This window comes from Trichosurus vulpecula, chromosome 4, assembly GCF_011100635.1.
Source record: "Trichosurus vulpecula isolate mTriVul1 chromosome 4, mTriVul1.pri, whole genome shotgun sequence".
In the NCBI taxonomy this organism is placed as follows: domain Eukaryota; kingdom Metazoa; phylum Chordata; class Mammalia; order Diprotodontia; family Phalangeridae; genus Trichosurus; species Trichosurus vulpecula.
This window is the reverse complement of record NC_050576.1, coordinates 221,515,744-221,581,166: the sequence shown is the minus strand read 5'-3', so window position 1 is coordinate 221,581,166 and position 65,423 is coordinate 221,515,744. Positions and strand designations below refer to the sequence as shown.

The 65,423-nt window shown below is 41.4% G+C and overlaps 4 protein-coding genes across 4 annotated transcripts in view; 3 read left to right on the top strand and 1 right to left on the bottom strand.

Moving 5' to 3' along the window:
* The first annotated feature begins 13,183 nt into the window (after positions 1–13,183).
* SYNGR2 (synaptogyrin 2) lies at positions 13,184–18,306 on the top strand. The gene is made up of 5 exons (XM_036758096.1): positions 13,184–13,343; positions 13,742–14,021; positions 16,276–16,513; positions 16,695–16,834; positions 17,079–18,306. The coding sequence occupies exons 2-5, from the start codon at positions 13,836–13,838 to the stop codon at positions 17,274–17,276; spliced, it is 762 nt and encodes a 253-aa protein (XP_036613991.1). The 5' UTR covers positions 13,184–13,343; positions 13,742–13,835; the 3' UTR covers positions 17,277–18,306.
* A 2,685-nt stretch (positions 18,307–20,991) lies between these two features.
* TK1 (thymidine kinase 1) lies at positions 20,992–35,027 on the bottom strand. The gene is made up of 7 exons (XM_036756051.1): positions 34,823–35,027; positions 34,652–34,683; positions 31,707–31,817; positions 25,172–25,265; positions 22,448–22,537; positions 21,689–21,808; positions 20,992–21,548 (listed from the first exon to the last, which is right to left on the bottom strand). Exons 1-7 carry the CDS (start codon positions 34,886–34,888, stop codon positions 21,357–21,359), a joined length of 705 nt encoding a protein of 234 aa, XP_036611946.1. The 5' UTR covers positions 34,889–35,027; the 3' UTR covers positions 20,992–21,356.
* A 203-nt stretch (positions 35,028–35,230) lies between these two features.
* Positions 35,231–60,887, top strand: AFMID (arylformamidase). The gene is made up of 11 exons (XM_036756288.1): positions 35,231–35,328; positions 36,671–36,761; positions 49,653–49,757; positions 50,215–50,263; positions 50,866–50,951; positions 51,040–51,112; positions 51,320–51,417; positions 56,505–56,583; positions 56,765–56,903; positions 60,246–60,350; positions 60,622–60,887. The coding sequence occupies exons 1-11, from the start codon at positions 35,272–35,274 to the stop codon at positions 60,646–60,648; spliced, it is 909 nt and encodes a 302-aa protein (XP_036612183.1). The 5' UTR covers positions 35,231–35,271; the 3' UTR covers positions 60,649–60,887.
* Positions 60,888–63,853: 2,966 nt separating this feature from the next.
* Positions 63,854–65,423, top strand: part of BIRC5 (baculoviral IAP repeat containing 5) — a 15,290-nt gene continuing 13,720 nt past the window's right edge. Inside the window, exon 1 of the mRNA XM_036757159.1 lies at positions 63,854–64,053. Coding sequence (XP_036613054.1) covers positions 63,943–64,053 — 111 coding nt within the window. The 5' untranslated portion in view covers positions 63,854–63,942. The remainder of the gene's footprint in view (positions 64,054–65,423) is intronic.

The window sequence follows — 65,423 nt, the reverse complement described above, 5'->3', positions numbered from 1 at the left end:
AATTTGACTCAGCTCTCTATATATTTTAGAAGTTAGGTCTTTATCAGAGATAGTAGCTATAAAAATTATTTCCCTACTTTGTTTGTGCAAAACCTTTTTAATTTAATGTAATTAAAATTATCCATTTTGTACTTCATAATGTTCTCTATCTCTTGTTTGGTCATAAATTCTTCCATTCTCCATAGATCTGACAGGTAAACTATTCCTTGCACTCCTAATTTGCTTATAGTCTCACCCTTTATGTAAGAATCATGTACCCATTTTGACCTTATCTTGGTACACAGTGGTATATGCCTAGTTTCTGTCATACTATTTTCCATTTTTCCCAGCAGTTTTTTGTCAAACAGTGAGTTCTTATCCCAGAAGGTGGAGTCTTTGGGTTTATCAAACAGTAGATTGCTATAGTCTCTAGACAATCAACAAACAATAAATCAAACCCTGAGTCGTAGGACTTGCAGATTTCCAATATGTAAATGTTCACACTGAAAATTTAACAAGTAGTCCTCAGATAGAAGTTGCTCCTCTCTAAGTGTGACTCCTGCACCCTTTTCTCTCTAGCCTCTAGCCTGCCTCAAAACTCAGATGAAACCGTTGTCATTTGCAGGGTCTGCCAGGCTACTTTTTTTGCTTATTACTCTCCATTATTTCATGAGTTGCTGTGCTCCAACCTGCCCCTTCCCCATCCCCACCCCCAATGCTTCACTCGATGGCCAACCTTCTTGTGAGGAACTGCTCCTGGATTTAGCTAAGATGGTCCTCAGACAGGAGACATATGATTTGTTTTGTCACCAGCTGGGCTAGAGGTCCTCCCTGCTTGGCGTGACACTTGTAACAGCTTTAATTCTGCTTGGGTAGGTTCGAAGAACTCAAGGTCATTCCCACACTACAATGACATTATCAACGGGGATTTTTGTGGTAAGGTTTAGCTGTATGATTCAATGCCAACACACAATGATTACGTCACACACTTTTTGAAATGTTGAAGTACTGTTTGAAGTGGAGGAAATACCCTTGTGGATTGCTCCCAGGCCTCTGTGCCCAAGCCCTGCTGGAGTTTCTATAGGATCCATTCAACATCTTTGCCCCCCTCTGACTTTTGCCAAGTCACTTCATTTCTTCGGGCCTCAGTTTCTTCACATGCAAAATGGACCAGATCACCTTGAAGTTCCCTTCCAGCCTAAATCCTATGGACTTCATAGGATAGAATTCATAGAATGTTACGAAGATGGTTATAGGATCCTCAGAATAGAGATTGAGAACTAGAAGAAACTTGAGTTCATCTAGTCCTCACAAATACAGAAATTAATCTATCCTTGTATTGATATGAATAGTCTTTCCATTGATGCACACCACCACTATTCTGGGCTGAGTCTGACTCAGGCCAGTCCCCCAAATAATTTATACCCAACATTGAAATAAAAATGAGACAGATTATAAGCTTCTTGGGGGCAGAAATAGTCTTTTATTTTTCACTGAATCCCCAAGCACTTAGCATGGTTCATAGTAGGTGCTTAATTTTAATAATTGCTTATTGACTGACTGACAGATACCCATGGGTAATTCAACAGTTTAGAAAAGGAGATTCACTTAGCTAGTGCAGGAGAAGGCCATTCAACAAGGATGTGCATTCATGAGACATCTCCAAGTTGCTTCAGCTGAGCTAATCTCCCTGACCTCAAAGTTTCCGAAGGTGGTGGTTATTTGTCCTTCGTTCTCAAAGGAGACCATGACATCAGGGAGGTGATGTCACGGATTTAAGTGAGGGAGGACTATGCAAAGTCACCAGCCTCACTTTCTCCTCCAGAGTCATCTGGGTCCAGTGGTGACATGTTAGAACAACTGGAGATGGCCCTGGATGCAGTGAGAAACCTCTTTAAGCTGAGGTCTTTCCCAGGTCTCAATTTGACTGAGGTAACACCCATTCAGTGATTAAAGTTAGGTAAGAAAAGAGGTGGAGAATGGCCTCTTTACCTAGTGAAAAAAAAAATCAGTCTGGGAGGGAAAGACTCTAAGGGCTTCTGGCCAAATAGAAACAATTGCTATTTACATTTACCTTGGAGTCAATCAAGGCCCAAACAATGACCTAGTGGGGCTTGGTCTTGGACCTATTGTTGGCTAATCTATGAGAGCAGAGTCATTTGGCTTTAAGGAGAGGTCCTTAAGGGAAAAAAAAGGTTTCAACGATCAAATTTTACCTTCCTTTGGGCAGAGAACCCTCAAGTAGGGAGTTTCTTTGCCTGTTTTGTACTCAAGTGACCGTGGTTCAGCCATCAAAAGGTACCTTTCTTTGAGCAGAGCATGGAGAGAGGGAGAGGGAGGTTATGTTTGTCCTTCGTTCTCAAAGAGGATCAAGACATCAGGGAAATGATAATATGACTTGCAGTTGACTTTGATTTCTTTCTCAAACAAGCCTTAAACCCAATTCACTCTAGATGTCATAGATTGGACAATAGGTCCCTGCCCTCCTAGCACAGAGTGAATGTAAATACTAAATAGTAACAGTTTCTCTTTTGGCATGTGCTGGGTCTTCCCCTCCCAGTTTGAATTTTTTTTTTTAGTTTTGATTAAAGGAGCCATCCCTTGATTAACTTCTTAAAGAGGCCTATTCACTGAATGGGTGTTACCTCAAAGTGAGAACTTGAAAAGACCTTAGCCTGAAAGGGCCAGAGTCTCCCAATACATCCTGGGTGATCTCCAGTCATCCTGATGAATATCAGGCCACTAGATCCAGATAGCTCTGGAGGAGTGAGGCTGGTGACCTTGCACAGCCCTCCCTCACTCAAATCAAAGTCAACTGCGAGTCATATCCTCATTTACCTGATGTCATGGTCCTCTTAGAGAACAAAGGACAAACACAACAATAACTCAAGTGATCAGGAATTGATAAAGCCTTTCATTCCTTGAGTCAATTAAGTCTTAAAGATGGTCTTCTGGCCTTTTGGGGAAAATTAACCTAATTTGCATTAGAGAGGGACACTGTGCTTGGGACTCTGACTCCAAAGACCTTATGTTGTACCAGAGTTATAAATAAACAGGACATTGCTCCTACCACAACAACCCATCCATTTTACCCCATCCTGTGTGACTCTTGGCAATGTCTATGAAGTGGGATCCACCAGATGTGCTGAGGACCTTCCTTGATTTCTATTGTTGTCACAAGGTTACCAATGGAGCATGTGTACTCTCCATTCCTAACTCTTGCCATCTGACTGTCCCATACACTTTGTTCATACATTTCCTTAATAATATTCTTTACACTGATTTACTTTTCTAATTCCTTTTTTCACAATGTGCTACAGCTTGCTCATGCCCCCTATATACCTTTCCAGTGATTGCCCTTTGTCCAACCCTTTCATTTTACAGGTGAGGAACTGAAACTAAGAGATAGTAAGTATCAAAGTCAAAACTTGCATTCACATTCACTGATTCGAAATCAAGCACTCTGTCTACTGCATCTCTCCTCTGGCTTTGCTAAGCTTTCACAACCCTATCCAAACCCTGATATTTTTTCCAAAGTGTTCCTCCTTTCACAGCTGGACCTGTGTTGAGCGTTGGGAGTGAGGGAAAAATTAGAGAAGGACAGTGGATAGGCAATCTGGACCATCACAAATCATGGAACAACGCTCTCCCCTGTACGTCCTGTTAAACACTCTCTTCTGCCAAAAGGAATGTCTGTGACCTGCTTCAGATGTGTGTGTGTGGAGGGGGAATGATGGGTAGTTTCACTGGCCATGTATGCATGTGTGTGGAATGTATCAATGGGATGAGGTGTGTGTGAATGACAAAGGTTGGTATCTCTGTGTGACGTAGGTCAAATGGAGGAAGCTACAAAGGAATCTGCCAAAGAGACAGCAAAAGGATAAAGATACAGGTAGCAAAGGGGAGGAAATGCAGCTCCTGTCAACATTTCAAAGTCTCCCCAGGGTCCTGTCAGAAAACAGAAGGTGAAGAATACTCGTGGGTCAGGCAGAGAGTTAGGATTTCCAGCTTCTGTGTCAGGTTCTTGCTCTGATTCATCATGTCTTCAAGTGTCAGCTACCTACTCGCTTTGTGATTTGGTTTTCTCTTTTGTGAAATTGGACAAAGAACTTACTCTCTTCCCTTCCCCAAGTACAGATGAACATATGACAATAAAGCAGCTTGTCATGGCAATGTTGGGCATGGAGTTTCAACGTGGACTATCATGAAGCATCACCATCATTATTACCAACAGATCTTGATGTCAAACGAGATGTTCCAAAACTCCAGTACCAGGGGCGGTTAGGTGGTTCAGTGGATTCAGAGTGTTGGCTCTGAAATCAGGAGGACCTGAGTTCAAATGCAGCTTTAGACACTCACCAGCTGTGTGACCGCCGGGCAAGTGATCTAACCCCAATTGCCTCTGAAATAAATATATAAATAAAATTTAAAAAGCAAAATAAAAAGTTCCAGTGCCCAAGAACATTAGCAACTTTGAATAAATACACCCAGAAATGGCTGGTCCATTGCTTTCTTGGCTTGAGAGTTTTTCCCATGTTTGAAGTTATAAATGTGTCTCCTTTCAGAAAGAAAAGACAGATAAATAGAAGGAATAAGACATAGAGTGAAGGCACAGTGCCCTGTCTTTCACAGTCCCTGACTTCAAAAAGCTTGTACTCTACTGGAATATGTGACACATCAACAGATATTTTTATAAGATAATTTGAAGAGGAAGAGAACACCAACTGGGTAGCTGAGAGACCAGGAACAGCTTCTCCAAAGAGGTGGCAAATGAGCAGAGCATTGAAGGAAACTAAGGATTTCTGAGAAGGCAGAAAGACTGCAAGGCCACCGATGTGGAAGATGACAGAAGGCTGAGTTTGAGAGAGAGCAAGTAGGCAGCTTTAGCTGGTGAAACATTATCCATAATGGAAAGTGGTGCGAGGTCTTTCCATTGAAATCAGAGGTAAAGCAAAGATATAAATGTATTATTACTGCTACTATTGCATATTGTTCTAAAAATACTAGCTATAGCAATTCCGCTAGAAAAAATAAATTGAACAGAGAAACACTGGCAAAAAAAGAAACAAATTGAGCACTTTTTACAGATAATATGATGGCCTACCTAGAGAATTGTTGTCAGTTGGGCCTGAATCTGGCTAGTCCCCTGGTGGTTTAGATAGTGGAACAAAATGAAATATCTGTAAGTCATTCAACATTTAACAAAAGGAAATTTACATACCCACAGTAGAAAAAGGATATTGTTTCAGCTGGATTTTCTGAGTTGTCTGCTGTGGTGGGCCATCAGAGACAGGCTGGAGTTCTTATGGCTTTTTGTGCTCAGATGTCGGTAGTCGGAACCTTTAGTAACCCGGGGAAATTAATTCTTTTTTTAGTAGTATATTTTCCCAGTTGTATGTAAAGATAATTTTTAACATTCACTTTAAAAAATTTTTAGTCCCAAATTGTCAACCTCTTCCCCCTCTCTAAAAAAGTAAGAATTTAAAATAGGGTATATGCGTGCAATCATGTAAATCATATTTCCATATTAGTCATGTTGAAAGAGGAGAAGCAGACCAAAAGGGAAAAAAAACCATGAAAAAGAAAAAGAAAGCGAAAATAATATGCTTCAGTCTGCATCCAGACTCCATAGTTCTTTCTCTGGAGGTAGATAGCATTTTCAATCATGAGTTCTTTGGAATTGTCTTAGATCATTGTGTTGCTGAGAAGAGCTAAGTTATTCATAGCTGATGATCATTATAACATTGCTGTTCCTGTATACAGTGTTCTGTCAGCATCATTTCATCTAAGTCTTTGCAGGTTTTTCTGAAATCTGCTAAGCAAATTAATTCTTAAGGATGGTTCCAATACCTTTTTAAGGAAAAGAACTAACCCAGCCCACATGAGATAAAGGCTGTAGTAGGTTGTCAAACGCTAAACAGTGGATCTCTCTGAAAAGCAGGACATACTTTTAAATTTAATCTGAACAGTTTTCTCCCCCTTTTTGTTAAGTCTAGACAATTAACAAAATGATAAAACAAGTCCTGACTTATAGTGTTTGCCAATTTGGGGGGGAAACGGGGGAAAGCTATAAATGCTCATACTGAAAATTTAACCATTAGTGGTTTGAGCTGGCTCTGTTGAGATTGAGGGATTCTGGGACCCCAAAATAGCAACATACTGGGTCCTGCCCAAATGAATTCGACCCAAGCCTTCTTTCAGTCAAAGAAAAAAACAAAGTTTATTAAAGATTTGCCATATTGGGTAGACTCTTAAGAAATCTCACCATTGGCTAGACTCTTAAGGAATCTGAGCATTTGTAACCCTTGAACTGACAAGTGGGCCAAATTGAATCTGAGCTAGATTGAATCTGAGTACCTTCATGGAGGCAAGGTGGATCTTATAAACAGAAAGACTGTGGGAAGCATCTAGTGGTGTTCAAGTGGTCTGGGTGACTGAGTGACTGGGGGAGGGGTCCAGGAAAGTCTTGAGAAGTCTAAGGAGGATCTTGATTGGACTGGGATGACTCCAGGAACCAAGAGAATGGGATTAAGGGTGAGAAGTAGCTAAAAGCTACCTGAAGATAACAGACTATGGAGAGATAGGCTAGGTCAAGGGTAAGAGAGATTTGGGCCAGGCTTATGGCCTTAGGTGAATGTCAGATCTAGTAGGAAGATTCAAGGAGAGTTCAAGGGGGTTCCCAGAGCCTATACCCCACAAGCTCTAGTTCATTCCTAAAGGAGATAAAATGAACTATTTTGTTTACAAAAAATTGAAAAAAAATTTCACAAACAAGATCAATGAAGTTAAAAGGGAAACAAGTAATTTTGGGGAAAAAAATCTTTGCAGCAAGTTTCTCTGACAAAGATCTCATTTCCAAGATATATAAGGAACTCATTCAAACTTAGGACAATGAGCCATTCTCCCGAGACAACTGATCAAAACATACAGATAGCAGTTATCTTTAAAAACAAATAGTATTGATTCAAAATTTCTATTGTTTTTTAACATGAAATACAACTTGGATATATAGTGACTTCCAGGGGGATTTTTCCTTCATTTATCATAGACAGGATACCTTTCCCTTATGATCCAGATTTTTTTCCTCCTCTGTATTAGCCCAGTTTTAAATTTATAAAATGTATTCTTCTGCCTATGGAATTCCAGTTTTGTTGTCAAATAGAAATGACTGATTTTTATGAATGTAGTATGAAATTTGCAATTGACATTGAGGACAGAATTATAAATTGTGGGGTTTAAAATTAGTCTACATTGTATATGCAGTTCACATGAATTTGAGATACTTTCCTTCTCCCAAAAGTTTCCTTGAGAAACCATGATATCTTCTTATAGAAGGTAAGTGGGTAATATGACTAGAGAAAGTATTATGACATGAATTCTGCCAGTGTCTTGAAAGAGAAAAGAGAAAAAAGAAAGAGAAAATGGCCTACTTGAATATTAATGGGAAGCTTATCTAGAAGTTAGGAGGGGTGAAAGGAGACATCAGTAAAACACTAAACCATCAACTATTTTAAATATTTTAAACCATAACTTATTTTAAATAGATTTGTAACTTCAACACAGAACAAAGTAAACCCCAAAGAGTTTTAAAAGTCTGAGGTTGACATAGATTTTCCACAGTAATCTCAAGAACTTCCAGATGAAGTTGTTAATAGGTGTTGGCCAATCACTTTTCTTTGTAGCCTCTTATGTGTGCTTGGCTATAGTATTTAGACAAGAAGTTTTACAAGGGTCATCTGCCCTCCAGCCAGAGTGTGCTGGAGCCAGCTTGTACCTGGCTCAAGAGAGCTAACTAACAAATGATCAGTGTGAACATTTACACCTTGGAAATTGGGCAAAAGCTACAAATCAGGCCTTGATTTATTGTTTTGTGAATTGTCCAGATTTAAGAACATGATGGAGGAAATGCTAATAATACAGATCAAACTTTAAAGTATGTTAAGCATTTTTCTTCAGAGAGTTGGATGTAAAACATTTACCTACGTACCCCTGCCTCCAACCGAACTCCTGCTGTGGCCAGATCTTCCAAGATGTTACTTAACAACAGGATAATTAGGAACATGATTACTGGGGGTTATCAACTTCCTCTTTAGCACTGACACAGGAGTCTGTGAATTCAAGGATATGTAAGCCAGTGTCAGTTAAGGGACAAAAGTCTTGCATTTTTTAAAGGCAGAATATTGCCCTTTCTTTCTCTGAGAGAACCTGAGAAACCATTTCCTGGATTATGAAACTTCATCACAGGACTTCTGATACAGATGTCTGAAAAGTTTCTTGAATTTCCTTTTCCTCAGTTTGAAGTCCAATGTATTTATCTATACACTATTTAATCAGTGAATCTGTGAGGTTTTTGTTTTTTTTCTGAAACAACATTCTGGCTTCATTTGTAATGTACTGAGCAGTGAGGTAGCATAGTAGATGGAGCATTTGGCTCTGGAGTCTGAAAGACCTGAGTTCAAATCCTACCTTAGGCACTTACTAGGTAACCTTGGACAAGCCACTTATCACGTCTGCCTCAATTTCCTCCAGTGTAAAATGGGGAGGGTCTGCCTCCAAGGGTTGTTGGAAGAAAACGAGATAATATTTTTAAAGTGTTTTGCAAACTTTAAAGCATTATATAATACTGGATTGTATTAGTTTTTCTTTGATGGTGTCTTCCAACTGCCTTGATGCTGCCTGCCTTGCTAACCTGAAAATCCTGTAGTAGTTGTCCTGTAGCTGTGTCCATCAGGCCTACCCACACTCTATGTAGCTTGGACCGAGTAATTTAACTTCTTTGGTTTTCAGTTTTATTATCTGAAAAATGTGGGGTTGGTGAGTGAGATATGGGTTAAGAAGGAACCATGATGGTGAGAGGAGGGAGGAGGGCAGGGTGAGAGGAGAGACTCTTAGGAGCCCAGCAGAGAAGTCACCTACAGCAAGTTTTCTAAAGAAGAAATGAAAGTTATCAATAACCATATTAAAAAGGCTTCATATTAGTAATAATTAGAGAAATAAAAATTAAAACATCTCTAAAGTTTCATCTTAGACCCATCAGATTGGTAAAGTTGACAAAAAAACTAAAATGACAATTGTAGGAAGGAGTCACACCAATGTACTTTTGGTGAAGCCGTAGGTAGATCTAGCTGTTCTAGAAGACAGTATGGAACTATGCCCCCAAAGCGACTAAACTGTGGCTTTCTTTAGACCCAGTGATACTACTACTAAGCCTATGCCCCAAAGAGATTTTTTTAAAAAGAGGGAACCTACCAATAAGTACAAAAAAAATTTATAACAGCTCTTTTTTCGTAATGGCGAAGAACAAGAAACTTAGGGGGTTCCCATTAATTGGGGAACAGCTGAAAAAATATGGTATAATAATAAAATGGAATATTATTGTACCATGAGAAATGATGAGAGTTTCAAAGAGATCTGGGAACACTTGTATGGACTGAGGCAGAGTGAAATGAACAGAAATAGGAGGACAATTTATACAGTCACAACAGTGTAAAGAAAAACAACTTTGAAGGACTTGAGACTCTGATTGATTTCAGAGGACTGATGACGATGCATGTTGCTTACCTCCTGACAGAGAGGTGATGGGCTCAAGACGCAGAATGAATCATACATTTTCAGACACGGACAATATAGGAATACATTTTGCTTAATTATGTATATTTATTAAAAAGGTTTCTTTTCAATTTGGTGAATAGAAAAAGGGAGATTACCAAAGAAAAAGAAAGAGGAAATAAAGAACAGTCATTACAAAACAGATAGAAGGCCAGAAGGAAACAGGCATGGCAGCTTGAACAGTTACATGTTAAGTAATTAATCATGCGTTTAAAAGGAAAAACAAGTTGTAGATAGATTTGCAGTTTCGTGTATGATCCTTCTTTTATGGGCCTGTATTGCATATAAAAATGCTCATTTTTTTTGTTGTGTGTTAAGTTCATAATAAAAAAATTTAAAGGAGATATCAATTTTAAAGGGAGATATCAATTTTAAAGAGAGAGTTATGCAAAGATTGGAGAGAAATCAATCTCGCCTTGATTTTGAAAAAAGGAAAGAAAATGGATGCTACCAAGTGTAAGACAGTGGGCTTGACTTCTATTCCTTGGCAAAATTCTAAAATGTTTTACTAATAAGAACTGTGTTATTAATAAGTTGATTAGTGAACTTCTAAACAAAAAAAAAAATGGTGTAGCAGCAAGCACCCTGGCACACCCAGGATGGCCTGGTAGCATAGGTTCTTTGATCTGACTTTCTAAAAGGAAAGGCAACTTTTAAGGGGTCAGTAATCTTCTTTTAATTAGATTCACTAGTTCAGGGGAAAGGTTAGTACCCTGAATGTAGAGAAAATACAAGGAGAGAAATTAGCACAAAGACCAACAGACTGGGCTGCCACTGTCTGAACCAGGTAATATAAACCACCTTCATACACCACCTGATCCGTGGAGCACAGATACATCTGAGTAGTCTGGAGGGCTCTGAACAAATGGCTACTCAGAGTCCCATCCAGGGAATGAAAAGGTCCTTCTCATAAGTGACCCCTCAAAGCAAAATATCAACCTCAGAATATATATACACTTTTGGCTATTAATAGGACCAGAGTCAGAAGGCATCACAACCAGTATGACTCAGTGCCTAATTAGCTTAGTACCAAAAGGTGTGGAAGCCTTGCTATAAGCAAGCCTCCCTTAAGCAAGCTTCCCTTTAGGCAAGTTCCTCCCCCAGTGGGCTCTATATGACTCAGGATGTATCACATCTGTGAGCTGGGCCAGAGCTCAAAGCAGCAAGATATCTGTGATTGAACACATGTGGTCACATAGGCTGATTAATGGACAGAGAAGATCTTCCTATTCCATTAACATTATACTTGGTGATCACAAAGAGCCGCCATGGCTTCATCATGAACAACTCATGCCAGATTAACTTAATTTCTTTTTTAAAAAATAAATAAATAATTAATTTTTAGTCTTTAACATTCACTTTTATAAGATTTTGAGTTCTAAATTCCCTCCTCTCTCCCTTCCCCCCTTCCCAAGACGGCACGCAATCTGATATGGTCTATACATTGTATAATCATATTAAACATGTTTCCACATTAGTCATGTTGTGAAAGAAGAATCAGAACAAAAGGGAAAACCATGATAAGGAAAAAAACAACAAAAAAAGAAAATAGTATGCTTCTATCTGCATTCAGACTCCATAGTTCTTTCTCTGCATGTGGATAACATTTTCCATCACTTAATTTCTTTTCTTGACAAGGATACTAGACTAATGCCTTAAAGTGTTTGTTCCCATCATGGATTCAGTCCATCCCTTTTCTCACTCTCCAGTGACATATGACCTCATTGTTGCATGCCTATGAAACCCAGACAGTATACCAGTGGAAATTGAATCCCTTCCATTTGAATTATGTTAGGAAGACCCAGAAGATCACCTGGCAGGATAAGGTACCAGACACTGAGGTCCTTACTTGAACTAAACTGCCAAGTATTCAAACTCTACTATGGACAGTGAAACTACTGGCCACTGTGTTTGAATGCCAAACAAATGCTTGCCTAAAAGACTGTTTTATGGAGGACTCGTACCGGGCAGGCGTTCACATGGTGGTCAGAAGAAGGGATACAAGGACACTCTCAAGGTCTCTCTTAAGGACTTTGGAATTGATATTGTGACATAGGAGACACTGGCTCATCAGAGAAGGGGCTGTGCTCTATGAGCAAAGCAGAATTGAAATAGCTCAAATGAAACTTGAGATAGGAAAATTTAGAGAGCCCACTCAAAATGTTCACATGGACTATTTGTGTCCGACTGTGGTAGAGCATTCTGAGGTTGTATTGGTCTGATCAGTTGCAGTCTGACAAATTGTAATTTGACTCTGGCATCGTGATGTCATTTTGTTCCTCTTGGAAGGACACCAACCAGTGACAAATGACATGGATTCAAAGTGATCCAAAGACTGGACTGGTCCCTGATTCCTTCGCATAGCTTCTTTCACCCACTCCCAACTTTCACCGCCCCCCCCCAACATGGAGGCTCCCCTTGTGTCCCTAGGCAACCTAAAGTGGAGTTGGCCTCCTCCATCTTACCTCAGGAAACTGGAAGTCAGAAGTACCTATGGTAGCTCCAGAGCCCCAAGCAACTGGAAGCTTGAAGAATCCCCAAAAAGATAAAATTTAATAGAAATAAATGTAAGGTGTTACATGTGTATGGGGGGCGGTCATCCCCCAAGAGGGAGAAACCCTCAGAGCTAGAGGCAGCTACCCCCAGTCTCAGCATGCTCTGGGTCTGGGTGCACATAACTCACAAGCTTCCACCAATATATTTACTTTTAATCATCAGAGGGCATAATTAATTCAAAACAATTAAAGAAATGCATAATAAAAATGGAAAAAAAAATCTTCCATTAAAACCTAGGGTAGGTACACTTTTCCACAGTTTTATATAGTATCAGTGAAAACAGTGAACAAACGTCCCAACACGGATGGGGAGGCACACACTTAGGGAACATGTACATGCAAGGAGGGGTGTACAGATGACCAGGGCAGAAGAATGGGGGGAGCACAATTTATGCCTCTGACCCTAAAAACACGGTTCAGTTCTCTGGAATAGGCCACTGAACTTTTTTTGTTGGATTAAATTTTCTGTTTGGTTATGGTGAGTATCCTCTTTTCCCCCAGATTTTAATCTCTGAAGCCTAGACTGTAAACCAGACAGTTTTGGGGCTCAGAATTCCTGGAGAGTTTTTCAACTCCAAACCTCTTTCTTTCTTCCTAATAAATAAGGGAGGGGGAGAAGTAGAAAGGCACCTAAGCAAAAAGAAAGTCCAGGGTCTAGGCCACGGTTTCTAGTACCGACTTAGCCAAATTCCTGACCTTTCTTATGCAGATACCAAAAAGAGCTTTGGAGCTTCAACTTAATCGGTTTCTCGTACACTAAAGTGGGGAGGGGGGAGGAAGACTTTGTTAGATTTAGCTCATCTGGGAAAGATCTGACATTTTTTTTAGTAGACTCCAAGATCAAGAGGAACCAATGGTTTAACCTAAAATCTCAGGACTAGGGTACTATTAATCCTCTCGCTACATCTGGGTCAGACCACATTGGAGGGCTGTGTCCAGTTCTGGGCGTCGTATTTTAGGAAGGACATCGGTGGGGTGGAGATTGCGCAGAGGCGACTGACCAGACTGAAGTACTTTGGGGTCAAGTCACGTGAGGGTCAGTTGGAGGAACCAGGGGCGGGGGAGGGGGTGGTGGTTAGCCTGGAGAAGAGCTCTGTGGGGGGAAGTCAGCTGCCTTCGAGTGTTTGAAAGGCTGTCTCGTCAAAGAGGGATTCGAGTCGGTCATTTCTTGGTCCCAGGAGGAAGCACTCTAAACCCCAGGTGGCAATTACAAAGTGGCAGATTTTGGTTGGATACAGAGGATTTTCTAACGACCAGAGCTATCGAAAGGAGAAATGGGCTGCTTCTGGAGTTAGTGGACTTCCCCTCCCTAGACCTTCAAGTGCAGGACTAATTATGTGGGCATGTTTTGGAGGGGGTTATTGGACTAGACGGCCCCAGGTTCCTTCCTCTAAGAGGCTCTGATCCGGGGCGGGGAGGAAGGGGCTGGCTGGGAAAGGGGCCTTCGTTGGGGGTGGGGGTTAATCAGTAAGGCCCGTAAGTCGGGGTTAGGCCGGCTAGGGGCAGACCTAGGGAAGCCGTGGTGGGGGTAGGGGGGGGAGGGAGGAGAGGGGAGGGAAACGACTTGTCCCCGCCCGCGGCTCCACCTCTTCTCTCAGGCAGGTGGTTCGCGGGCCTCGGGCCTGGTGCCCATTGGCCGGGAGCTCCCGGGGCACGGAGCTGGCCCCGCCCCCGGCGCGTGGGGGGCGGGGCATGGAGCTCCCGGTGTCACCCTCCGTGCCGGGAGTCTCTAGTTCGCGTTCCACTGGCGGTGGCGAAGGCGACGACGTCAACGTCAAAATGGACAGCGGGGCCTACGGCGCGGCCAAGGCCGGCGGCAGCTTCGACCTGCGGCGATTCCTGCAGCAGCCGCAGGTCATCGTTCGGGCCGTGTCCATGGTGAGCACCCCGAGTCCCGAGGGACCCAAGCCCGCCGGGCAGGGCCGGGCAGGACCTTCCGGCGGACAGCAGGTGGCAGGCGGGGGTGCCCTCGCTTCCTGTGGGCGCCAGGCCCCCGACCCTGCCCGCCCTGCTCATCCGGCGCTCCTGGCCTCTGCCCCGGGCCGCGGCCACCCAACCCCCTCCCCCCGACTCCTTCGTCTGGTCCGGGCCATTTCTTCCGGGACCGTCCCGGCAGCGGGGCAGGTGTTCTGTGGCGCCGAGGCAGGCCCCGGCCGCCCTGCTGGCAGTGGGAGGAGCCCGGGCGAAACTGGGCAGGTGGCAGGCTGGCTGCCCTATCACGCTCCCGGGTTGGGGATTTACGAGTAGGGAACTTTTAAAAAAGTAGGAATGAGAAGGAAAATGTGGCCCGCTCCTTGCCCGCACCTGGGGGCTTTGGTCCCCCTGCCCCAGGGAGGCTGGCTTCTGTAAAACGGGTTGGGCAAGGTTTGCGGGGGCTCGGACCACTGGTGCTTCTTTCCCTCTCCTGCTGATAGGAAAAATGCGAATTGGGCCCAGCCCGAATCTGAATCTATTGCTACGTACACCATGTAGAACCGGCTATGGAAAAATCTGCCCCGGCATGTTTAGAGAGCCCTGGGTTGACTGGGGAAGACAGTGTGTGACCAATGCTGGAAATGAATTCCTTGGGATCGGGGCATCTTCGAAGCTTGGACAATGCCTACTGATACTGACTGGCACCCCAGCACTGCTTAGGAAGCTCCTCTCCTCTAGGAGCAGATTGCCCCGTGCTCTGCTTTAGGGGAAGGTGATGGTAGTGCCAGGGGGTGAGGGACTGGGCACAGTTTCTCTCTACTTCTTCCCTGCCTCCCACAGATTTATAGGTCTTTGTTTTAGCTTGAAGAGTAGAACACGATTTGACTTCAAGCTGCTGGGTTCTATTGAAAATGAGAGTACCCTTGTGATTGGAAGTCTGGACACTCTTTCAGATTGGTCCCTGAGGCAGCATTGTTTTAGATCAGCCCCTTGATCTAGGGCAAGGTGTGCTAGTGGTAGGGGATTCCCTAGCCTGTAATAGATTTCCTCTGAAGTAGTCTTTCCTTTGGGACCCTGATTTTTAGATTCACTCTTAGGTCAGAAATGTACTCCTTTTGTGAAATCATTAACTGGATAGACAGATCTAGGGCCCATAGATATATTTGGAGAATATTTGGCCCAGGGCTTATGAGCTTCAGGCTGACATCTCAACAGTCTTCCTCACTCTCACCATACACTACCCCCCCCCCCCAGCTGGCATGAATAGTGTTAGTGTAGCAGTTAATCTCCACTGGAACATTGGCAACACTGAATGGTGTGGCTGTTAATGCCCCTTTATTTGGTGGCAACATTTGTATCAGTGCTTATAGAGAGGGTAAACACAAGTAGAACAACCCTTGAAAGCTAGGCAGGATAATCTCCATCTTGGGGGCAAGACCATTGACTAGAATATTCAGAGACCTAAGCCACTCAGGTCTTCTCCCTGGAAGAATTATTCTTAGGCCCATTGATCTATGGAAGAATTTTATCTTTACATGAGTATGGTGTTCATTAATGGACATTTATTAAGCAGTGGGGATGCAGAGATGAAGTATTACATAGTCTCTGGCCTCAAAGCTTTAAAGACATTCTGTCCTCACGGTGGAATAAGGCAGGATGGAGACGGGGGTGGGGGGGGTGGGGGGGTGATATGTATATACATAAATTTAATATAAGGTAAAGAGTGGTGGGACAAAGAAGGGGCCCAGAATGCTCTAGGGATATTTCAATTAGGGAAGATTGGCAAGGTGGCAGAGGTGGTGACTTGAAGGTAGAGAAATATTCTGAAAGGCAGAGATGTGGAATTGGAAAACATTTCAGGTTAGGGGGTGGCCTGCACAAATTTGAAGTTCAGAGAACAGCCAGTTGTCCAGTGTAGCTGGAATGTAGATGTGTGAGGCAGGCTGACTGTTATGCCATAAGAAACAGTTGACTTCTCCCCTCTCCCCCATTAAAGCCAGAAAGTAATCACATTCTGAGATCACGCATGGAAGTCATGAAATGAAATAAAACAACACAAAATAAGATATTCAGTGCCAGGAGTATCATCTGGGCTCACATTAACCTTTCCCAGGTCCCAACTCGTTTCAAATTCTGGGTTTATAGATTATGGGGATCATCATCCTAGGGTGTCAGTGTGGCTTCCCCAGCCTCATCAGACATTCCTTCTCTTCATTAGTTATTTGCCGTGATCGTGTTCTCCTGCATCATTGGTGAAGGCTACGTAAATTCATCCCTTTCAACTGAACTCCACTGTGTCTTTAACCGCAATGAAGATGCCTGCCGATATGGCACAGCCATCGGGGTGCTTGCCTTCCTGGCTTCTGTCTTCTTCTTCGTGGTTGATGTCTATTTTCCCCAGATTAGCAATGCCACTGACCGCAAGTACTTGGTCATTGGTGACATGATCTTCTCAGGTAACTTTCCTGTGGGCTTTTGGGGAAGGGATCCACATCTCTTTAGCCCAGTGGCTCCTGGGGTAGGGATGGGGAAGGATCCATTTATGTTCCTTGGTAATTCCCAGTGGTACTTTCTGACTTGAGGGGGTGGGTGACTGTTATGGGGAGCTGGCTCTTCCACATCCTATTTTCTCCCCAGCTTTCTGGACCTTCCTTTGGTTTGTTGGATTTTGTTTTCTCACCAACCAGTGGGCAGCCACCAAGCCCACAGACGTGCTGGTGGGGGCTGACTCAGCTCGGGCAGCAATCTCCTTCAGCTTCTTCTCCATCTTCTCCTGGGTATGTGAGGGTCTGGGACCATGGTCCTATGGTGGGTGATGCCAGAGGTATGGGTTTTGGCAAAGTTAGGGTTGGGTACAGGGTTCTTTACTTAGATTTCCAGCCTAAACCTTCCTCATTCCTAATGTAAGAAGATTGGGGAAAAAAACAACAGGGGCGCTAGGTGTCTTATCTCTCCTGCATTACCTTCCCTTCCTCAAGCTTTTCCATCCTCCCAAACCCTGACAAGCTGTTCTTTCCCTAGGGCTTGCTGGCTGCCCTTGCCTACCAGAGATACAAAGCTGGGGTAGATGACTTCATCCAGAACTACATTGACCCTACCCCTGATCCTGCTGCCCCCTATGCCTCCTACCCAGGCGTTGCTGGAGACAATTACCAACAACCACCCTTCACCCAGAATGCAGAGACCACTGAGGGTTATCAACCACCTCCTGTTTACTAAAAGTTGAGTTAAGGCAGCATGCAAAAGCACAGTGGGGAGCAAAGGGAGGAGTGGGGTCAACTTAGTCTTCACCTTGGGAAGGGAAAGGGAATGGAGCCTTTGGACACCTTCAGGATGCCATTCCCTTCCTCCTGTTTGTACTCCATGCTTTTTCAAACCTGCCACATAACTTGAAGTACTGCTTCCTTCCCTTCAGGAGGGACTGAAGAATCTGCCTTTGGACAGAGCATTTTCAAAAGACAGTTTTGGATAGAAGTGTTTTCTCACTGCTTTTCCCTTTGCCTGAGACAGCTATAGAAGTGGGATAATCCCTACAATGCTACTTACAGTGCCTTATGTCTTCCCCTTCATCCAAGGGGAGCAAAACTTGTGGTGATTTCTGTGGTTCTGGCAGTGGCTGCTTAGAGTTCTCTGCCAAGGATCTTTCAGGTCCTGCTGAGATACTCTGTGGTGCTTGTGCGTGTGGGTGTGCAGGGTGTGTTTGTGTGCCTTCGTGCTTGTCTTCTGTTGCTGGTGGTGGGCTCTGAGGTGTAGTGAGCTCCCCACCTTGATTTCTCCAACACATACACACTCCTTTGCTCTCAGGTCTGTAACCCTTTTATCTGGGGTTATTCTTTTGATCCTTGCGCATTTTCTACTCGAAGGAGAAAGTGAGGATCACCCAGGCATCTAGCCCTGAGCCCCTTATGGTTATTGCTGTATTCTTTCTGCTGGTTCTCCTGTATTCTGAGATTGCTAATGTACACCCAGTGCCAGAGTCTCCCTGGGAGTTGGTGACAGCAGGGGCAACACTGCCTCGTCCTTGCTACAGAAGGAAGCTGGGAGTGGCTTTGCTTAACCTGCAAGGCCCTGCTTTGTGTAAATATTCTGCCATTGTTAAAATATGAAATGTGAGGCAGAGCCAGAAGGCATGCCTACCTTGCAGCCCCTGGATGGTTCTGAATGTATTAAAAAGCCATCAGAAAAGGACATCCAGAAGACGGCATTTTGTTAAGTTGGTTTGGAGATGGAATAAAGAAATATATCTATATGTGTGTGTGTATTTTTTTCTCCTTTTGCACCTTCCTATTGGCATTGCTGTTATGGTCTTAGATTACTGGTACAAAGGGAAAAGGAGGTATTCTATGGTGTTTTGGGTGATAGATTCCTAATACTTGTTGAGTTAAATTGGGATGGAAACCAATAGCTTTTTTAGTCCCAGAAGCAAAAGTGGCATAGTCTACCTTCACTCAGTTTGTATGATTCTCTGAGGTCTCACTCATCCTCCCCTTTGTTCTCAGCCATCTTAAATATAGCAACATTGTCCAACTTGTGGCAGTTTTCCTGTGCTGTTTACCCAGGTTACTCTTCTTCACTGGAGTTGAGCCCCAGTAGATGGGAAAGGGGGCCAGCGTCAGTCAGCTAGCCTTAGTCTTATTTGCGAGACACTGCAGTAAGTGATGGAGATACAAGGCAAAACAAAACAACTCAGTCCCTGTGCTTAAAACACAAAATGCAAATAACTGTATAAACAAAATTGTATATGGGAGAAATCGAAGGTGATCTCTAGAGGGAAGGCACTAAGATTAAGAAGGACTGAAAAAGGCTTTTTTCAGGTGGGACTTGAAGGAAGCCAGGGGAACTAGGAGGCAGAGGTGAGAAGGAGAGCATTCTAGGCACAGGGAATAAATGGCCAGTGAAAACACCCAGATTCAGGAGGAGTGTTGCATGCAAAGAATAGCAAGGAGATCAGAGTACTGAGGGGGGGAATGAGGAATCTGATAGAAGTACATAGCTGTTCATTCCTTTGAAAGATTGAAAGAGTCCCAGTGACAGCTCCTGGCTCACCTCTACTTCTTAGATGTTCCAAGGACCTAGCACCCCTCGCCTTTTCTGAAACTTATGATCATTTGCTTTCCATTACCTTTGTGGCATAGGGCTATCTCTTCAGGGTTTGTAAATTTTTGTGCTTGGCTCTAAAGTTCTGCTTTATGTGAACTTGTCTCTTCCCTGCTGCCCTTTAAATTTAGTGTTTTCTCAGGTCCTTGTTCTTTTCTTTACATTCACTTTGGCAATTTTATCAACTTCAAATCAATTCTCACAATTCCAGAATCTCTTATTAACTTAAAAGCCCAGGCTCCAGACTTAAATTTGCCCCATGTATATCTCTTGGGATGTTCTTGCCCATACTCCTGCCTTCTCTCAATACCACTCTTTCCCATCATTCCAGTTCACTACCAATCATTCTTCGATTCTTCTTCCACACTAGTTACTAAATTTTGCTGATTCTTCTTTGACTCAACTTATCCTACTTTTTTTTTTTTGGCAGGGCAATTGGGGTTAAGTGACTTGCCCAAGGTCACATAGCTGGCACACGTGTCAAGTGTCTGAGGCCTGATTTGAACTCAGGTCCTCCTGACTCCGCTCTACTCATTGTGCCACCTAGCTGCTCCAACTTTTCCTACTTCTAACATCCCATTTCAGCCCCTCATTACTTCCCCTGTACTAACTTAATACTTTTTAACTGTCCAGTTTCTTTAGCCTTTCTCTGGCACATCTCTCACATATATTACTGCCATGTTAATCTTTCTCATGCACAGCTTTGATTTTGTCACTAACATGGCAAACAAACCTGTTCCCCACTGCAAAACTAAAGGAAGTCCAAACTTTTTAACTCTGTGTACCCATTCAAAAATGGGAATTCTCTTCCTCTCCTTTATGCTTTATCCACTTGTCACATTCTGCCTCTTCATCTATTTGTATCCATGTTTTATTTCAATAGGAGTATAAATTCATTGAAGATGATGACCAAGTTGTAATGTTTGTTGAATGAATGGATGTGATAGATTCAGTCATACAGCCTGATAATTTGCTTCTCACCCAAGTGAAGACCATTCTCTGCTCTGCTTTATAGATCCTTAGGCCCAACACTGTTTTCTTAGGGTAAATGGTCTGTGCAGTCTCCCTGATCCATGAACAGAACTTGGCTCCATAGGTTTTGAAGGATAGTCCTCTGATTCCAATATTGGCCTGAACTTGCCCCATAGGCTTTTAATTACTAGAGCTGGGGCACTTCTCTAAACAAAGTAAGTCAGAAGGTTCCACAGAACTGAGATTGGTATTAATGAGAACTGAGAATGGTTGGAGGAGAAATTCCCCACCTCATTCTAGAAGCCCACATTATCCCATTATGTGAGGGGAAAGCCAGGACTCCCTCATACCAAGGGAAAAACCCAGAAGGCTAAACAGAAGTGTTTAAAGGCTAGTTTCAATTCTCATCTTTTATAGCAGAACCTTTCTGCAACCTCAGTTGTTCCCCTCCCCCACCTCAGCCCAAAAAAGTCATTCATTATAAGTTGAGACATACCAGGCTAACTAGAGCCCAGGCAAAGGCCAGTCTGACTCATATTCTTAGGAAACTAAAGCTCCCAGGCCTGAAGGAGCTGCTGGAATCTGCTGGTGCTTTTACAGGGCAAAAAAAAGGCAAGGAAAAAGTTATGTTGGTAGAATTAAGAAATGGCAAAATCTTATGGTATGTGGGTTTTCTAACGAGAACACAAAAGTCAGGACAGATAACACAGATGAGGAAGTAATGTCCTTTGTCACAGAATTGTCATAACTCAAGCCAGAGGAATCAGGGAAACCCACAATGCCTGACTTAGCTGCCTGCGTAAGCATAGCTCTCACCATGAGGAGGCAACTCTGGGGCTTTACTTTGGAAAGACTGAGGCAGAAGGAAGGTGAGGGATTTTACTGGCAACGTTTATAGACCAAGCAGAAGTTGTGGGGGCAGGATTGGTAGGATGGCAAGTAGGGGAAGGGAAGTTGTATAGTCTTGGGCTCAAAAAGTTTCTTCCAAGTTATGAAGCACTGCTTCTTTCCTATTCCCCCCTTCCTAAGGTCTGTTGTGGTCCTCCCTCTTCCGAGGGACATGGGGAAGATAGAAACACAGTGTGGATATAAGCAACAGCTATGGTTGTAGGGTGGCCAGAAAGCAAGAAGCAGGTCCAGGTGACTTTTTCCATATATATATACACATGGCCAGAGTGCCTGAATTCATCTTTCCAGGCCAAGGCCAGTTTCAGGGACACCCCTACTGCCTCAGTTGTTTGAATTGCACTGTAGAATCTGTTGAGTAGCAAAGAGTTTCCGACAGCTGGAGGTGTCCCCCGACTTCCCACTCAGGGGGCAGTTCTCTTTGTTCTCCAGCCCAGTAGATTGTCCTGAGAACTTCTTGAAATAGCAGAGTCGACACACAGAGTGATATTTGTCAGCACCACCAATCACTTCAACCTAGCAACAGGGGAGACAGCAATGTGATTTCTATTAAGCAGGCTCTCCCAAATACAGGCCATTCCAGGGAGTTAATTAACCCATTAGGCTGGACCCACTCCAGCAGAAAGACTGGGGAAGGGAATGAAAGGAGAAATCACCTCTTTCTCTGCCCCCAGTCTCTTGGTATAAGCAGCTTCCCGGAAGCACTCCATGCACACCGCTGTCAGTTTCACTACACTTTCTGCCAGTGGCACCAAGTTGAGGATATTCCCAAATGCCTATAATCCCCAGAAACACACACAATAAATGACAGTAGGTAGATGTCTTAAAAAACAAACCAAGGAAAAACAAACAATAAAAAACAACCCTAAAACCCGATAACATTCTTTGGTCCAGGTACCTGGAACCATGAAAATTTGCGCTGATCATACTTCATTTCCTAGAGGCATCCCTTTTCTCCCTCTATCTGCTCCTTGAAACAACAGGTTAAAGTTAACATTTTCTGCTTTGTAGCAGGCACAATTTGGTCTAATACAAACAAATACCATGCAAACAAGAAGGAACCAGGAAGGAAAAATAAAGTTTGTTACAGTGATGGCCTCTAGCTTGGCTTGTTTTAGTTTAGACAGAAGATTGTTGACATAGTTGAGGCTATATGATGATTCAGTTAAAAAAGTCAAATGAATACCCTGTAGTCATAATGACCAGTTTTGGCATGGGAGAGGGGAGAGGTAGGAGACTGGATGCAGAACACTGCATACACCACCAGGCTTTTTTCAGTTGGTTTGGCTAAACTGCCTTGTAACAAGGGAAAGGTAACTGGTTGAGTTGGGGAGTGAAAAAGGGGAAAGCTGTCCAAAAGTGATTGATGTGAAAAAAGTAACAAAATTTTAATTTAAAAGAGCTAGGAATCTTACCTTCCTCTGAAAGGTTCCATCCAGTGCAGCTACGATCACAGTCTTCCCAGCATTTGCCATGGTCTCACTGAATTCCACAATATCCGGAAACTAAAAACACCCCAGGAAAGAAGTGGAGGAGTGGTGAGCTCCTGCCCCAAGGAGGCAAGCTTCCCTAGGCTGTTACTGACGCCTTTGAAGTGAAAGCCACGTAATACTTCAGTTCATGCTCTTCAGAGTAGCCCCGGGTGTTGGAGAATATACAACTTGGACTTCTACCTCTTTTTCCCTCCCAACCACATGTGTACTTGTAAAGTTACACACAAGTACTGTAAGTCTTTACATGCTGACTCTCCATAGATGTAGCAGAAGCTAGTTTTTGTTCTTATACCCCAAGCACCAAAGAAAGTACAACTTGGCTCATCAAGCCTATTTGAGTGTCTACTTGATTCAGCCCATTTTGCTGACTGCAGACTTCTGAATGTTTCTCCTACATAGAGCAATATGTGGTCTCACTGTGACAGTTTATCTAGCAAGAAGATAAACTATTCATAAATGCGTATTTTACTTTGTTGATGTGTTTGCGCCTCACTGCCTATGCAGCAAGAATTCATCTCTTACAAATTGAGTTTGGGTAAATAAAATCTAAAGTCAATAATCACTTTGGTAGTTTTGTAAATGTAGACTTTGTTGGTTTTATTTAAAGCAAGCCCACCTATACTTGGAAGAAAGGTTTCAGACCATTTGAATCATGGAAGAGGAAATGGAAAAACTATGGAAAGAAGAAAAATACCATGAGGGATAGGAGGTGATGAGGGGAGAAAAGGAGACCCAGGGTGGTTAGAGAGGGAAGGGGCTTGGGGGGAGGAAAGAAGGATATTGAGGATAGGGAAAAAGAAGTAGGGGATATAATCTGGAGAGGCTGGTATAGACGAGTCCTTGATTATAGTACAGTCAGAAGAACTTATCTTGTTCTACCACTACTTAACTACTCGTGTGACCTTGAGCTACTAGGTCATTTCTATGTTAAGGTTTCTTCTGACTCTAAATTCTAGAACTAGAATTGCTCAGTTCCAATTAAAACATATAAGAAGTTGAGGAGAACAATTCAAGGCACCCCGTGGGCCCTCCATCATAATTTATGTAAAGTGCTTGGTAAAATATAAAGTATCAGGAATTAATTATTTTATTCAGACATTTGATTTTGTTAGTGTCGGGAATATCTGTGAGAAAATGTCCTCTTCTAATACAGACAAACTACTAAGCAGATCCACAACTGTTCTGCAGTGTATCATCTTCAACTAGAGTTGCCCAGGACAGTGGTTAAATGACTCCAAGCTCATACAGCCAGAGATTGGACTTGAACCCAGGGCTTCCTGACTGTAACTACAGCTGTTTATCCACTAAGTCAAGCTGCCTCTCTAGCAACTGGTACTTGACTAAATTGTAGCCAGAGCTGGTTGGTTATTCTCCCTAATTGCAATCCATGTAGCTTCATACCCAGGGAAACAGTTACCACCAGAGTGAATGGAGGTGTTAAACATCCATTCCAACAAGGCACGTTTGTCACTACAAATCATGACTCATTCCCCAAGTCAGAAAAGTAAAGATAGATTCATAAAGTCTGGCCATAAAGCCCAGAAGGGGCAAGGTTATAATAGCTACTTTGGGCCTCTAGTACCAAGTGCCTGTGATAGAGACTTCACCCCTGGCCCTTTCTATGGCTAGCTGCTTCCTGTTCGATTTTGACCTTCTGATGCAGAATCCCTTTCTTGGGTTTTATCGTTCTACTTTGAGGACTTTGTATTTCCTTCTCCTTGTTAGATCCCTCCCCTCACCATTCCCAGGGTATGGGCTTAGTTTATCTGGCTCTAGGTAAGTTACACTAAAATCTTTACTTTTTTCACAATTATGCCTAAGGCTGAATTTAGCCAACACCAAATAAAAACTTCTGATTTGCCCACTACTTGATTTCTTTGAGGCCCAAGGTCATTTGCTTGGCCAGCTACCAAAGAAAAAAGAAATCCAGGTTCAAGTGCAGAGCTTTCATCTGGAGAAAGTGGTAGTTCCTATACAAAGTGTTCCTTCCTTCCTTGCCCATCCATTGGCATTAGACACCAGGGCATCAGTTGTGGGCACTGAGGAGGGACTGTAAAGGAAACTTCAAGCTATTCTCCATAATCAAGCCAAACAGTATTTAACAAGAATCAGGTTCTAGGCAGCAATAGGGGCAGAACTGTTTCAGACCTAGTACAGTGCCTGGTACATGGCTGCTGCTTAATTAATCACTCAATACTTGTAGAGTAATGAGGAGATACTGGTTAGTGAATTACTTTCATCCCTCCTACTCACTGGGGTAGGACAGAAGAAGGACAATATCTTTTCAAGACCAGGTGATTTTTTGCAATGTGCAAAGCTACTAAAGCACCGACCAAGGAAAAATGTAAAGAATTCCTGTTCATGGAAGTCAAGAATGGCCTTTTTAACTAAATCAGGAAGCTAGTACTGCTGAGTAGCTGAGATTTTAGTAAACAATTCTAAGGAAAGGTTTTCAAGTCTCTTAAAATATTAAGAAACGCTTAGAGTTCTTCTTTCTATAAAACTTCACCAGGTTCTCTCTTCCCTCCTGTCATGTCCTCTCCCCCGCCCCCAACAACTAATCCCAACTATTGGCTAATCTGACTTTCCAATTATGAGGGAAAACTTTGTGGCACAGTAGGAAGGAAAAACCTGGAATAAACTTACAAACTGTCCCTCATCGATGCCAATGACAGTCACAGCCAGAGCATCCTGGGCTACATCCCGAAGCAAGCAGGCTGGAAGTGCTTCCATAGTGTTCCTGCAGGGGGTAGCAATCATGATCTCAGATGAAGCAATAGCAAAAGTAGACTCAGTTAGAAGAGATAATCAGGGAAAACTATATTTTGCTGAAAGGTACCATAAACAATGAATTAATATCAATACTAACTGAATTAAAATCAATAAAAACATACACTGAATGGCATAGCACCTAATACTTAAAAGTCAGGTGAATTATAGAGGAAAATAGTAAAACTATAATAGTGAGGAACTTTAATGTAACCCTTTCCGACTCAGATAAATCTAACCAAAAAAATAAGTTAATGACCTAAATAGAATTTTAGAAAAGTTAGATATGATAGATTTCTGACAATTATTGAATGGAAACAAAAAGGAATATATATATTTCTTAGCTGTGCATAGCATCTTTACGGAAATTGGTCCTCTATTAGGACATAAAAACCTTACAAATTTCAGAAAAGCAGAACAATTAAACACATCCTTTATCAATCACAATACACCAAAATTAATAACTCAATAAAGGGCCCCTGAAGAAACCATTAAAAATGAACTGGAGACTAAATAATTTAATAGGAAAGAGGTGAGTCACAGAACAAATCATAGAACCAATAGACAATTTAATTAAAGTTAATGACACCAGAACAAATGGGACAACATAACAAAATTGGATGGAACCAAAGTAGTCCTTAAGAGAAAATTTATTTCAAAATATTTTTAGTAGTAAAAGAAGGGATAGGGACAGCTAGGTGGTGCAGTGATAGAGCACTGGCCCTGGAGTCAGGAGGACCTGACTTCAAATCTGGCCTCAGACACTTGCCACATATACTAGCTGTGTGACTTTGGGCAAGTCACTTACCCTCAACTGCCCTGCCTCCCCCCCCTGCAAAAAAAAAAAAAAAAAAGACACCATTAGGAGTATCAGGTTAGACACTGAAAACATTTTTCTCCCAACTGAAGCTCCTGCTTTTTGGACATCTATTTAATATTGTGTAGAAGTGAATGCTCAGCATTGAGCCTAGTTCTTAACCTTCTCTGTGTCATGGACCCTTTTGGCGGTTTGGTGAAACCTATAGAACTCTTCTCAGAGTACTTTTAGATGCATAAGATATGTAGAATTACAAAGGAAGCCAATTATTTTGAAATGAAATTATCAAGATATTTAAAAAAACAAGTTCACAGACTCCTAGTTAAGAACCCCTAGTTCTTAAATAAAGAACTTGCCTGGAGTCAGAACGTCCCATAAGTCAGATCTATACTGTGCCAATAACTCACCCTGAGGCCTGGATAGAGACATGAAGGGAAAAGAACTCACACACACACAACAAAAAGGGAAATCTTATGATGGCTAAAATAGGTATTTTTAAGGCATCTATTTGTTGTCATTCAGTATTTACACCCCCAAGATTAATTTTTAAAAAAACAACGTAATATAAAACTATTTAGTGAGAGATGATAATTCCTATACTGAGGGAGCATGGAATGCCTGAGTGAGGAGACCCAGCTGGGGAAGTTTTTTGCTTTTTTTTTTATTTATTTGGACACTTGAGAGTGGCTGTATGATCTAGGGCTAACATTCTAATAGGGAAAGAAGACTCACATGTCCTTCAGAACCTTGTTGTTCAGTCATGGCCCTTAGTTCTCTCATGCATAAAACAAGGGAGTTAGACTACATCGGGGTTCTACATTTTTCTGTGTCATGGACCCCTTTGGCAGTCTGGTAAAGCCTCTGGATGGACCTCTTCTCTCAGAATAATGTTTTTAAGTGGATTAAATAAAATATATAGCATTACAAAGGAAACCAATGCTATTAAACTCCAGTCATCAAAATGGTAAAAAAACAAATCATGGGTCTCAGGTTAAGAACCGCTGGACTAGATGACCTCTCAGTTTTTCTGCAGTTCTATCACAAGCAGTAGGGTGCAACCCTTATATCTAAGGGCAAAAGGTCTGTTTGGATTTAGTTTGCCCTCCAAAATACACAAACTCACAGTCTTGTTTGCTCATGAACTTCTTGTTGACTTTGATCTAGCAGTTTGGGTTTTTTTTCAGATTAGTCCTCAAAGAACTAAGAGGAAAGTAGAGTAGTGGCAGCACCCACATATCTATTCTACTAGATTAAATCAAAGACCTTTCCTGCTGTCACTAGTTGAGGCCCTCAAATACCTCCCTCTCTTCACTCAACCAGCCACCATTTTAATTCAAGTCCATTCCCTCGAGCCTGGATTATTGCTATAGTCTCCCAACAGGTCTCTCTTGTTTCTAGGCTTTCCCTTCTCCAATTCATCCTCCACACAACTGCTGAATGGGTAATACTAAAGTACAGGTGTGACCACTTTACTCCCTATGCCCCATCCCATCCCATCCCTCAAGAAACTAGTGGCTCCCTCTTGCCTGTATGATACAATCTTCCTGCAGCTTACCTTTCCAGGCATGTTACACATGACTCTCATACATTCTAATTTTAGCCAAGCTGGCCTTCCTGCTCTTCCTTACACATGGCATTCTCACACATCCCCCTCCTCTGCTTCCAGGCCTTTGCCCAGACTCTCTCCATGCCTGGAATGTATTTCTACTTTACTCCCACATATTAGAATCCCTTCTTCCTTCGAAGCTTAACTTCAGTACAACCTCCACCTGGAGGCTTTCTCCTCTAGCAGCCTGGAGCTCCCTCAAAAATACCTTGAATATATTTCTATGTGTACAAACTATCTCTTCCAATAGAATGTAGATTCCTAAAGGGCAGGGACTCTTGAGTTTTTTCCCCCTATTATTTCCAGTATAGTGTAACATGGGACACAGTAGATGCTTAACAAATGCTTGTTGTTTGATTGATTAGAAAAAAAATCCACAGGACAAGAGTTGTACTATGAATGAATTTGGAGATTTTTCTTCTCTGCTCCTTTTCTGGAAAAGATTATTTCCTATCTGAAAGGGAAAAAAATTTGTTTTTAATCTGGGTGAAAAAGGGGTAAATTTTGAGAGGGATCCAGAAATATTCCACTTGAATAGATGGAAAAGTAGATAGATTTTCATGGTAAAAAATTAAATTAAATTTAAAAAGCTAAAATGGAAGATGATACTTCAGTCTAAAGAGGCTGAGTCAGGATGGAGGGCACACTGGTCATCTCCTACGAGGTCCAGGACTCAAGAAGCCACTATATACTTCTATTTCATGGCTGTTTTTCTGTCTTCATGCTGAAGACATCCCAAACACATCTCCCAAACCCATAAAATGTAACAACAGGAAGTGAGGCAAGCACCCTCCTCACAAAGTAATGCCACACAAAAAGGACAGTGACTCTCAATGTGCTCGGGGTAAAAGGTGCTACCTGAAAACAGGGTGGCTATGGTGGTCAAAGCCTATTTTCTGCAAATGGCCTGGTCCACAAAGGAATAAGTGTTACATTTGGCCTATGGTTCAGGTGAGAACAAAGAGCCCCATTTAAGGATTGACAGAAAAGTGATGCTTAGGAAACTATTACAAGCATAAGCTTTATTACAATGAGGTTATAGCAAGCAGACAAAGTGCCTCCACGCCATTTGGCAAAGCAGGGCCATGAAGGGCCTGTCACTCATGTAAGAGAGAAATTTACAGTGGCAAGAACACTATGGGAGTACATACTCAGTGGGGTCTGAACAGGAAAGTTTTATACCTTAAAGATAGAATTGGGGGCAGCTAGGTGGTGCAGTGAGTAGAGCACTGGCCCTGGAGTCAGGAGGACCTGAGTTCAAATCCGGCCCCAGACACTTGACACACTTACTAGCTGTGTGACCTTAGGCAAGTCACTTAACCCCAATTGCCCTGCCCTCCCTGCCGCCCCCCCTCCCTCCCTCCCTGGGCAAAAATAAGGAAAAAAAAAAGATAGACTTGGTTGAGGACTGGTAAACAACGACAGATATGGGAGAAGGCTTTTTTTTTTTTTTTGCAGGGGGAAGGCAGGCCAATTGGAGTTAAGTGACTTGCCCAAGGTCACACAGCTAATATGTCAGGTGTCTGGGGTCAAATTTGAAGTCAGGTCCTCCTGACTCCAGGGCTGGTGCTCTACTCACTGCACCACCTAGCTACCCTGGGAGGAGGCATTTCTAATCAGATCTAGATGTGACAGGGAAATTCTCTGAGGTTGCTCATTGACACCAGTTTTGGGTATGGGGTTTCTTAATCTGAACAAGAAATTGGGTGAGGGTCCAAATCCATCCATAATTGGGGATCCCAGGAATGGGTGTCAAGGTACAACCAACGTAGTTGGCCTGAAGCCTCATTCAATCAGGAGTCTCTATCATTTACATGTTTGACATAGGATCAAAATGAGTCAAAACAGTGGAAAAGTAGAGGCTATCTGTACAGCTTACATATTTATGGTCATTAGAACCACTTAGTCTAAATGACTCCAGTATTGGAGTCCTACCACTTATAACTACAACATCAAACAATAGATTTAAAAAATCACAATTATTACAGAAGATTGTACTAATACTTGAGTATATTGAGCCCAATTGTAGGTCTGAGAAGATACAAGCCATTAAGAGGTGTAAACACTTTGAAATGAGAGGATACAAGAAAAGGGCCAAATACCCATTCTAAGATTCATCTTTGTTTTCAGAAGAAAAATAACTAAAATGTTGACACTATAATATTTATTTTCCTTGGTCTCATATTTTCTGTTTGGGGAGGGAAAATACTTGAGTTAACCAAGCTACACTATGAGAAGCTTTCCTAACATAGGAAAAGCTAATTAATGGTTGATGCTATGGCTAATTAGATACTGAATCAGATTTGACTGTGGTTCACACAGGTGTCTAATTAACCTTAGCTCAAACTCTTTTATCACTCAGAAAGCCCAACTGAGGATTTGGGGGGGGCCTTGGCTTCCAGTACCATTTTAAAAATCAGATACTGCCTGAAAATGTACTCAGCAAACTGGAAGTGGGAGATAGGGATACAAAGTAATCAGGAAAGGGACAGCTTAGCATGTAGACCTAACATATAAGACTTAGTCATATGGCATTTGAAAAATTTTAGTAAATCTATAACCTTTTGGGGTTTGCCCTATTTCAAAGTATTATCTTAATGAAGTGGCTACTTCCCATAGGTACTTGGGTCAAGTAATCCCTCTGTAGAGGACTACTCAATAGTGACTGAAATACCTGGAAGTGTATCATTAAAGGGATAGCCTGCTAATTGAAAGAACTGATGGTATTAATTATGTGATAAGGGGTGGTGGGAAGGACACCTGTTAAAAAGGTCTGTCTTAAACTGGATCTTTTCCCAGTGTTCTTCACAAAGGTGGTGCTTAATAAGCCTCATTTGAAATGAAAAAGTAAAATAAAATGAATGGAAATAGAGTTTTGTCATGTAGACTGTCACCTCATACCAGTTCTCACAAAGCAGATTTTGTCAGTGTAATGAGGGATGGATGTATATCAAACATGGTCATTTTATAACAAAATGAGTGTTATGCGGTACATATTTTTGTTCTTAAAAGTTTAAAGTGCCTGAACCTCCAAAAGTAAACAAAAATATTACATTAATTTTAATACTCCCTCTCTCTATATACTCAACAAACAAAAACCACAAGCCATAGGTGAAAAGAATCCCAAAACATTGTTCTCTGATAGCATAAAAAGTCTTTAATCCTGGAGGCATTCATTTGACTGTTCTCAAGGGACAAGCAAAACATGGAGGTAATGCTATATAGCCCAGTGTCCTTGAACTACCCTTCCTTCCCCACCCCCCACCCCCAAATAAAAAGTAAGACAGAGACATCCACAGGCTCAGAACTGGGGAATCAAGTAGAGTCGTATGCTAATTAGCCACCCAGCGTTGAATTTAGGGTTATGTAGAAGGCACATGAGGACTTAATGAATAGAGAGCTGGAGCTGGGAGTCCAAGACCTGAGATCAGATTCCACCTCTAATTCTAGCTGTGTGACCCCAAGGCAAGACAGTAAATTAAAGAGTTGCAACCTATATCATACTCAGGTATGGGAGGTATAGTCAGTGTAGACTTCACTCCAGGGTTATATCCCCTAAGGTAATTGATATTACTGGTTAATGAAATTTAGTCCTCCTTCTCCCCTCCCCCCCAGGCTTAAGAACATTTGGCTCCCTGATGCCAAAGGGAACAAGTAAGAACAAAACCAATGTCAGAGGACTCTGGGATCCACATAAGCTAAATCCTATTTCAACCATGTAACTAAGAGATTTTCAAGCCCTGGTACACTTATTCCAAACATATTTGATGCATAAAATATTCTAGCATAACCTGGGAATTCCTATAATTCCTTGGGCCTTGGGATTTGACCTTAACATCAAAGCAAGGCGCTCAAAAGCCAATTATAAAAACACCACTAAAGAATATGGAAATTACCACTGAGTCACTTAGCAACATATAGTATTATTTCTCAGATGTAGACTTCACTCTAGCCAGGGAACCAGCATGAAATTGGAGAAGGGAACTGACCGGTCATGTGTGGAGAAACTTTTGCCATATCGAGTATCTTTGGCATACTTGATCACGAGGCACTTGTACTGAGCAATCTGGAATCGCCGGACTCTGCGCATGAGCTCTGTGCTACAAAACCAAAGTGGTTCCCCAGAACAGGGAGGAAGGCACAACAGTCAGCACCAAATGACCCAAAACACCTAATTCGCACCCCCTCCACCCAGGGAATCATAAAATCTTATCTGGGCACATAGTGCAAGACAAAAACCCACTGAAATAAAACATTAAACTAAGGCATGGAGAGAAGGGTATTTACATCATAGATAAGAGAAATACCCCTGAAGAGTGGTTCTCTTTGTCAGTGTTAATCTACTCACATAGAATGAATTCTTATCCTAGGAGTGTACATTCTGTAATATGCAGATAAGTGCTCACAAGGTAGTGAGAACATCAGCAAAGTGACTTATCAGGAAAATGGCATTTGAGCTAAGCTTTGAAAGAAAAAATGATTCCAAGATGTAAATGTGAGGACCATGCACAATCCAGGTATGGCGTGCAAAGATGGTAGATGGATTGTTGAGTCTGGGGAACGGCTAGTAAATCCAGTTTAGCTGGAATGTACATCAAAGGAAATAATATGAAGAGTCTGGAAAGGTAAGTTGGAGCCAGATCATGTGGGGCTTCAAATGCCAGGTTAAACACTTTGTATCTTGCCATATTGGCAATAGTGAATAAGTGATGATTTTTTGAGTTGGATAATGACATGACTGGACCCATCCCTTAGGAAGGTTATTTTGGAAGCTATGTGAAAAACAGAATAGAGAAGAGACAAGAAACAGGGACACCAATTAATAGGCTATTACAAGAGTCTAGGTGATGATTACAAGAGGAGTGATGAGAAGAGGAGGGATGCAGGAGATGTCAGGGAGGTAAAACTGACAAGACTTGATAATTGACTGGATGAGGGAGGGCTGTAAAGGCAAGTTGAGTCAAGGATGAGGGGAAAAAAGTGAAGAGGGTGCAGGAAAGGGCCTAGAATAAACTCGTTCTTAGGAGGGGAAAAGATAGGTGGGGATCCAGGAAAGGAAACTTGAAAGGAACGTTGGTAGAAGGAAAACCAAGAGAGCAGTGTCTTGAGAGAAAAGCATGCCCAGGAAACGGGTGAGGGTAGTCACTTGATCAGCAGAGATCAAGTGGGTAAGTTTGAGAAATGGGATTTGGACTGAGAAACAGCTATTAGATTTAACTGTAAGAGATCCAAAGGGAAAGCAGCTTTAGTGCACTGGTAGGGTTGGAGGCCAAGAGTTTAAGGGGTTAAGTGAGTGTGCAGTAAGGAAGCAGAAGCAGTAAAGGGGTGGAGAGTTATTGGATGACAGCTTGATGGAATGAGAGTCAGTTGAGAACTTTCACTTTTTTTTTTTAAAGAAAAGTGGAGACTTTTTTTTAAAGAGGCATGTTCATTGGAAGCAGGGAAGGAATCAGCAGATAAGGAGAGAATAAAGAGATCCAAGAGAGAACAACTAAAAGAACAAGCTCTTAGGGAAGGGCAAGAATAGGATGGAAGGCTTAAGTAGAGGGACTGGATTTGGCAAAGGAGAAGGCCGTTTCTTCCTCAGGCAGCTAGGTGGCACAGTGCGTAGTGAGCTGGGCCCAGAGTCAGGAAGACTGGAGTTCAAATCCAGCTTCAGACACTAGCTGTGTGACCCTGGGCAAGTCCTTTTACCTGTTTGCCTCGGTTTCCTCATCTGCAAAATGAGGTGGAGGAGGAAATGGCAAACCACTCCAGTGCCTTGAATCCCAAATAGGGTCATGAAGAGTCAGACAAGTCTGAACAATGACCTCTTCCTTAGACTGGAGGAGAGAATGAGGATGATGTGTCAGCTCCCCTTTCTGCATCGAGGCCCAGAGAGTTGTAAATTTAGAGTCGGAAAAGACCTCAAAGACCATCTAGTCCAACACCATTATTTAAAAGATGAGGAAACTGAGAATCTCTCTCAGGTGAAATGACTTGGTCAAGGTCATGCAGGTCATACATAACAGAACTAGCACAGAAAATATTCATCCTGGTGTTTTTGGCTATTTCTTTAGTTTTAAAGAAAAAAAGATGTTCTCTATTTCACATAGGAAGGAAAAAAAACAACTGACAGTGAGGAAAAGGAGACTCTAATTGGCAAAGTGAGCTGTCTGCTTGTCAGGTGGGTGTTCAGATGTCTGTTTCATGAGGCAAGGGAGCAATAAAGCACAAGGCCCCTCCATGTGGGGGGTCAGAAGGGGGTGAAAGGAGGAGTTTCTGCATCTCCCAGGGTCTCTCTGCTCAGTAAACTCCAGTGGCTGGCTCCCTATTACCTCTACATCAAATACAAAAACTTAAACTCCTGTGTTCAGCATTTAAAACTCTTTATACGTTTTCTCCCCCAGTTATGTGAACTCCCTGAGAGCAGGGACTACAGCTATTCTCTTTTGGATCCTTAAAGCTTAGCTCAGTGTTTGGAACATGATAAATGTTTTTTTTTGTTCGTTAATGAATGAAAAAATGTGGCTCCAACTTACCCTTTCCAGGCTTAGCATCTGTTATTCTCCTTCCCTCACACTAGACGTTCCAGGCCTTTCCTGTGCACAGACTATTCCCCATGCCTGTAATGCACTCCTTCACATTTGAGAATCCCCCAGATTCTTTCAAAACTCAGCTCAAATGCCCCCTCCAATAGGCCTTTCCCATCTCCGCAGCTGCTAGTGCCTCTCCCCTCAATTTATCTAAGACGCATTTTGCCCATGTAAGTGTGTATACATATTGCCTCCCTCTTGGCGGGGGTGGGGGTGGGGTGCAGGACCTGTTTCATTTTTGTCTTTAAAGCTCAATAATGAGTACTGAATCACTGGCCAACTTCCCCACGGCCTTCTGAAGCCCTCCCTTTGCCGCCTCAATTCCCCGTCCCATTCTGCCCCTTCCCGTGTGAGATTACCTTTTCCCGGAGAACATGGGCCCCAAGATCACCTGCAGAGGACATAAGAGATGTCATTAGTCCTCCCGCCATGGGGGAGTCCTGGTGATCGCACCTTTCAGCCCAACGCCCTTGGCATTCCAGCCTGGGAACAACAATGGCCCCGCTGAACCCCACCCTGGCCCCCTTCACCTGGATCTGCCCCCGGATCTTGCTGGGGGAGCCGGGCAGCACGGTGGGCAGGTTAACGCAGCTCATCTCGAGTCCGGAGCAGACAGAAGCGGAGTTACCTGGCCAGCTCAGCTGTCCTCCCGCGGTACGCTTCCCGCGCAGACGGCCTTTAACCCGAACTCAGCAGCCAATAGGGAGCTCTCGCGCCCGGCGCCGGACTAATCCCGGCCGAGTTAGGGGCCGGCGGGAGATTTTGACCGGGTCTCGGGCCCCGCCTTTCTTCCCTCCTCTGGTCTCTTTCACCTCCCTCTCCGGTCCCGCCGCTGGGGCTGTCAATCTGGAAGCTTGCTACTCCCTCGGGCTGGGCGCCGCCGCCGGAGACCCGAGTCCCCGCCTTCCTTCCAGATATGTTAAAACCCTGCGGCTGCCGGCAGCTTCCGGCAGATCCCAGCCTGACGGTCTGCAAAGCCATGGCTGTCCTGCAGCCGAGCCCCCGAGACTCGCCCTGGAAGGCGCTGTCCAAGGAGGTAGGGGACACTTTACTGAGCAGGGATGACTGGAGGGGGCCGGGGAGCCTGGGGCTGGAGGGACTTGGCGAAGCTACAGAAAGGTGGTGAACTGGTGATTTCCCCTTGCCTTCCACTCTCTCTCTGCCAGCCACCATCCTAAGATCATTTGTTGTCTCAGCCTGGATTCTCATGAAAACATAAATGGTATTTAACAACATTTGCAGATGGCCCCCAGCTGGGAGAGAAAGTTCTCTTACACAGATTCAGGATGCAAAAAAGACCTGGATAGGCTAAAAGGTTGGGTCAAATCTAATAGAATTTAACTTAATTAGGGATGCCTGTAAAGTTCCACCCTTGTCTTCAAAAGATTAACTTAACAATATTGAATGGAGGAAGAGTGGCTTGATAGAAGGGGAATGTTAGAGGAACCTTTTTTTTTTAAAGCACTGCACGCTTAATCCAACTAAGTTGTGCGAGGGAAGTTCTTCTCCCCCTCCCCCTCCCTTTCCCCTATCCCCACTCCCAAAAAACTAAAACAAACTCAGGCGTCCTTGTGGGAACTCTAGTGTCCAGAATGAGGGAGACAACTGTCCTGTACTCTGCCCTGGTCAGACCGCATCTGAACTATTGAATTCTGGATACCACATTTTGGGAGCGAGGATGAGTTTCCAGAGTAGCGCTACCAGATTGTTGAAGGGCCGGTATGAAATACTGGCTAATATGATCCTGCTATGTGAAAATCAGTTTGAAGTAACGAGTAATATTTAGCCTGAAGAAGAGATTTAGTACAGACATCACCACTGTCTTCAAGTATTTGGAGGGCTGTCATGTGGAAGAAAAAGGTAAACTTGGCCCCGAAGGAAGAGCTAGTAGAAGTGAATAGTAGTGTAAATTTCTGTTTGACAAGAAGAAAAAAATCCTAACAATTTGAATTATTTTGGAATATGTTGCTTCAGGAGTTAGGAAATTCCCACATCTCAATCACTGCCATTATGTGAGAATCTAAATGAAAGAATGTATGTAAAATGCTCAATGTGCTATGTAAATGTCCACTATAACTATTTAATTATTACATTATTACTATTTTTGACTAGGATTAATGGTTGGAGGGAATTCATAAAGAGATAAATTTAGGTAAAGAAAACTTCCTAATGATTAGAGCTGTTCAAAGGGAAATAGGTTGCCCTGGAAGTAGTGCTTTCCTCCTAGTTTAAGGTCATCTAGCAAAGGCTGGTTCATCATTTGTCTCATTTGTTGGGGGGGAAATGGATGGGGAAGGAGTGCCTTTAGGTATGGGTTGGGTTATTTGGTTTTTGAGATGCCTTCCAACTCAGAAATCCTGAGCCGCTGTGTGCTATAGGACCTGGAGAAGCAATATTCCCCCAGCAGATGGTCCCACCGATTGAACGCTGAGGAAGTGATAAAGGCTCATGTTCGAGTGGGAACAGAGGGTAAGGGCAGCAATCTCTTCTCAACTGACTGTTTCCTATGGGTCAAAATATACCTGGAAAAGACTAGATGAGATGAGAGGATCCTGGTTTTCTGAAATTTCACAAATGTGCTAAGACCTGTATCACCTATAAGAGGGCAATAACAGTTTCACTTGAAAAGGTCAGGCAAGTTGTAGAATTTTGTGATGCTCTCCTACCTACCTCCCAAGTTCCACAAATAACTGCGACCTGAATAACCCCTGTTTAAGTGGGGGTAGAGCAAATGCAAAATCTATGAACCTTTGCACTTTACTGAAGGCCAGTGGAACTCTTCCGAGGCCTGTAAAGGCGTCACAGTGTTTGGTTTTCTGGACTCCATTGTTGAATACTGTGTTCCATTGAGTGTTTTTTATTAATAATTAAATTGACTTGAGGAGGCGTGTGTGTGTTGGATTAGTGAATTTATGTCTGAGAACTTCCTTACCTAACTCTTATAGATCTACGAGTATCTATGATTTATGGTCTTGGAGTTGCCTGGGTTGACTTTTCAGGACGTTAAGAGATTTTCCCTTTGTCACTCAGTGAGTGTGAGATAGCAGTATGTGAACCCAGTTCAAGTTCTGAACTTGCAGGCTGGCTTCACTTAAAATCTTTTATTTTAATAATTTTTCTATACTTTGGTGACATTCATTTAGATAACTGGAGATATTCTGGGATGTTAAAAAAACCAGGGTTGATAATATATTATTTAATCCTGCCCAGATCTCTCTGTCCCTGCACAAAGAACAATGCTCCTACCTTCTCCATTCTAAAAGTAACCTGTTTTGCCTCTTTTCAGAAGTTGGAATAGAACAGTTTCCTGATGTTGAGATTTGGCTAATGTAAATAGGAAGAGTAGGATATTAGATCCGGTTCATTTTGTCCGTGGGCTTGGATCTGAGTCATGCCTAATGATTTCTCTTTATTCCCAGCAGTGCTGAATACATAGTAAGTGTTATGCAAATGTTTGGTTGCTTATTGGGGGGAGGGTGGAAATTGTGTGTTAAAATCCTGTTCTGAAGAGATTCATAATTTTTTTTTTATAAATTTCTTTATTTATTTTTGGTTTACCACACACGGTTCTACATAGTTTTGAGTTCCAGATTTTCTCCCCTCCCTCCCCAAGACAGCATGGAGTCTCATATAACTGTCATGAATGACTTTGCATTGAATTAATTTATGCACTAGTCAAGTCGTGGAGAAGAATTTTGACCAATGGAATGAATCATGAGAAAGAAGAAACAGAACCAAAAAAAAAAAAACCCCAAAAACAAAAACAAAAGAGAAGCAGAGAAGGCGAGCATGTAGTGTGCCTCAGTCTGTATTCAAACTTCGCAGTTCTTTGTCTGGATGAAGATAGCATTCTCCATCGTGAGTCCCCTGGAGTTGTCCTTGCCCCTTAGGTTGCTGAGAAAGGCGCAGTATGTCAGGGTTGGTCCTCACGGAATCCACATATCTGTGGCTGTGCACAACGTGAAGAGATTCATAATTTCAAAAATTTAGAAAAAATAGGACAGCTTATACACACAGCTTTGGCAAAAGACAAACAGAATGGGATGGTACAAGGTAGAATATAGGATGCTTGTTCATGCTACCTGATTTTATCTGGAGAAAGGAAGGAAGGAGGACTCTTCACTACTGTGGGAGATCAGGCAAGAGAAGCTTTGTGTGTTGATGGTTAGGTACCTGCTTCTCTCCTTCACACTCTCAACAGTCAGGAGACAGACGGCAAAATGGAAGGAAGGGGCAAGATGTTATACTTATCTATGTACCTGTACATTCCCCTAGAGGAGTTCAAACTCCTTGAGAACAAGAGCTGTTTTTTAAAAATTTTGTACATCTGACACACTGCCTTATACACAATAGGTAAGTATTTAACAATCATTTGTTAGATTCCAAGTATTGAAGGAAACACCAAAGTCCTTGTCCTTGATGAATTTAAAATCTAGAAAATTAGACCCACACAATAATTATGATATTAAAGAGTATAAATGAATATTTAAAAGGTTTAAGAAAAAGTATTAGAGTTCAGAGGAATAGGCTGTACCCTACTTACTTATGCAAGCACATTAACTCACCTCTACCATGGCTTTGCAAAACCTCCTATATAAAGAGTTGTGTAGAATGTTGATTACATGAGGTAAATCTGTTAAATCAGCAGACTGCTGTTGAATACAGGAGTGGGAAAGAAAACCTAGCAAGGTTTTACACAGAAGAGAGCATTAAATGAAGATTGCTTCTGTTTTTGTTTGCCTGGCGCAGTCGCTTAATTTTGTTGTTAGTTGTTTCTCAGTCATGTCTGACTCTTCATGACCTCATTTGGGTTTTTTTTTGGGCATAGGTACTGGAGTGGTTTGCCATTTCCTTCTCCAGCTCATTTTACAGATGAGGAAACTCAGGTAGCAAAGTTAAGTGATTTGCCCCGGGTCACATAGCTAGTAAGTGTCTGAGGCTAGATTTGAGCTCAGGGAGATAGGTCTTCCTGTCTCTAGGCCTGGCATTCTATCCACTTTGACCACCTAGCTGCCCCAACAGTCACTTAATGAATGTTTGTTAAATGAAAGCTAGGCCTTGAAGAACAGATAGAATTTGAACAGGCAGATACAAAGGCAGAGAGAAGGGGGCCTTTTCAGGTATTCAGGCACAAGAAACGTATGAGCAAAACCACTGGAAAATGAGAACAAACCATTTCGTAGGATCATAGATTTAGAGCTGGATGATCCTCAGAGGCCATTCAGACCAACTCCTTCATTTACAGATGAGAAAATTGAAGCCCAAGGCTATTGAATGACTTGCCCAAAGTCACACAGATAGTAAATGTCACTATTGCTGAGGTCTTGGTGATTCCCTAGCACACTCCATCACTTATAAATGTTTGATCTCAATGGTAATGAACTCTGAAATTCCCTTCTCTGATCATAATCTATTGATTAGAGGCAGGGGTTATTACAGTAGTCTAGGTGAGAAGTAACAAGGTCCTGGAGTAGTGGCCACTTGAGTGGAGGGTAGAGGTGTTATGGAAGACTGAAAGAAATCATTCACATGCTTACCATGTGGCTCCTCCGGATGTGTGTTGATGGCATTGTAGAACTTTCTGGAAAAGACATGTGATCACTAACATGCATCAGAATGGACACACTAACACTATATCTAAGACAGACGATGGAAAATGAATTTAGGCCCAGAGTTGAAGCGGATGAAGAAGGCAGGCAGAATTGTTTTTGGTAAATTACAAAGTACTTTTATTGATACCACCACCGTCACCACCACTGATGAGGGTTGGTAAAGAACCACAAAGACCAGAGTTCCCAGACAGGGTCGTCTGCAATGAATTCATGGATTCAAGCATTCTTTAAGTCAAGGTAGCAAAGATGTACTGTTACCCTTTACAGCAGGCAAAAGTTCTTAGGGAATCTGCTATCTTAGAGTTTATATAAACTATAGTAAAACATGTGCCAAATTTGCTAACTAAGTGATTCAAGGCAGGATTAGGGAGTGGTTAAAGAGTGGTCAATTCTTAAAGGAACATACTTCAACAGGTATTTTACCCAGCGTTCACTGGGAAATAGCCCAAGGGGGTGCTATATGGAGGTGTGGTATTAGGCCTGCAACGTCACTAGGTCAACTAGCAGGTAGGGCTGACTGAGAAATGCCCGATCTGTCTTGTTTGACAAGATAGATGTAGGGAGTATACATATGTCTAAAGTCTAGGATACATATAATGAGGAGTTGTTTCAACAATCTGGCTAGCAGCTTCTGTGGGGGTATAAGATTCACCCACAGCCAGCACCCAGAAAGCTGCCAACAGCACAGGTTCTTCTGATCTGCTTAATTAAGGAAAGCAAGGTGAAGGGGTTGACAAGCTTACAGTTACAAACATCAACAGACTTTGTCTGATTCAAATCCCAACACATAGTTACCAGAGTTCAACAAAGTTTCAACATCTGGGTTTATAAGCTGGAGGGCTCCTTAGCTACAGCTGCCCAGAGTCTCCTCATCAACACCATCTCCACAGCCCCGCACAAATGGGTCTGTCCTCCCTTCTTACAGGGCTTCAGACATCATCAAACATCATCTGAATCACCAGAGCTCAGGCTCTGGTGATTGGTTATTGAGTTGGCCCCTCCCTTTAGGACCCTGGGAGGTTCACATCCACATGGATTACCTTAACACCTAATGGGGTTTGGGCCTGGGGCTTAGCACCTAGTAAAGCTCACTCAATTATTGAGATAAATTGAGTCACTCAAAGAAAACAAAGGCCATTCTGGTTACAGGAGTCTAAGATGCATATAATGAGGTAGGGAGTTGGGAACAAGTAACCTCTAACTTCTCTGTTGCTTACTACCTAGTTCCAAGTCACAGATCCAGGGTGGACTAAGTTGTGGCGAAGAAGTCATAGTCAAAGTGAGGGGCCTTAGATGTGTACTGAGCAAGGGACAAGTTAAGAAGCAAACGGTAGTCGTGTTTTGTGCTAACTGCAGGAGCAGAGGACAGACACAGTTCTAGTTTTTAGGCCAGGTTGAAACCTGCAGTGAAAAAATCAGGAGGCAGGAATCCCAGAATAAATGGGAGCCTGCAGTTCTGTCACTTCCCCTCTAGCTGATATTAGTTGAGTCCAGCAGCAATCTGTTGAAACTTTCAAACAGACCCAAGCATCTTACTCATGCCTAAACCTTGGTTAGGAATTTGCAGAGCTCAGACCAAGAGGACAATGATCATATTTTATCCTGGATCATATCACTTTGGAAGCACTGAAAGTTTGAATGTCCCTAGCCTGAACTGTCTTCGATACCCTGGAATAACACAGCACTCTATACTATGAAAGCAGCAGAAGGAACCCAAAGGACAAAAGTTCAGCCCAGGACCACCCCCCCCCTCCTGTCACCCTCAGAAATATGCAAAACCAAATCCTAACATAAAAGCCAAAGTCAAAAAGTAGGCTAGAAGAATAAGCAAACAAAAGGAAAGACTCCTACCATAAAGAACTATTAAGGTGACAGGGAAGTTCAAGACACAAATCTAGAAGAGCATGACTCCAAAATATCCCCAAAATCTCAAAGGAAAACAGTGTAGGCCTGAGTCAAATCAAAAACCCTAGAAGAAATAAAGCAAGAGTTTTTTTTTTAAGTTGAAAAATGATCTTAAAAACCAAATTAAAATGGTAGACAAAAAATGAGACTTATAGAAGAAAGATATGGAAAGAGAATTAACAGTTTGGAACAAAAAGTACAAAACCTTGCCAAAGAAAATAACTCCCTGAAAATTAGAATTGATCAAGTAAAGGCTGATGATGCCACAAAACAGTAAGAAATGCTAAAAACAAAGTCAAAAGATTTAAAAAAGAAAGAAAAAAGAAAATGTAAGGTATCTCATAGCAAAAACAATTGACCTAGAAAACAGATTGAGGAATCATTTAAGAATCATTGAAAGTCATACCTGAGAGTCATGACCAAAAAAAAAAAAAAAAAGAGAACCCAGATATCATATTTCAAGAAATTACTAAAGAAAACTGCCCATATCCTTTGACCTAGCAATACCACTTCTAGGGCTGTACCCCAAAGAGATCATAAAAATGTGAAAAGGACCCACATGTACAAAAATATTTATAGCAGCTCTTTTTGTAGTGGCCAAGGAATGCCCAACTAGGGAATGGCTGAACAAGTTGTGGAATATGAATGTAATGGAATACTGTTGTGCTATTAGAAATGATGAGGAGGCAGACTTCAGAAAAACCTGGAAAGACTTATATAAACAGATGCTGAGTGAAATAATTAGAAACAAGAGAATACTGTACACAGTAACAGCCACATTGTGTGATGACTAACTGATAGACTTAGCTCTTCTCAGCAATGCAAGGATCTAAGACAACTCCAAAAGATTCATGATGGAAAATGCTACCCACATCCAGAGAAAGAGCTATGGAGTCTGATTGCAGATCAAAGCATACTGTTTGCTCTCTCTCTCTCTCTCTTTTTTCTTTCTTGTGGTTTCTCCCATTCATTCCAATTCTTCTTTACAACATGACTAATGTGAAAAGTATGTTTAATAAGAATGTATGTGTAGAGCTTTTATTAGATTGCATGCCATCTTGGGGAGGGAGGGGGGAGAAAATTTAAAACTCAAATGCTTATGGAAGTGAATGTTGAAAACTAAAATTAAATAAATTAATTTTTAAAAAAAAGGAAAAGAAAACTGCCCAGACCTCTTAGAGCCAGAGGGCAAGATGGAAATAGAAAGATTCCACTAGTCACCTCCTAAAAGAAACATTCAATCTCTCAGGAACATTATAACCAAAATCCAAAGCTTCCAATTCAAAGTAAAAACACTGTAGGCAGTCAGAAAAAAAGTAATTCAAGAACTGAGGAGTTGCAGTCATTATCACAGAAAATTTAGCAGCCACTACTATAAGGTAGCAGCTTACAATATAATATTTCAGAAGGCAAAAAGATCTGCACTTAAGAACCAAGAATAACTAACCCAGCAAAACTGAGTATTATCCTACAGGGGAAAAAATATATCTCTGATGAAATAGAAGATTTCCAAGAATTCCTGATGAAAAGACTAGAGATGTATAGAAACTTCGATATACAAACACTGAAGCCAAGAGAAGCATAAAAAGAAAAACACAAATGAACATTCACTTGAGACTAAACAAAGATCAACTGTTTACATTCTTATATAAAGTGGTGATACATGTATTCCCACAGTACTCTATCATCATCAGAGGTAATAGAGGGAATTTAATTAGACAGAGGGCTTGAGAGTAGTTTGATTATGTTTCGATGATCTTAAGAGAAGAATGGAAAGGGAGGGGAAGATGAATGCACTGGAATCAGGAAGAGAGTGGAAAAATACAGAATACATTGGGAAGGGGGAAGAATGGAGAAAATTCCCCGATATAATTGGTGTACACAAATAGAAGTCCATGCAACAAAAAGGAAGGAGTGAGGGGGTACAGGCAACACTTGAACCTCTCTCTTATCTGTGCTGGTCAGAGAAGAGAATATACTTATATACTATAACGGATAATTAATAATAGCTAAGAAAACAATCTTTGAGGCAGCTAGGTGGTGCAGTGAGGATCTTTGAGCATAGGTCATCTATTGTCTAGCCATTCAGAAAGAATGTGTCAGTGAACTCTCCTGTTAGTCCAAAGACCCTAAATGCAGAGTAAAGCAGATTTTTATACACAAAAACTAATTAATCAAAAAAGTCCTATTATAACAAAATAGCCAGGATACAAAATTAGGTAATATAATTTCTAATTGGAGGAAAGGTTAGGGGTTTTCCAAATTGGGAGGGGAAAGAGTAAGTTTCAGTCCAGTTGGGAGGGAGATGAGTAGTCATAAAACGAGAAGATGTTGACTAATTACATCCACCTGCATATATAAAACAATATATCACGTATATAATCTAGTTTCCCATGGATGAATAACAGAAAAATAACAAAATGGAGGAGAATACATGTGGCACCACAAGATAGAGTTGGTGTTCACAAGATAGACTCTGATTGGTCCTTCTGATTTTTACATTAAACTAACTGCATTTTGTACATGGTCTTCCTTTTATCTTATCAACATACAGTTGGGTACAGAAATACATTTCACCCAACAGGGAAATAAGAGGGAAATTGTTAAAGGGAAAGGAGGGAAAAATAGGGAGAGTGGATCAAAAGTCATTAAAAGCAAAACAAAATATTTAAAAAGGAGCAGGAGACAGAGAAGGAAAAATATAAGAGAATACGATGGAGGGAAATACACAATTAACTGTGATCACGAATGAGATGAACTCACCCATAAAACAGAAGAGAATAGCAAAGTGGATTAGAAACCAGAATCCAACAGTATGTTACTTACAAGAAACACACTCGAAAATAGAAAAATATGTCCAGAATTAAAATAAATGGTTGGAGCAGAATCTATTATGTTTTATAAAGCTGAACTGAAAAAAGGGCAGAGGTAGCAATCATGATCTCACACAAAATGACAGCAAAAATTGACCCAATTAAAAGAGATAAAAAGGAAAACTACATTTTGCTGAAAGATACCAGAGACTAATATCAATACTAAGCATATATATGTATATGTATGTACACAAACACACACACACCCCTAAAATGGCATAGCATCTAAATTCTTCAAGGAAAAGCTCAAATGAGTTATAGGGAGAAATAAGCAGTAAAACTGTAATTGTGAGAGGATCTCATTTTTACCCCGTTCATATCTAGATAAAGCTAACCAAAAACTAACCAAAAAAGAAATGTAGAAACTGAATAGAATTTTAGAAAATTTAGGTATATTAGACCTCTGGGGAACGTTGAATGGGAATAGATAGAAGTATACATGTGAAATGTTGCCTTTACAAAAAATGACCAATTATCAGGGCATTAAAATCTCACATATGCAGAAAAACAAAAATGTTAAATGCATCTTTTAAGGGTCATAATACAATAAAAATATATTCAGTAAAGGGTTTTTTAAGCAAAGATTCAAAATTAGTTGAAAACTAACTTAATCCTAAAGAATGGGCAGGTCAAAGAAAAAAATAATTGGAATAATAATTTCATTAACAATAGTGACAAAAATGAAACAAACCAAAATTTTTAGGATTCAGCCAAAATAGTACTGAGAGGAAAATTTATCTCTAAACACTTTCATCAATAACAGAAAGAGAAGATAATTAAACTGGGCATGCAACTAAAAAAAAAAGCCTAGAAAACCAGTACATTAAAAAAAGATTAAGCCTCAAAATAGAAATCCTGAAAATCAAAGAAGAGTAACAAAATTGAAAGCAAAAAGGAAGACCCCTGAACAAATAAATAAAACTGAGCTGTTAAAAAAGATAAATATTTAGCTAACTTGATTTAAAAAAAAACCAAACAATTCCAACATCACATGAAAGGTTTGAAAAAAAAATAGGGAATGAATCCTTTGACACAAATATAGTTGATACTTAAACCATGGAGAGTCAAAACAGAAAACAAGCAAGCAAAAATCCCTGCAGAATTGTACTTCTAATGAATATTGATGTAAAAGTTTTAAAATATTAGCAAAACTGCTATAACAAAGATTGTATACTATGACCAGGCTGTATTTATACCCAGAATGGAGGGCTGGTTGAATATTAGGTAAAATATAAACATAATTGACAATATTAATAACAAATGAAAATATCAATAGAAGCAGAAAAAAAAAAAGCCTTTTGACAAGATATAACACCTATTCCTGTTACCAAACACTAGAAAGCATGGAAATAAACATAACTTTCCTTAATATGACAAGTAGTATCTATCTAAAACCAAGAGCCAGCCTTATCTATAATGGAGATAAACTAGATCAGGAGTAAAGTAAGGATTTCCATTATCACTACTACCTTTCAATACAGTGTTAGAAAGGCTAGTTATAGCAAGAAGAAAGGAAAAAAGAAATTGAACATAGCAAAAAGGTAACAAAATTATCACTTTTTGTGGATGATATGATGAGAACCCCAGATGCAGATGATATTAGAGAACCCTAGAGAGTCAACTAAAAAATTAATCTAAATTTCAGCAAGATTTCAAGATATAAAATAAACCCATACAAATCATCAATATTTTTATATGTTGCCAACAAAATCCAATAGGAAGAGATAGAAATTCCATTTAAAATGACTATAGATAGCATAAAATACTTGAGAATCTGCCTGTCAAGATATATACAAGAACCATATGAATACAATTATAAAAATACTTTACACAAATAAAGACAGATGTAAATAATTGGAGAAATATTAATTGCTCATAGGTAGGCTAAGCCAATGTAACAAAAATGAAAATACTACTTAAATCCACTTATTCAGAGTCATACCAAACAAACTCCCAAAGAATTACAAACAAAGTCATAATCATCAAAATAATTTGCTTCTAGGTAAGACATAGGTTGCTCAATGGGACAGATTAGGTACATAATATATAGAAGCAAATGAGTGTTCGGAAACTTAGCTCTTTTAATGACCCCATACTTCTCCCTGAAAGGCCCATTATTTTAGTACTATTATTCTGGTGTGACATATGGGTGGAGGTCACGGATCACTACAGTGTTTGAAATAATTGAAGTTTAGGATCACTCCCAGGTCTTTGTGGTTAAGTGTGTGGTAAGTGTGGGCAGGCTGGAACACAAAACAAATAAGAAAATGTTCAAGAGAAGCCGTGAAACAGATGCCACTGGAGAAATATGTAACCAGAAAGAAAAGATGAGCTGGTCATAGAAAGAGACAACCATCTGCTTCACTGGTAGCAACATGATGTCAAGAGAACACGAGGAAGGCCCTATTACTTTGTGTGGACCCCTACCATGAATTTATAGGAGAACATCTGTAAGAGTTGTACAGGAGGAGGAGGCACAAATAGGTCACAATCTGCAGGTGGGATCCAGTTCCACTGGAATATCTCTATCGCTATGCCCTTTGTTCTTCCATTTTGTCAGGACTGAAGAAATGGTTTTCTCCGCCACCTTAAGAACATTACATCATAGTCATTTCAAAATATATTTTCCTACCATTACAGTAAACCTTACGTTGTGACAAAACCAACTAACACAAGGACTGCATCTGACACTGTACATATACAGGAGTGGGGAACCTGGGGCCTCGAAGCTGCATGTGGCCCTATGCTATAAGAAATGATAAATAATGAAGAATTCAGAAAAACTTGGGAAGACTTCTCTGAACTAGTACAGATGAAGTTAGTAGGACTAGGAGTAACTCCAAAAATGTAAATGAAAAGAATGCTAAAATAAAGTTCAATATTATATAATTGTAATGAGCAATCTTGACCCTGAAGAAGTGATAAAGAAATAAGCCTCCCTCCTTTCAATGGAGAGGTAAGGAGTTATGGGTTTAGAATGTTATATACTGGGGAGGGCGGGGAACCTTCAGCCTCAAGGTCACATGTGGCCCTCTAGGTCCTCAGGTGCAGCCCTTTGACTGGATCTAAACTTCACAAAACAAATCCCCTTATTAAAAGGATTTGTTCTTTAAAACCTGGACTCAGTCAGAAGGCTGCACCTGAGGATGTAGAAGGCCACATGTGGCCTCAAGGCCACAGGTTCCCCACCTCTGCTCCAGCTCATAAGTCCCCGCTGGTGTATTTACTTAGTCTCTAGTCAACTGAAGGATGTGACTTACTGAAATAGTAACATAGCATCTCTATCATAAACATGGAGTAATTCTCCTACAAATACATCCAGTATCAATAGGGAGAGTAACCATACATAGAGCTCATAAGTGTTTGCATAGGAAATACACATGTCCAAGGCAACTTATATACCTGACATCCCAGGAAGCTTATAAAAGGGTGTTTGTTTGTTTTTCCATTTATAAGATATGAAAGTTTGAAAGGGACATAACTCTTGTATCTCATTTTCTCTGTTACCAGTGCCTTCTATCCTGTCATTTTATCTAGTAGATTAGAGACTTAGTTGACCAGAGAAGCTCTGATCAATTTTCATACCCCTGCCACAATATTTAAGACCCTTTCCCTTCCCTTCTCTTCCCTTTCCTTCCCCTTTCCCTTTCTTTCCCCTTCCCTCCCCTCCCCTCCTCTCCCCTCCCCTCCCCTCCCCTCCCCTTCCTTTCCCTTCCCTTCCTTTCCCTTCCCTTCCTTTCCCTTCCTTTCCCTTCCTTTCCCTTCCCTTTTTGAAAAGTGTCCCTGAGTTATATATCCAGTAGTAGAATCTCTGGGTGGAAGGGTATGAAAGGTTTAGTGACTTGTGTCATTCCAAATTATTTCCTAGATGGACTTGACCAATTCCGCAGTCTACCAGTATTCTCCCTCTTCCCTATAGCCCCTTCAACATAAATTCTTGTGTCATTCGTGTTACCGCATCATTTCCAGTTCTAAGGAGAGATCTTCAGAGTGTCCTTGTATTGCTTGCTCTGACCACCATATGAGTGCTTGCCTTGTGTGAATTCTTCATAAAATAGTCTTTCAGGCAAACCTATTTGGCATTTGAACAACATGAACAGCCTATTGGATCTGCACTCTCTTCAGGAGAGTTTGAATGTCTGGCAGTTCAGATCGAGAAAGGACCAGGCTGTGCAGGGCTTTCAAAGCTAAACAAAGGGATTCATATTTGATCCCAGGCATTTATATAGCCTCTGGGACTCCTGAACCAATTCTTTTGGCTTTGTGTTGCTACACCTAGAACATATTCATCATCATCTCTGCCTCTTAGAATCCCTAGTTCTTTTAAATCTTAACTCAAATGCTTTCCCTCTTCCCCCTAAACTGCTTTTCTCCCCAAATCAACATATATGTTTTTTATAGAGCTGTATGCAGTATTCATATGTTGCCTCCCCAGGCTAGATTGTAAACTCCACAAATATAGGGACCCTTTCACTCTTGTCTCTGTACCCTAGTGCCTAGCATAGTTGGCACTGAATAAATGTTCGTTGATTCGTCTCCATTAGCAACTGATCAAGATGTAATTAATATTTGAAGAATACTTGTTAAGTTGAAAAAGTATCTCTCAGATGATGAAAATATATACCAGAATCCCTGAATTGATTCATTATGAATAGACAGCTGTTTTACTTGACCTCCCTTGAAAGAACCAGTCTGGTCAAACCCTAACTGCTCAGGCCACCAGGTTGACATACAAAACAGGATTGAGCTTAGAGAAACATCTGCCCCTGTGGAGTTATTTCTTCAGAGGTGTCCTTCAGAACTGACCTAGAGGACAGGTTTTGAGTCTGAGGAGAAAGTGAGATCAAAATCCTTTGCACTATCTGAACCCAAGCAAGGAATGAGTGCAGGCCTCATATAGAGTACCCTAACCTACGATGTCATGGTTAACTGGTTAACATGGAATTTTTCTTCTTGTTTCTCTGGAGTAGCTACCAAGGAAGCCCAGGCAAGCAAACAGAGCCTACTTGGTGTTGCTTATGGAGAAGGTGATGGTGAGAAGCTGGACATATATTTCCCTGCCAAGACCTCTGAAGGTAAGTTGAGGACTGAGTAGGTAGAGGTTCCTAGAAGCAGATTTAATCTGGATGTAAAGGAAATTTTTCTTATCAGAATCATTTGTCCAAAAACTGAATGGGCTAACTCACTAAATAGCAAATTTCTCATTACTAGAGGCCTTCAAGTGGAGGCTGAATGACCACTCGTCAGGGGCTGGTTAGACTAGGTCAGGGGTGGGGAATCTGTGGCCTCGAGGCCACATGTGACCCTCTAGGTCCTCAAGTGTGGCCCTTTGACTGAATCCAAACAGTGATCACAGAAATTACTGCCAGTTCTGAGATTTTGTGATTCAGAACAATTGATTACTTCAAATCTCTGGGTTTTTGTTTACTTTCTGAAAAAAGGAGGGAGCTAAACTGATGATGTTCATTCATGTGTCTTGAGTCGCACACATACATATACACACCTATGTGTATATGTGTATATTTCTTACAGAGTTACCTTTTTTCCTGTTCATTCACGGAGGATATTGGCAAGAAGGAAGGTGAGCCAGAGAAGATATAACTCCATATAGAAGGTGGGTGCAGTGGATAGAATACTAGTCCTGGAGTCAGGAAGACCCAAGTTCAAATCCAGCCTCAGGCACTTATAAGCTGTGTGACACTGGGCAAGTCACTTATCTGTAAAATGGTGATTATAGTAGCATCTACCTCGCAGGTTGTTGTGAGGATCCAATAAGATCATATTTATAAAGTGCTTTGCAAACATTAAAGTCCCATGTAAATGCTATTATTATTATCATAGAAGTTGGGAGTGGGGAGGGCATGAACTATCCTGCTTTCCCTAGGTTCTAGTAGCTCTGGCAGCCTTCCAGACCTAGGGAGAAAGCTAAATAGAGAAGGACACTTTAAATTCAAAGGACTAGTAAGACAGCAGCTGCTACTTAGGTGTTGCCTATCCGTGGTTTCAGCTATCCTTTACCCTTTCCTTGACCTCTGAGCCCCTACCTCAGAGTGACAGTATGCTAGAGAGAAGAAATATCTTACTCCAGGTATAAAACCAGAACAAACACTGCAGAGGCACCAAGTACGTGGCAGTACTTGCTTCCAGGTAAACAGGCAGCATTGGGTGTTTTTCCTTCCCCAGTAAGGACTATTCAGCCTTTATGGTGCCCCCGTTGACAGCAGCAGGAGTAGCAGTGGCTGTTGTGGCTTATGACCTTGCTCCAAAAGGTAAGTAAGGGAATTGAGGGGGAAGCGTTTGAGAGTTAGAAGAATGTCCTAGTCTGAAGCTGAAGCATCATTTGTCATGCCTGTGCAGGTAATATTGATCTGATGCTGAGCCAGGTGAGGCGCAGTATCCTTTTCATCCAGAAGCAGTACCCATCCAACAGGTGGGTGTCTGCCAGAGACTTGGATCTCACTGGGTAGCATTGGAGGGAATGTCTGGGCAATGACCAGAAAAGAGAGAACTTGCTTATTAACTGCTAGGTCACCATTTTTTCTAGTTGGATCTCTTAGAAAACCATTTGCAGATTTGGGTTGAATAAAGACTGCTATGAGGAGCTCCAACTTTTTCCTTCTGTTCTGATTCACTACAGGGGAATTTACCTATGTGGACATTCAGCTGGAGCTCACTTGGCCTCCATGGTGCTCTTGACAGACTTGGTTGAACATGAAGTTGTTCCTAACATTAAAGGTATCTGTATGAATTTTTTACCCTGTGAGAAGCTATTTCACTAAAAAAAAAGGTAATTTTTGTGCCAGAAATAATAATCATAACAAAAACAAATTAAATAAATAATAAAACATTGCAAAAAAGATGCATAAAGTCCAAACCCCATAACGAATTCCACAAACGTTAATTTAGCACCTGCTGTATATCCCCAGGGTGTCTGCTAGGCACTGGGAATACACAAAGACAAAAAGGAAACATTTCCTGCCTTTAAGGAGCTTATATTCTAGATGGAAACAGCTTGCACACAGATAAGCTTAAAAGAAGGTGGGGAGTTAAAGGGACAAGGAAGGAAATGAGACTGCTTGCCTGGGTCCTGGATTCAAAGGATTCCCAAGTTCTAATACGGTGACAGTGCAGGCTTACAGCAGCTTTGCTTATTTTTTTCCACGTTTGAAAATGAGCACCTCATTGTTTATCTCTAGTTCACTCTGTATTCCATTTCTCTAGTCCTTTCTGTTGTTGTCATTTGGTCATTTCAGTCTTCACAACCCCATTTGGGGTTTTTCTTGGCAAAAATACTGGCATAGTTTGCCTTTTCCTTCTCCAGCTCATTTTACAAATGAAGAAACTGAGGCAACAGGGTTAAGTGACTGGCCCAGGGTCACACAACTAGTAAGTGTCTTAAGTCGAAATTTGAACTCAGGTCTTCCTGACTGCAGGCCTGGTGCTGCTATCCACTGAGCCACCTAGCTGTTGACAGATGTGTAAACATGATTTACTATTAGTTCTTTGAAGTTGTGATTGGCTGCTCCATTGATCAGAGCTCTGAAGCCTTTCACTGTCTTAGGAACCTTCATGCAAATTGTTTTCATGATTCTGCTTCCTTTGTGCTGCATCACTATATAGATATCTCCCCAGATTTCCCTGACTTCTTCATATTTGTCTTTTTTATGGCATGATAATGTTCTCCCATTTTCATACACCATAACTCTTCAGTTGTTCTTCTCTTAATGCTATAAAAAGTGCTACTTTAAATATTTTTCTATATATAACCTTCCTTTCTGTCTTTGACCTTCTTAGAATATATGCTCAATAGGATGTGGAAAAATTGGGACACTAATGCATTGTTGGTAAAGTTGTGAATTGGTCTGAAGAACAATTTGGAACTATGCCCAAAGGGCTATAAAAACTATGCATTTTATCACAATTGAATTTAACAAACTGAGGCAGATCTCTGACCTGTCAGTAAATGGGTCAGTGGCTTGCCTCCATTTATGTCAAAGACCCCAAGCAAAAAGACAGTTCCCCTTATGTAGGTTTTGGGGAGCACAGAATAAAGAACAGAATAAGGTAGATGACATCATGGCATAGGGAGCAACATGATTGGTTACAGAGCTGAAGTACAGGGAACAACATGATTAGTTGGAAGTTTGGTAATGGGGGCTAGCCATGACCCCCCTTTCTCTTATGAAACTAAGAAGTACACATAGTTTGAATCCAGGTGTGAGATAGTGGCCCAGACTTTCCAACAGCAAACCAGACATCTTTGAAGGATAGCTTGGTAGAGTAAAGATATCAGGCCCAACTCCCTTTGTGTTCACACACATTCCCCAAGGTTAGCAAAATTCCTTGAGACAGGAGAGCTGGATTTTTAAACTTAATCCATTATAGGCCATTTGAATTTCTGAGGTAGGTTGAGAGACCTTCGTCATGATTTAAGCAGTTATATGACAAAGCCAATTAATTATAAATAGGATCAATAAATCAACAGTACCTTATCACTCTTAATCTTCTCAATAGCCTTTGACCCAGCAATATACTACTAGGTCTGTATCTCAAAGAGATCAAAGAAAAAGGGAAAAAAAGACCTATATATACAAAAATATTTGTAGTGGCTCTTTTAGTAGTAGCAAAGAATTGGAAATTGAGGGGATGCCCATCTATTGGGGAATGGCTGAACAATTTGCGACATATGATTGTGATGGAATACTATTGTGCTGTAAGAAATGATGAGCAGGATGGCTTTAGAAAAACTTAGGGAGACTTATATGAACTAATGAAAAGTGAAGTGAACAGAACCAGGATAACACTGCACACAGTAACGGCAATATTGTATGATGATCAGCTGTGAATGACTTAGCTATTCTGATCAATACAGTGACCCAAAACAGTTCCAAAGGACTTATGATGAAAAATGCTGCTCACCTCCTGGGAAATAACTGATAAACTCTGAGTGCAAATTGAAGCATATTTTTTTCACTTTTTTATTTTTCTTGCCTTTTTTTTTTTTGCAACATGGCTAATATGGAAATGTGTATTGCATGATTTCACATGTGTAATCAATATCACATTTCTTGCCTTCTCAATGGGAAAAGGACAGGAAAGGAGGGAGAGAATTCAGAACTCAAAAATTTTTTTTAATTAATGTTAAAAATAAATAATAAATTTAAGGAAAAAAATATGTCCAATAGTAATATCTCCCACTGTAAAGAGAAAGAGTATGTAGAGTTTAGTGATTAAAAAAAAGGACAATTCCAACTTTTTTTCAGAATATTTAGACCAGTTCACAGATCATCAACAATGCACTGATGTTCTGTCTTCCCATGCTCCCTCTAATGTCTACTATTTTTGTCCTTTTTCATCTTGGCCAATCTAATGGGTATGAGGTAAATCCCCCAAGTTGCTTTAGTTTTGCATTTCTCTTATTATTAAAGACATGGAGCATTCTTTCATATGGATGTTGGTAACTTACATTTCTTCTTTTGAAAATTATCTTTTTATATTTTTTGACAACTTGTCTATCAAGGAACATCTTGCATTCTCATTTATCTGTTTCAATTCCCTATATGTCATGATATCAGACTTTTATCAGAGAGATTTGCTGCTAAGGTTTTTTTCTCAATTAAATCCTTCCCTTATTCTAGCTGCATTGATTTCAATTCATGCAAAAACTTTTAAATTTTGTGTACTTCTGCTTTCTCTTTCATGGCATAGGCATAGAAATAGAAAGAAATTGATAGTTTCCAGCATACACTTAGAAGTCCAAGCTCCTTTTGCATCATATCCCCTGCCCCAGTCAGTTCTGAAATATGGCTATATGATGGCTGGCTATGCAGATTGGGACTTATGTTGGAGCTTAAAAAGATCCTCTAGGCAACAGATCACATGTGAAAGGCAACTGGCCCAGTTTCATCTTGCTCAGGTGGCATATATGCCACAGTGTCTTTTTTCCTGGGGTCAAGTACTTGGCATATTACCAGTGCTGGAGAGGCAGGTAGGCCCAGGGAAGCTATAATGGCCCTCAGCCTGGAATAACTTGCAGGACAGTTCACCCCTGACTGCTGAGTAGACCTCAGGAACCATCATGACCTTTGGCCTGACAAGTGTGATTACTTTGGGGTATTTCAGTTATTCCAGGCTTATTTACATGGTGGAGTGTCGAGGAGGAAAAGAAGGATTGGAAGTGCCCATAGAGATAGCAGGTCCAGATAACCAGTAATAACATAAAGTATAAGAAATAACCATAGTCCTTATGCATTCTACTATTTAAAATTGTTGTGAGACGTTTTACATGCTACCTATAAAATGCCATGGACTGGTAAGTGCCCAGTTAATTCGTAGCTATGGCACAATCAGTGGGTTGTCCATGCTTTCTACCCCATTAAATTCTTGCCAAATCTCTTCAAAGCTTCCTGCTCTTTTCTTCCTAGCTTCCAGCACTGTCTCTAATTCATACGACATCTTAACACATTCCAGATCTGGCATCAATGGGACAAATGAACAACATCAGAAACAAAAGTTTTCAAATTGTCTGGTTTGCATTTAGTTTTAGAATCAGAATACTAATAGGCTTTTAAAAGACTTCCCAAGGTCTCCTGTCCAACATGAGTTTCCAGCGTTCCTCTCTAGATCCATGTCAGTATCATCATCTCTGAAATTAAGCTTAGAAATCTTGGAAGACTCCCTGTTTCTCTGGTGGCAATCTCATGGGGAGTCCATTATCTCTTGACTCAGAGCTGTTGTTTGATGGACTCAATAAGCAAAAAACTTAAAATACTTAGGTGAAGATGCAATAACAAATATAGAAATAGTCTTTTAGGTAAGCCAAACAGAAAATGAACTAGGCAATAACAATTGACAGCACTATGGTGCTGAAGCAAAGCACTGCATATTCATTATATCCCTTTGTCCTCACAAGACTCCTGTGAGATTGGCACTACAAGCTATAGGAGAGAAAACAGGCCAAGTGACCTGCCAGAGTCACATAGCTAGTAAGCATTGGAGGCAGGGCCTGAACCCACGTTTCCCCTGAGTTTATACCCAACATTCGCTTCTGTTGAGATTAGTCAATATGCCAAGGATCTATGATGTCATTGGTCTAGAAACTCCCTTCACTGATGCAGATTTCAACAACTTCATCTATAACTTCACAGATAAGTCTCTGGGGAAGTTAAGAGAGATTGTCCCACAGCTAGTAATTGTCACAAGCAGGATTTGCTCCTGCATTTTCCGTTCTCCAAATACTACCTTCCTTATGTTGCAATAGTAACTGGTTAAAAGCCATTGAAAAAGTATCTATTCTAAAAATTTATCTCTACCTTGCCCTGATATTCTAGAAACAGCATTGATTGGGTTTGGAACCAAGAAAGATTCATATTCTGCCTTGATAAATATTAACGAATCTTGAAAAAGTCACTTAACCTTTCTACTGTTTTGTTTGGTGTTCTTGTGAAGGTGTCTTTTGTGAACTACAAGACTGTTAAGATTCTTGAGGGTAGGACCAGATTGTTGCATTACCCCCATAAGGTATGCAAAGCAAACAGCAGTATCTCCATTTCATAGCTGAAGAGACAAACTCAGATTATGATTTTGCACAAGGTCACACAGATAATTGGTGTCCAAACTGGGACAAAAACCAATTTTCTGATTCCCAATTCTGTCAGTACTCAATTGACAGTGTGATGTTGTTTTGTTCTAACACTTACAAAGTGAATGAATATTTTTAAATGGCTGGGTTGGCACCTCAGGAATGCTAGACAGGAACAATTGGCTTGGCCCCTCCCCACTCATCCTGTAGTCTGTATTGATGTTTATTTTTCAATTCATAGGCTTCTTCTTGGTGAGTGGGATCTATGACCTGGAGCCCATTGTGCATACTTATGTCAATGACATACTTCAAATGACCGTGTGAGTTAGTCATCTCCCCTGTCCCAACCTATATGGCATTTACTCCCCTCCTGTGACACATATGTGGAAGGTTCCAAGGTTTCACAGACTGCACCAATATTCCCTTCCTGCCTTCTCACACTGTTGGGGGGTAAAATTAAGACTTCCTGTTTCCCTTGACCTTCTTCCATTCCACTTCCAGGGAAGATGCCCAGAAGAATAGTCCCATGTTTTGCCAGAAGGAGGCCCAGAGTCAAGTGACTTCAGCCTGTGAATTAGTAGTAGCTGTGGGCCAGTATGATTCTCCTGAGTTCCTCCGACAGGCCTTGGATTATTTTCAGGTGGTCTTAATTTCCCTGTCTTGTTCCTCATGGGGAGAGTTGGGAAAGAAGGGAGGTGTAGTCTTGTGCCTCCTAATTTGGATTTCAATTCTCAATTGTTTTCTTTTTTTTCTTTTAAAATATATTTTTATATATTTCATTAAATATTTCCTACTTATATGTAAAAAAATTTAACAATTCTTTTTAAAAATTTTGAGTTCCAAAATCTCTCCCTCCTTCCCTCATATCTTCCCTCCCTGAGAAGGCAGGCAATTTGATATCAATTATACATGTGAAATAATGCAAGATATATTTCTATATTAGCCATGTTGCAAAAGAAAACACACAATAAAGAAAGTAAAAAAAGTATGCTTCAATCTGCATTCAGAGTTCACTAGTTCTCTCTGGAGGTGGCTAGAATTTTCATCACGGGTCCTTTGGATTTGTCTTGTAGTACTGTCTTGGTCAGAGTGTCCAAAGCTCTCACAATTGATCATTGCTATTGCTGTGTACAATGTTGTCCTGGTTCTGCTCAGTTCACTTTGCATCAGTTCATATAGTTCTTTCCAGGTTTTCCTGAAACCATCCCTTTTATTATTTCTCACAGCACAATAGTATTCCATCACAATAATATAACACTCCTTGGTTCAGCCATTCCCCAGTTGAAGAACATCCCTTCAATTTCCAATTCTTTGCCACCACAAGAAGAGTGGTTATAAATAATTTTGTACAAATAGGTCCTTTTCTCTTTTCTTTGAACTCTTTGGGATATAGACCTACAGTTGTATTGCTGGGTCAGAGGGTATGCACAGTTTTCTAGCTCTCTGGGTGCAGTTCCAAATTATTCCCCAGAATAGTTGGATGAGTATGCAACTCCACCAAAATATTTTTTCCACATCCTCTCCAACATTTGTCATTTTCCTTTTCTATCATATTAGCCAATCTGATAGGTGTGAGGTCATATCTCAGAAATGTTTTAGTTTACATTAATCAATAATGATTTAGAGCATTTTTTCATGTGACTATAGATAGTGTCAATTTCTTCTTCTGAAAACTACCTGTTCATTTCCTTCAGCCATTTATTAATTGGTGAATGACGTGTATTTTTATAAATTTGACTCAGTTCTCTATGTATTTGAGAAATGAGGCCTTTATCAGAGAAACATAATATAAATTTTTCCCCCGGTTTTCTGCTTTCCTTCTAATCTTGGCTGCATTGGTTTTATTTGTACAAAACCTTTTTAATTTATTCTAATCAAAATTATCCATTTTATATCCTGTAATACTCTATCTCTTATTTGGTCATAAATTCTTCCTTTATCCATAGAATCTGACAGATCAACTCTTCCTTGTTCCCCTAATTTGCTTATTTTGCACCCTTTGCTAATTTGTACCCTTTATGTTTAAATCATGTTATCTATTTTGATCTTATCTTGGAATACAGTGTGAGATGTTGATCTATACCTAGTTTCTGTCAAACTGCATTCCAGTTTTCCCAGCAATTTTTGTCAGATAGTGAGTTCTTGTCCCAATAGCTTAGATTTATGCATTTATCAAACATTAGATTATTATCATCATTTATTATTGTGTAGCATATCCTTAATCTGTGCCATTGATCCACCACTCTATTTTTTAGCCAGTACCAGACTGTTTTCATGATTATGGCTTTGTAATACAGTTTGAAATCTGGTACTGCTAGACTGCCTTCATTTTTTTTTTTATTGATTAGCTAGATAAAGATAAAACTTTTGTTCTTCCAGATGAATTTTATTATTATTTCTTCTAACTATAAAATAGTTTTTGGTAGTTTTATTGGGATGGCACTGAATAAGCAAATTGATTTAGGTAGGATTGTCATTTTTTTTATTGCTTCGGCCTACCCATGAACCATTAACATTTCTCTAATTGTTTAGTTCTGTCTTTATTTGAGTGAAAAGCGTTTGGTAATTGTGTTCATATATGGGTTTGCCTTGCCAGGCAGATTCCCAATGATCTTATTTTGTCTGCAGTTATTTTAAATGGAATTTCTTTTTCTCTCTCTTTCTGCTGGACTTTGTTGGTAGTATGTATACATGGTGATGATTTACATGGGTTTATTTTATATCCTTTAACTTTGCTAAAGTTCTTAAGGATTCTCTAAGAATAGCATCATATCATCTACAAAGAGTGATAGTTTTGTTTCCTCGTTGCCTATTCTAATTCCTTCAATTTCTTTTTCTTGTTTTATTACAATAGCTAGCATTTCTAGTACAATATTGAATGGTAATAGTGATAATGGACTTCTTTGATTCACCCCTCATCTTACTGGGAAGACTTCTAGCTTATCCTCATTGCAGATAATGGTTGCTAATGATTTTAGATGGATCCTAAACATTCGAAGGAGAGATCTATGCTTTCTAATGTTTTTAGTAGGAAGTAAGTTTTGCATTTTGTCAAAAACCTTTTCTGCATCTATTGAAATAATCAATTCTGTCGGTTTTGTTATTGATATGGTCATTTATGCCGATAGTTTTCCTAATTTTGAACCAGCTTTGCATTCCTGGTATAAATATCATCTGGTCATAGTGTAAGATCTTTCTTTTCTTTTCTTTTTTTTTTGCTTTTTGGCAGGGCAATTGGGGTTAAGCTACTTACCCAAGGTCACACAGCTAGTACATGTGTCAAGTGTCTGAGGCCAGATTTGAACTAGGTCCTCCTGACTGCAGGGCTGGTGCTCTCCTCACTGCGCCACCTAGCTGCCCCTATAGTGTAAGATCTTTGTGATATATTGCTGTAATCTCCTTCCTACTATTTTATTTAAAGTTTTTGCATCTATATTCACAGAGAAATTGGTCTATAGTTTTCTTTCTCTGTTTTTGCTCTTCCTGGTTTAGGTATCAGCACCGTATTTGTGTTATAAAAGGAATTTGGTAGGACTCCATCTTTGCTGATTTTCCCAAATAGTTCATATAGTATTGAAATTAATTGTTCTTTAAATGTTTGGTAGAATTTATTTGTGAATTCATCTAGTCCTGAGGATTTTTTTCTTAGGTAACTCATTTATGGCTCGTTCAATTTCTTTTTCTAAGATAATGGTTATTTAAGTACTCTATTTCATATTATGTTAATTTGTATTTTTAAAAAATATTTATCCACTTAGATTGTCAGATTTGTCAGCATATAATTGGGAAAAACATCTCCTAATAATTGCTTTAATCTCATCCCTAATGGTGATGAATTCACCCTTTTTATTTTTGATACTGGTAACTTGGTTCCCAGTTATGTTCTTATGACCTTTCTTTTTTCTCCCTCATTGCTAGCCTCTTCCAACATTCCTAATCCCTTAAAAATTGATCCCACTAGCTCCTTTTTTCCTGTCTGCAGGCTCTACGTTTACATGGGTGGAGAGTTTCATTTATAGAAATCTCCAACGTGGATCACTTTAACATCATTGAGAAACTGATTCAGAGTGAATATATACTGACGCAGGTACAATAGCACTGGTGGTGGTGGTGTTTTGTCTTGGTATCCTCAGCACCTAGAATGGTATTAGGCATGTAGTAGGTGCTTAATAAATTTTGTCCATTGGTCTCAATCCTTCCCCATCTCCCCACCAAACCTATTCTAAATCTCCTTCCCACCCCACTACACCACTCTGTTCAAGAGACCTTCCCTCTCCCCTTCTCACTCCCAATCCTTCTTGTTCAGTTTACATCAGCCTCTCCAGCTCTAAGGTCACTACTTCTTCTTCCTGTTGTAGGTTATTTTGAAGATAATTTTCCAGTAATGAGAGAACCCAGAGCCTCACCATGTCTACCATAGCTTGGAGAAGAGCAAAGAGCACTTCTCCAAAGCTTCTGTGAGAAACCAGAAAGCTGCTGTCTCTCTTTTTCCATTCTGGGAAGATTAGGGTCTTAGACCATTCACAAAACCTACACAAAGAGCTTTGGTTTTTCACCTTCTCTCATGGAGAGAATATTTCTCTGTGCTTGTTGCCATGACCACTAATAAAACCTTTTAACTTGATATCATGTGTTCATTCATTTGACAAACAATTACTAAGCCTGTGCTGAGATAGAGCTCTCAATTAGGTACTGGGAGAGATACAAGGTTTATACAAAATGTTGACCCAGCTCCCACGAGCTTAAAGTCTAGTAGAAGAATAAGACACAAAATAAAACACAATACAAAATATCATGTGATCATTTCCGCAAAGTGCTATGTATTGTTTGAAGGGTAAAGATGAGCCTAGAAAGGGGATGATCAGGGAAGCTCCCTTTGGGACATGATGTTTGTATTAGGCTTGAAAGACTGGGTAGGAATTCAGGAGGCAAAGTGGGCTTGGGAGGACATTCCAGGCATAGGGTATCCAAGGCCCCTTTGGGGAGAGATTAGTCCACTTTGGCTCGACCATAAGAATATTTAGAAGAAAGTAACACAAACATAGCGTAGTTTCAGAGCTAGAAGGGACCTTAGACTAGGTAGTCTTATTTTACAGATAAGGAAACTGAGGCTCAGTGAGTGAAGTGGCTTACCTAAGAGTACACAAGTACAAGTGGCAGAGCCAGAATTAGATTAGGCTGCAAAAGTAGGATGGATGGCCTTAAATTTCAGGCGAAGAAATCTGAACTTCATTTTGTTATCCATTAAGAACCTCCAGAGATTTTGGTACAAATAAGTGCTATCACTGGATCTATGAATAAATCTAAAGGGGAAGGTCACTCACTGTCTTTAAGGTCTCTTGAATACTTGGTGCTTCCTGGTTTATCTCCCTCTCCCCGATGCCATCATGGGGACCAGGGGACATTGCCTAGGGTTTATCGTACCAGCCCAAAGCACCAAGTGTTTCAGCAAGAAGATACCATACATAGTCCACCCATTATATCATCAGAAGGGGCGCAGGTCTAACGATGTTCTTTAGGGTATACTCTAGCCATGACTGATGGGGGGAGGGGTTCTGACCTTTCCTCCTCCCCCATATAACAGAGGGATGATCAGACTTCCCCTGATTATACTCGTTATATTAAAATACAGTGTGCCTCACCTCTCTAATTTTTACATATCCTGTTTCTTTTTAATGAAATGGCATTTAAGTTTGAGTCGCTACCTAGCACCCAGCATGGAAGGACTCATTCTCCTCAGCCCCTCTGTATGGGCCTTGACTACCATATTCTGATTGGGTCTCTATCCTCTGGCAATGGGAAAGAGCATCCAAGCAAACACAATGCTAACACAATCATCCGGTAGCTTCCCAGTGTGAATAGGGATGGGCCAGAGGTACATGTAGTCTGCAGGGAACAAAAGCAGAGGGGTACCCTGAGAAAGTCTTGGGGGTTGGAATTAGAAAGGCTTAGAGTGGTCAGAAACTCCCAGGGAGGACCTTGGAAACACCACAGAACAGCAGTGAGCCACGTGTTCACAGCAGTGCTCAGACCTGGATCACCTGGGTATTCCTAGAACTTTGTCCTGAAATGCCAGCAAGGACCCTGTAGAGCCCCGTCAAGAAGGGGGCCCAGGCTTGGGAGGTAGAGGTCAGTATAGAAACCCAGGTGACCCAAGACTAGACTACAAAGGGCTAAAACACAGCAAAGAGCAGACAGGTCCTTGCGTGAAGCCCCAGAGAGATAAGTAACCAAAGAAGACAACAACCGCTACAAATTCTTGGAGGCCCAGAGATGTAAAAAAAAAATCCAGCCTAGAAAGAGAAAGATAACTCTGTAACCGCTGCAAACAAAGACTAAAAGGAAAAAAAAGGAATTTTCTTAAGAACTATGTGGTAAAATGATATTTATTTAAAACTGACATAAAAGCTCTGGAGAAAAAAATGATTGGAAGGAGAATAAATGACTAAGTAAAGAGAGTGGTAAAAACCTTACCCAAGTAACAGGCTTTCTGAAAACTAACAGGACAAAGAAATCACTGCCTTCAGGCAGCAAGAAATATTAGAAAAAAATTTTAAAATAAAGTGTACGATATCTGATATTAAAGACAGCTGACCTGCAAAACAGGTTAAGAAGAGATAATTTAAGAATCAGTGGACTCTGGACACGGTGGTACATATCTGTGATCCCTCTTACCTGGGAAGCTGAGACTGTCGGATTTTTTGAGCTCAGGGGTTTTGAAGTGCTGTCGTCTAGCTACTGAATGTCTGAACTAAGTTGTGCAGTAATATGATGAGCCCCCAGCAGTGAGGTGGGGAGGGACAACAGGCTGCTTACAGAAGTGTGAACCAACCCGGGCTGGAAACAGCAGGTGGAAACTTCTATGCAGATCTAAGTGGGACTGGCCCATCGGTGCTCCCTCCCCCCCCACCCCACCCCCTTCCATCCTGGGTGAGATAGGGAAACCTAGTCGAGAAAGAAAGCCTTAAGACTATATTTCAAGAAATGATAAAGAACTACTCAGATCTCTTAGAACCAGAGGGCACAGTGAAGATAGAAAGGACCCATGATGAAAAATTCTCTCCGTCTCCAGGAGAACTGATGAACTCTCAGTGCAAACTGAAGTATAATTTTTTTCATTTTCTTTCTTTTTCTTGTTTATGTGTTCTCTTTTGCAACATAGCTAATATGGAAATATGAATGTTAAATTTTTAAAAAATGTAATTAGGAAATATTTAACAACATTAAAATATATTTAAAATGAATTAAAATGTTTAAAAATGTAATTGGAAAAAATAAAAATATATCTAAACAAAAAAAATCTAACATATTGCTTACTATGTGCCAGAACTAGTTGCTTTATCATCTCTGAGCTACGCCATTTTGAAAAATGTGAATGTGAAGAGCGGTAGAAAAGAGAGAGAGAGACAGACAAACACAGGGAGAGAGAGAGAGACACACACACACACACACATAGACACAGACACACAGACACACACACACACACACACACATACGCACGCGCGCGGAGAGAGCGTGTCTGTGTATCTGTCTGTGTCTGCGTGTGACTACAATCCCCAGCATGCCCCGCGACGTCCCTCCTCCAGTTCCCAGGAGGCCATGGACCGAAGAAAGCCCAGGTGCTCCCGGCATGCCGCGCGGTGGCTGAGTTTGAAACTGTCTACATTCCCTGCTCCAAAATGAGCGCCTCGCAGCTACCCCCGACGTGGCAGCTCTACCAGCTAGATACCCGCATCTCTACCTTCCAGAACTGGCCTTTCACGGAGGATTGCGCCTGCACCCCGAAGCGGGTGAGACGTATGAGCCGCACACGCGGGACGCTGCTTCCTGCCGGGCCGGTTAATTCAGGCTGCACCCCCGCCCCCTTTCCCCCTTCTCCCTTCCCCCACCCCTGCGGTCTTGTCGCGGTCTCCCTCACCTCTTTCTCGCCCTTGACCTTTCCCCGCCTTCCCTCGCCCTTCTCGTCCTCTCCCCACCTCCATCCTCCGTTTCCTCCCCCCGCCCCGCAAACCGCCCGACCCTCCCTCTCCTCGTCCCCTCTTTCTCATTTTTTTTCACAGCCTCCCAATCTCGCCCTGGCCCCTTCCTGGGGACTCAGTGACTCCGTTTCCCCCGCGTGCTGAGGGTTACAGGATGCTTTGCTCACTGCCAGGTGGTGCGCACCCTCCAATATCACACGTGGGGCTGTTACCCCCGGAGATCAAAGAAAGGGGGAAAGACCCGCGCGTGCAACACTATTTGCAGCGGCTCTTTGTGGTGGTCGAGAGCTGGAAAGCTAGGGGTTGCCCAGCCTCGGGGGATGGCTGAACGGGGTGTGGTACCTGCGTGTGATGGATGCTGTTGCGTGTAAGAGATGATGAGCGGATAGATTTCAGAAAACCCGCAGCTGTAGAGGGGGAGAAGGAAACGCAGGGATGGAGGGATCGCAAACCAAAGTTCCCAGGAAGGGCCGCCTGGAAGGAGTTGGCGGACACAAGCTTTCTTTAAGTCAAGGAGGCAAAGATTTGTTATGCTTTCTCAGCGGGCAAGAGTTCTTGGGGAACCTGCAGCCATAAAGAGGTGCAGGGGGAATCTTTATAGAGGGTTAAAAGGCAAAGCATGTCAGTTTGGTGTTTGGGGATGAGAACTGGATGTTTTGGAATTGGGGTTCAGGCACAGGCACCCAAGCAGAGGCTGTTCGAATTTAAGGTCCAAGCACAAGCACCTCATCAGAAGGATTGCTAGGGACCGCTTCTGGTGCGGGCAGGGGCTCAGAGAGCCACAGGGCTCCTCCTGTTAGATCTAGTGCTACGCTTTATTCTGCCGCTTGAGGCCGGTGACTTGTCCAAGGAATCCGAGGTGGTGTTGCTACTGAGAGGTAGAACTGGGTTTCCCTCGAGTCCAGCGCTGAGCCCCTTGCCACCCTCAGGGGGGAAGGGACAGCCCCATCAGCAAAAACATCTTGGTCGTCCCAGAGAGGGCTTTTACCGGCTCCTGACATAGGAAGGCGTCTAGTACCCTTTTCCTAGTGGTAGTTAATTCTGTCATGAAGCCTTTCTGTTTTAAGGAGTTTACGAAGCTTTTAATCATTTTAGGGATTACAGAGCCTTATAATTGGAAGAGACCTTTGAAGTCATCTAACCCAGCTCATTCTTTTTTTTTGTAAAGAGGATGATCAGAC

Excerpts from the sequence above, each read along its gene's own strand:
- AFMID (XM_036756288.1), top strand. The coding sequence starts at position 35,272 with ATGGCTGTCCTGCAGCCGAGCCCCCGAGACTCGCCCTGGAAGGCGCTG. Across the intron at positions 49,758-50,214 it reads CCCTGCCAAGACCTCTGAAG|AGTTACCTTTTTTCCTGTTC; the intron begins GTAAGTTGAGGA and ends TATTTCTTACAG. Across the intron at positions 60,351-60,621 it reads GTGAATATATACTGACGCAG|GTTATTTTGAAGATAATTTT; the intron begins GTACAATAGCAC and ends TTCCTGTTGTAG.
- SYNGR2 (XM_036758096.1), top strand. The coding sequence starts at position 13,836 with ATGGAGCTCCCGGTGTCACCCTCCGTGCCGGGAGTCTCTAGTTCGCGT. Across the intron at positions 14,022-16,275 it reads TCGTTCGGGCCGTGTCCATG|TTATTTGCCGTGATCGTGTT; the intron begins GTGAGCACCCCG and ends TCTCTTCATTAG. Across the intron at positions 16,835-17,078 it reads TCTTCTCCATCTTCTCCTGG|GGCTTGCTGGCTGCCCTTGC; the intron begins GTATGTGAGGGT and ends TTCTTTCCCTAG.
- TK1 (XM_036756051.1), bottom strand. The coding sequence starts at position 34,888 with ATGAGCTGCGTTAACCTGCCCACCGTGCTGCCCGGCTCCCCCAGCAAG. Across the intron at positions 34,684-34,822 it reads AGATCCGGGGGCAGATCCAG|GTGATCTTGGGGCCCATGTT; the intron begins GTGAAGGGGGCC and ends TGTCCTCTGCAG. Across the intron at positions 21,809-22,447 it reads ATGGAACCTTTCAGAGGAAG|GCATTTGGGAATATCCTCAA; the intron begins GTAAGATTCCTA and ends TGGGGATTATAG.